At 45.1% G+C, this 72,089-nt stretch overlaps 1 protein-coding gene across 1 annotated transcript; it reads left to right on the plus strand.

Annotated features, from left to right (window-relative positions):
* Positions 1-3,936: 3,936 nt before the first annotated feature.
* On the plus strand, positions 3,937-56,176 carry dntt (deoxynucleotidyltransferase, terminal; the record flags this gene model as incomplete). The annotated part of the gene is made up of 12 exons (XM_084458776.1): positions 3,937-4,130; positions 6,595-6,769; positions 9,885-10,130; positions 11,323-11,430; positions 18,219-18,389; positions 19,773-19,844; positions 20,088-20,211; positions 22,445-22,577; positions 29,389-29,491; positions 35,485-35,736; positions 35,869-35,952; positions 56,090-56,176. The coding sequence occupies 12 exons, from the start codon at positions 3,937-3,939 to the stop codon at positions 56,174-56,176; spliced, it is 1,749 nt and encodes a 582-aa protein (XP_084314902.1).
* Positions 56,177-72,089: the final 15,913 nt, after the last annotated feature.

A 72,089-nucleotide genomic window follows, 5' to 3' on the forward strand; every position in this document is an offset into this window, starting at 1 on the left:
AATAAAATGACCAGCAACAGGCTCAGGTGGACTCTGGGCTCCAATAAAAATAATAAATAATAAAAATGACTAAAAACAGGCAATGGCTCTCATAAAAAGAGCCCGCTGCGTTAGACAGATGTTAGACAGGCCAGTATAGGGAAAGCAGGAGTCAGCGACGGAGATAGCAGCACGCGGTGTAGGGGTCTAGCTGGGAACGAGACTTACCGGCAAAGGCCCAACGAGTGGGCCTGCTGCGGTGGAACATCCTCCGGGAAGCATGTTTAAAGCAGATCTGGCACAGGACCGTGGTGATAGCATCCTGTTTCTGATCTTGTCCCAGTACTACGCCGTCCGCGTCATCATATCCGGTGCTGTTAGCAGCGTCTCCGTAGCCAACGCACTAGCACTAGCTAGCAGTTTCCATTCCTGACCGAGACTCAGATCTAGCCTACTCGAGAAATACAAGCATCGGATTGATAAAATAATTACTATGTTAAAATAAGTACTGTAGATGGAAACCACCAATATTTAATAACAATCACAAAGATATGGTGTAAAACTGGATTAAAACAACAAACTTTCAACAGCCAGAGTACAGCCAACCAGGAAGTGCAAACAGGAAGCCAATGAGTGGTAGGCCATTGTGTGTTAGCTATCTCTGTATCATCAGATCTTGAAAGCAGGCCCTGCTGGATAAGCATTGGAGTTTGCATTGTGGAGTGTTCTCCATTGGGGTAGGCGTGGAACCTCAACCTCTGCTACATCTTCATCTTCATACTGAGACTCAGTCTCATTGTCAACAGACATGCATTCTGTCTTGAATAGAAGAAACAGGAACACACATTTGAACACTGACACACATGCACAGATTTATTTTATGTTGGCTATGAATACAGGTTTTTAAGAGTTTGCTGTAAGTTAAGCGATCTAGAGATAAAGTGATGTTCTCATTGTTACGTTCCCTTTGTGGACCTGCGGGTGGTGCTTTTCCCCTTGTTTTTTCTTTCTCACAGGTAAGCCACCAGGTGTGGGTGATTGGCCTGATGGTGATTGGCCCAGGGAGCTATAAGAGCGTGCTGGTGCCATTGAGCTCTCTCTTTCCTCGCCTACCAGCAGCCCTTTTTTTTTTTTTTCTTGCTTTGCCATTTTTGTTATTTTCTGTACATTTTCATTACACAGTCCATACTGCACTACACATACCCCGATGCCATTTATACTGATAACTATTACTGTAGATTCTGTAAGTGATCATCTTTCTCTTTATTAAATATTATTATTATTGTTCTCCATGTGTGGTCTCCCTTTTTCTACTTTTTCCTGAGCCAGGCAAGTGTAACATCCTATTTTTGGTTTTATCTTTTGACACCACATTCTGTGATTTTGTTTGAGGCTGTGAAATGAGTGTGAGGAAAACAAATGTTTGAGTGCTGTAAAATAATCGAAAATAATTGAGAGTGTACTACAGAAATGAACTAAACAAGGCAGGTGTGAAAGCACCCTCAAGTGAAGGATTCAGTGATTGATTTGAACCATTCCATTGCTTTCACCGCTACTCTACTTGTGCAGTGGAGATCAGTGGGTAGATTTTGCTGTCCTTCTTTATTTTGGTGTGCTGGGACTACTGGCTCTTATGGAGCCAACAGAGAAATTCAGGTCAACATTCAACAGGGAGGGAGGGAGTGATAACCAGACAAATGCTATACTAGATGTGCTGGCTTACAGCCACGCACAAAAATGACCAACCAGACAGATTCTTTTTTATTTCTTTCCAGCAATTGGCTAGAAGGCTAAATATAATTAATTTTGGACCCTGGAAGCAGCTTGAGAAAATGATCTCAATCAATCAACAGAAATGATGCCCAAAATTCCAGACTATCCCTTTAAGTGAATGTATTGGCTGTATTGTGCATGTATACTGTATCTAGTCTACATGTTTTAACATTACCAAGCTTGCGCATAGAGTAGCCTGACCACATCTAAATTAGTTAACCCGCATATGTTTAAAACGGCAATGATTCAGTCGAACAGGAACTTCATGACAGCCCGCAGTATCAGACACCCTTTCATTGCAAGATAATTGCAACAATTTCACCATTACATTGGATGAGAGCACCGGTACTTATTCACATCACGGATAATGAAGCTTGTTGACAACAAATCAATGAGCATTGTGGACGGTAAAGTGTTGAGGTCAGGTGAGGTCAGGTGAGCTGCTGGGGCGCTGAAGTACTGTAATGAACTGGAGCGGCAGAGTGTAAACGGAGCACGCTGGGTCTTCCTTGTGTCACCACGGTATTTCATCAGACCACTCTTTGGACTCTGGCCAGCATGATGGCACACAGCTGAGCGATTGGAGGAAAGTGGCCAAACAATTAGACTGAGCCTCAGGGTCTTTGACACAAGTTAGCCTCCCAGGGATCAGCCTAATGAGAGCTGCGCCATGGCTGGACTAGCTACGTCACGCAAACAGTCTGGTAGACCACAAACAAAGGGTTTCATACAGGTTCTTTGGTTCTCCTCATCGGAGCCCTTTGAAACACTCCTTAAGAACCCTCCCTTGTTGTGGTAGATGCTGATGTTGAACTTCATCTTCTGACAGGAAAGATGTTATTTAATCAACTGGGTTAATGACTAGAAGAGGAAGCGATCTTCATACAACAATATTTCAGTTCTTGTTTGTGTTGTCTCTCGAAAAGTAACGGGAACAGGTTGGTGCCTTCTGCTCTGTCTCTTAGGAGAACTGATCATGGCCCACATACAGTAGATCCTCACTGTCTCTTACCAATTGGGCTCTGATTATTGTCCACTTGCAGACTGCACCTACACCAAGCAAATCTGTAGCAATACTAGGCTACCTCATGGGGCGAGGGGGGGGGGTCCGTAAACTAATTAAAGTAGTGGAACAGATGGTCCAAGCTCAGCCTGGACATAATCAGACAAGGGGGCGGAGAGGTGGGCTGGACATGCCTGGACAGCTGTGGGGGTCTCACATGGTAACCAGCACCCCAGTATTTCCCTGGGGCCAGGTTCTGCCATGAATAACAATAATCCAGAATTGCATTGTTATTGTATATATTGTATATGTATAATTATGTTTTTATTTTTTATTTTTACAGCTACAGTAAGAGCTCACTTTTTCCAGTTTGGCCTTGGTCCAATTATTTTACTACTGAACATAGGAAAGCTGGAATGGTTTCTGTACAGGAAGACAATTGTCTGCCGCAGCTTAGAGGCTAGTTTATCTACATGAAACTGGAAAGAGAGTTTATCATCCAACCACAAACCACGATATTCCGAGAGTACTCCGTGACTCTCAATATGCAGGCCATATTGAGAAAGCTGGAGTCGATCATAATCAATAGTCCTAGCTCTAGAGAACAACATGAACTTAGATTTACTAGGATTTAGGACTAGTTTAAGACTGGTGAAAGCTTCTTGTAGTACATTAAAAGCAAGTTGCAGATTAATAATGGCTTCCTGAACAGTATCCGCAGTACAGTAGACAACTGTATCATCAGCATATAAATGAACATGGTCATTGATGGTTGTGTTGTGCATCTCTGTTTTGCTCCCAAGTGAAGCTACAAGATCCTCCCATTATTGAAGTTGTATGCACAGTGCACACAGTTGAATTATCCTCAGTTCAACTCAACAAGTTGTCTTTTATTTTATTTTGACAGTTGATATCTATCTAATGAACACCAAATTATGAACACCTGTTGCCAGTGGCTTTTCCTGTCTGTCAGCCCCCTGGCAGACCTCATTCCAACTGTCACTCTGTCCTTGGTCTCGAACAAACAATAAGAGACCAACAACTGTGGCTTCCAAGAGGAGGGCGTTTTCCTGGATATAAGTCAAAGTGGCACCCGACAGCGCAAACAGTCGTGAGAAGAAGCGAAAAAAAAAAACAGAGATCTGAGCGTGCCATTGTTCAATCTTCACCTGAACTGAGAGATGCTCCGTGCTCCTGTTCTACTGCGTGCGAGGAAACGACAGAGGCCGGCGGAGCCTGCCGCCCGGGGTCAGAGCGAGGTGAGGTTTAAGGAAGTGGTGCTGTACCTGGTGGAGAGGAAGATGGGAAGCAGCAGGAGAGACTTCCTGTCCGGCCTGGCCAGGTCAAAGGGATTCCGCGTGGATGATGTCCTCAGGTAGGAACACCACTTTAGATTATTAAGGGTCGAGCACGTGATTGGCTGATTCCAAGTTAGAATGCTTTGCCATGCTTTGTCAAGTTGTCATGATAGTGAGTGTCTTGCGTCGTGCCTGTTTATCACGGGACTCTTCGAAGTGATGACTTACGCATCTGACAACAATGTTTCCTCAATTGAGAAAACAACAGGTTTGTCTCATTGGGGCTTATTAACAAACTATACAGATAAACTTCACATTACACCACCTCTATTGCCAGAGAGAGCCTATGGGAGGAGGCCCCTTCTTTCCTAACCCAGCCTCCCTCGGGGTCGTCTGAGGCTGCCGATAGGGCTACCACATACGTCTCTCCATGCTAAATAGGGATTCACTGTGTCGTGGCTGGGCATGCGGTGACAGAGAGGTGGGCTGGGTGAGCTCCGTTGGGCAGACCCAGCTGTAGAGAGCCCACCGGTGGGATTGGCCGGCTGGAGGCAGTGAGGCTATGGGAACGCTGCCGGCGACGTGCCAGCCCGGGGATGGCAGCATTCCCAGAAACACAGCTTGAGCGCTCCTACGGTTGCACTTGGGCCTGGTGCGATTGTTTGAAACCAACCACAGGAAGTGGAGTGCACCCGCCTCAAACTGACATTCTGCAAGGCAGGCAATTTTGATATCAGCTACACTCGGACAGATGCACGCAGGTGCACACACACACATGTGCGCGCACGCACACACACACACACACACACACACACACACACAGGCGTGCATGCATGCGTGCGAACAATAACTTGATAAGTTTAAAGGTCAGTCATGTTCTGTTCTTGACACTCTTTGATTTGGATGTCAGATTTCACAGTAGAGTGCAGGCAGTGTACAGAGACTGGATCAGGTACGGTATCAGTTGTTTACCAGTTCTCTTTAGCTCTCTCTACGGGAGAATGGCTGTGCTGGGCTCAGGGCCCCGCTGTTTCTGAGAACTTCAGCCTGGTGCAGCGCTGCATGCAAGCTCATTTACCTGTCCATCTTTTACATTCACTGTTGGCGGCATGTCAGAAAATATACACATTTTGGCCGGTTTGTAGAGCGCCCTTTGTCATGTAACCGAAGAGAAAACGTGTGTATTTGATGTAGCCTACATAACAATCAGTTCGCTCTAAGAAACAATAATCAATTCAACCAGGCTTATTCAATGGTGTCAGTCTGAAAGACATCATGTCATATATAACATACCCAGTCAATGAGAGAAAATCAGTTGCAGTTCCACTATCGTGTTGTGTTCTCTAAAATGAGCCTTGTTGAGAGGTTGTTTGTCCAGATGTGTGTGCGTGTGTGTGTTCGTGTGCTGCTGATCCACTCCAGACCTAGCCTCAACGCCAGATCCATGAGAGTTCATTCGCTGATACACTAGGTAAGCTACGCTAAGTTCCTGCATGCTGCAGATCTCTCTATGGGTCTGGGACACTTCATGCAAAAATCTGGGGCTCAAATCCTGGCAATTCATTGGTTTCGCAGGAATCCCTGCGACACCAATCAGTAACGACTTTCGCGATCAGGCGATCATGCCCTGCCCATCTAACCTGGGCTCTCATTTGCTGCTACGACCTGTTACTCTTTCAATTTTTAACCGTCCATACGCCCTCGGAATACCAGCTTGGGCGACGAAGTGGCACAGACTCTATAATGTAGTATGCGGAGCGCAGCGACTCTATTTGAGTCTGCAGAGAGACTACTCCAGATCTGTCTCTGATGAAGCCCAGAACGCAAAACAGACTGAGGATTAGTCTCGCCAGTGATTCGTCCAATTAAACAGCATGGTCCCCCCATTGGGACGCCCTCGGAGCAAGGTGGTATCATGGTGGGAGCCGTAAGGAGCTGCTACGCTGTTTTACACACAGCGGCAGGAGGACAGGAAGAGGAGGAGGCATAAAGGCGCAGGGTGTGTGTGTGTGTGTGTGTGTGTGTGTGTGTGTGTGTGTGTGTGTGTGTGTGTGTGTGTGTGTGTGGAGGGGGGGTAATTATTCACGGATGGGAGCTCTGCTTGGTGCGGTAGTTACAAAGTGCAGTAGAGCAGAGAGGCTTCTGGGTGTGGGGAGTCTCAGATGTTATTGTGATACACTAGTTGGCGTACTTTAGCTACACATTCAGGGCGGTGTCTCGCAGATCACACACACCCCTCTGAGACAGGCGGGCTGTGTGGTGTGTGCTGCTTTGTACCTCAACAGCATGTATTATAGACCCTGTCAAGGCTTCGCTCTGGACATGAAGCACTCGCTGAGAACTTCACTGAGCTAAGAGAAAGAGACAGTCTTTCATTCTGCTTATGCAGATTCGGTGAAAGAGTAACCAGTGATCTCATAAACAGAGTGACTGCGAATCAGCGGTTGCTGAAGTTCTAACGGACTTTCACTTAAAATGTTTTCTTGCTAGACAGAGAATGATCTCGCTCCATCTCCCTCCCCTGCCCCCTCCCTGTGCCAGTGTCGAGGTCACCCATGTAGTGGCCGAGGGCAACCAGGCCCCGGGGCTGTGGGCGTGGCTGAGGGGGCGTGGCCTGAGCGACGTGTCCGGGATGCAGGTGCTGGACATCACCTGGTTCACCGACAGCATGAGGGAGATGAGGCCCGTTGCCGTGGAGACCCGACACCGTATTCAGGTGAGTGGAGTTATCTCTGCGTGTGTGTGCGCCATCGTATGTGTGTGGCGTCTGTTTTTGGGATTAACTTTACATCGATACATCACCAAGGCCTGGGCTGAAGAGAACATCCCACAACAATGGTGAGACGGCAGTATTGTCACTAAGAACGAGGGTGACAAGGCTGTCTGTGACAACAATATGATACATATACGGTATACTGTATTAGTTCTTGCTGTTGCTGGTAAGGTCCTGGCTAAGGTGATGCTACAGAGGTCAATCAACAACATCACAGAATCAATGCTGCCTGAATCACAGTGCGGGTTTAGGAAGAACAGCAGTGCGGGTTTAGGAAGAACAGCAGCACGGTCAACATGGTTTTCACATCCTGACAGCTTCAGGAAAAGTGCCAGGAACAACTTGAGGACCTGTTCATGGCCTTTGTCATCCTCTCCAAAGCCTATGACACTGTCCAGAGAGAACTTTTGTGGTACGTTCAGGTTTAACCTGAAGCGCCAGGTGGTTTGCTTCGCATAACCATCAAGGAACTCTCTGTTGGAATCTGTTTGGAAAAGGGCAGGCACTTGGCAGGTGATTGGATGAACCATCTGTATCACGTGCCAACTTCAACCGCTCCTTGCTGTCATTACCCCGCCCAGCGTAGCTGTTTGTATTTAAAATTCCTCAGAACCAACGCAGATTGGCGAGATTCATTTCTAATCTGGCACAAATGGATTTCTATCGAGAGTATCCTGGCTGATTTGCGAGCGGTCTCAAGATGGAATGACCGCTAGGGACTAGAGTCTGCCCCATTCCCGATACATACAGGGGTCAGGCAGGGGTGTGTGCTAGCGCTGGTGCTCTTTATCATCCTCTTCCTATGTGTCACCCTGCTTATCCACGAGGATATTGCAACAGAACAGAAATGTCTTTGATAATGGAGTCTGCAGAAGAAGGTTGAATGTTCAAGTGAGAATTAAGACATAATTAGAAGAGATAGATGACAGAGTATTTGTAGTTTTCACTAAGTGATAAGATAAGATAAATAAACTGAAATTTGGGCAGTAGGTGTGTGTGTGTGTGTGTTGTGTCCAATCCTGTGTGTCTAAATTAATTAGGTTGAATCAAACCACCAACATTGAATTGCAGTGAACACATTTCCACTTCTTCTAGCTTGCGCTCCAATAACTACATTTCGGCATGTTTGACAGAGGCAGAATGACCCCCTTATCTTGCTCTTGGTGCCGGTTTGATCCATCAGCACATTGGGACTCCACTAACCAACACACAGACAGATGTCTTTCCCCGAGATGGCACAAGCGCGACCTCTTCAGCATATGGCCCTAGAATAATAAAATCTGCTGCTTGCTGGAGATGGACAATCAATGTCTACAACTCCACACTTGAGACAGAAGTTTCTCTATTTTTCCTTCAGCAGTGCTCATTAAAAGGCTGTCTGCTGGCATTCTGTGTCTGTTCGCTGATATAAAATGTTCGCTGATATAAAATGTATCTAAATAAATAAATAAAAAGTATCATAGCCAGTCGGTAGTGCTATTCCATATGACATGCACAACTGCAACACATCAATAGGTTTCTTGTGGCTGTGTCATTAAGTGCGAGAGCTAATGCAACGCCGCGGTGTGGCGCTTATCGACCTGTCTCTCAAGGTAACCGGAGGGCCGTTTCACCGCTTACACTGTGATGTATCTCTTCTCCGGAGTGAACCAGGCAAATCGGCACAGCATTTCCGTGTGCTGCGCTTCCAATAGATTGTTTTATGAGTTATAAATCCATTTAAGTGGCTTGTGTAGAGAGATATAATATTCTCAGCACAGGCTTCTCTCGCACGCCCGCCAGAGGCTCTCTTCAGCCCTCAGAAAATGCATTTTGCAATCATAAATGTTCCGCTGATGAATGCAACTAAGGGGGAATTTTAAGTATTAAACCCATTGAAATGTAATATTTCCATTAGCTATGCGTTCGCAGACAGGCCATTTTGCCTACAGGTAAGTGGATGTGGGAAATGAGGTGTGAGGCGGGCGCGGGAAAAGTTGAGAGTTCAGGGGCTGGCATCAGGCGGAGGAACACGTGTCCCTGCGTGTGAGATGGCTGTCATCAATTTTCTGTTTAGAGTGTCTGACAGCACAGCGCCCCCCACAGGAGGGAGGACCTACTGTGACCCCCCACCGACCCTGCTCGGTGGCCCGCCAGGATATCATTAACCTGCCTGAACACACCTCTGCTTCGGTGCGAACAGCATTAACCTGAGCAGACAGGCCTAATCAGGAGGAGGGGGCGAGGCCTGTAGGAAGGTCTCGCATCAATCACCCAAATCTCCCTCTCAGCAGATGGCGCGGATGTTCCTGGACAGAGAGGGGGTGTGTGTGTGGTGTGTGGATGTTCCTGGACAGAGAGGGGGTGTGTGTGTGGTGCGTGGATGTTCCTGGACAGAGAGGGGGTGTGTGTGTGTGGTGTGCGGATGTTCCTGGACAGAGAGGGGGTGTGTGTGTGGTGCGTGGATGTTCCTGGACAGAGAGGGGGTGTGTGTGTGGTGCGTGGATGTTCCTGGACAGAGAGGGTGTGTGTGTGTGGTGAGCGGATGTTCCTGGACAGAGAGGGGGTGTGTGTGTGGTGCGTGGATGTTCATGGACAGAGAGGGGGTGTGTGTGTGGTGCGTGGATGTTCATGGACAGAGAGGGGGTGTGTGTGTGGTGCGTGGATGGTCCTGGACAGAGAGGGGGTGTGTGTGTGGTGCGTGGATGTTCCTGGACAGAGAGGGGGTGTGTGTGTGGTGCGTGGATGTTCCTGGACAGAGAGGGGGTGTGTGTGTGGTGCGTGGATGTTCCTGGACAGAGAGGGGGTGTGTGTGTGGTGCGTGGATGTTCCTGGACAGAGAGGGGGTGTGTGTGTGGTGTGTGATGGAGCCACAGTATGAATACAGGAGGCAGTTCATGCTAGCGATCCCCGGAATGAAACTGCAGAGGAGGGGGAGAGATGGGCGTTGGGGAACATGCGGAACAGTGTTCCATAGAGGTGTGTTCCATAGGGCTGTTCTAGAACTTAAGCTCCCTCTGAGTCTTACCCTCACACACTCCACTGAGGCCAGGATATCATTTAAGACCATCTATTCTAGACCAAGCCCACCTCCAACCCCCCCAACACCCCACCCTACACCCTGCCCCCCACAGCCTACGCCCTGTCCCCACACCTCCACCCCCCCCACCCTACGCCCTGCCCCCGTACCTCCGACCACCCCCCACCCTACGCCCTGCCCCCCACAGCCTACGCCCCCCCCTCACGCCCCATACCCCCCTCCCCACACCCCCTGCATACTAACAAGCAGAAGCTTCATCTTTTAGGACTCACAGGCTCCACTGGGGTGGGGAAGTGAGAAAGTCCGCCCTGTAACCACAAACACACCTACGTGTCGGAAGAGTTTCAGAAGCAGTTTCACTTTTGATTGGCCAGAAGCTGGTGTCACGAAATACATTGAGAGCTATTCAATCGTCTTTCCTTAAAGGGGTAGTGTGCTATTTTGGACATGTAGCCCTATTTGTGGTCTCCCTACCATGAACTTGAAACACAGAGACCATAATTTCACTGGTCGTTCCAGTATTGAGCTAGCTGCCATTTATATGGGCTTCAATGGAGGTCAATGGGGTATACGTAAATGCGTTGAAAAAACTATGATTAAGAGGTTTTCCGAGACGCGAAGCTCAGGGTGTAATCTTACCAGTCTCAGTATGCCCCTGGCGCTAGTTTTCCCTGTTCCCACAGAGGACTATGTGCAAGTCATGCCAAACACCTAAAAATATTCGGATTGCGGTACATTTCACAGGAGAGCATACTGAGACTGGTAAGATTACATCCTGTGCTTCCCATCTCAGAAAAGCACATTCTATGTTTCAGGTTCATGGTAGACAGACCACAAATAGGGCTAAGTGTCCAAAAGAGCACACTACCTCTTAAATTCAGAAAAGTAGCGGCCTCTGGCTGTGAATAAATGCTGAACATGCAGTATCCGAGCTCTTGAATCCGTCTGATTGATTCAGTGCAGTGTTGCAAGGGCTGCCTACCTTCTCTTCATTACTTATTTTCAACAGCCCCATATCCTTCAGTCACTACTGGGTGATTCTCATTCAGATTCAGACATTACCATCCACCTAACCCTAACACTAACCCTAACCCTTCTTCCCGTTTCAGAGCTGGAACTTTTCGTTTGCAATTTTCATAAACACAATGTTCCATTGTCGCGTCTAATTGTCAGAGAGACCATTAATAGTACTGTACATCTGTAATCCCCTTTGACACATTCCAAATGGGGAGCAATTTCTTCATGGAATTGGAAGGCTTTTTTGGAAGCAAATTGGATAATGGTGTTGAAGTCTTGATGTTACAGGTTTGCCAGTGAAATGGATTTTCATGCCACCCAGCTGTGAGATGAGTATCATTAGTCTGTTACCCGGGAGACACAGGAACACTAGTGGACAATGCTCTTGGCACGTGTGCATTTGCAGTGTCCCCTTATTTATTTTGTGATCGCATTAAGGTGGTTTTGTGTTTGTACACAGGACACCCCTGCACCATTGACAGATGTCTCGCTATCAGCTGTGACCACGGTCTCCCAGTACGCATGTCAGAGAAGAACCCCAATGGAGAATCACAACACAATCTTCACAGTGAGTACACCTCATGCCCACATGCAAACGCATGCACACACGCATTCACACAAATACACAGACACACACAAACACATTTTTTGTATTTACTTACATGTCCACATAGAGAAAAACATACAAATAGTGATGGTGCAATTAATATACATTTTCACTTTGTGCCCCCCCCCCCACCCCCCCCCCCCACACACACACACACGTCCATTCCAACCTGCATAGTTTCACACACCAGTGCTGTAATGCTGGCTCCGTCTTAAAGCGAGCAGCAGCTGCAGGTAGGGCTGTGATGAAGGTAAATAGCTGAGGCGCCCGCAGACCTGGCACAGGGGCTGGCGCCGACCAACCCTCCCCGAGCAATGTCACGCCACGCCCAGACGGGCGACGGACGTGACGCCACTCACAAACAGTGATGGATCTGTCCTCACGCCAGGGGGAGGAGGAGGGACGAAGGGATGGATGGAGGGAGGGATGGATGCGGGGGAGGGGGGGGGGGTGGAGGGAGGGAGGGATGGATGGAGGGAGGGATGGATGGAGGGAGGGATGGATGCGGGGGAGGAGGGGGGGGGTGGAGGGATGGAGGGATGGAGAGTTTCTGACGGGCTGTGGGGGAGAGCATGGTCTGATTACATTCCGATGTGATCTGGAGACGCTCTGATAGCCTGATGTCATCACCCTGATCACGTGAGCTCATTCTATTAGATCAGTCAGGACATCCACCCATTCAAACTGATTTCCATCTGACCAAATATTGATCGGGCCAATCACAACCGTTTATCTAACATTGGGCGGTTATGATACAACGACCGTGCCCACTTGATACGATGAGACTAACCCGCGTTTCGTTGCTCTCATTGGACGTTGCTCTCAATAAACGTGGGATTTCCAGAACATTTGCATTTGACACTGATGCCCACTGCAGGAATGTTTCCACTGGGTCCTAGAGAAACAGCACACGCTCCCTGGATCCAAAATCTACCACAAGATAATCTGTCAGATGGAGCAAGAAAATGCCCTCCCTCCCTAACCCTACATTATCATGTTATGTACAGTATGATAATAACCTCATGTCTTGCTAAAAGAAGAATGAATATGTCACTGTCTTAACTGCGGGAGAAACCTACGAATCCGCTGTGATGGGTAGTACCGTCCCTTTAAGAGAGCGCCTCAGTGCCCATCGGGAGATGTAGCCTACTGTACCTTTCAGCCTTGAGGTGTTGTTGAATTGTAATTATGCCAGTTCTGTTTGGTATGCTGCTGGGTCGCTGTGTGCTCCCTGCTCTGCGGGTAGCTGCGTTTCCCGTTGCCTGGGGGTGGCTTGATGATAGATAGATGATGTTTATTGTCCTCAATGAGGAAATGCATTCCCCAGCTCACGTTACAGTGAACAAGCGTATAAACCCACAGACCCCGTGCACATACATATAGATGCACAAATAACAACAAAGCACAAACAGTTGCTTATATTTTGTCACGAGCCGGCTCGTAGGCCGTGACGAACAAGGAGAACAAACCGAACGGCAACTTAGAATAACCAACCAATAAACATATGCAACAAATGAATAATGGATGTGCTCAGGGAGAGGGATCTCTCTGAGTGATGAGTCTGGGACAGGTTGTAACCCCTGGGCAGAGCGCCCAGACCGCGCCGACACCTCACGGTAGCCCGGGAGTCCGCAGCCCTCGAGGGATTCACGAAACGTACAGGGTCCTAAATCGAGGGAGGGCATCGTGAGCGGCCAGGGACCAGCAGGCGTGGTCAGCGCTGTCCGCCACTCAGCCAGTATTGTTTTGAGCTTTTCTGTACACTTTCTTTGATTTGAGTGGGGGAGTGTCTGGCCTCTGTGTGTTAATAGGCTCGGTCACTTTCAAACCCATCGTATTAAAGGCTGGGATTTCAGTGAACTGCGTCTTCCGCCCTTCATCTGGTTGGAGGTCTGGGTGCGGGAAACCAGCTAGAATGGTTCCCGGGGGCGCAAGTTCCCGGGTGACGTTTGTCGCTCTGTTGCTACTCGCTGCACGACAGTAGGCGTCTGTTCCAGTGAGAGGCTTGGGATTCTGTAGTGTGCATGCGTGGGAGGTCGAGGAGTTGGTGATGAGTTTCTATAAGGATTATGATCCCATGGAGACATCTGTTTCATATAGACTTTGAAGTTCTTAGCGACTACACTCGCACACAAGCACACACACACACACACACACACACACACACGCACACACACACACACACACACACACACACACACACACACATACACACACACACACACACACACACACACACGTCACCACCTGGGAGCGGTGTTCAGTTTCACTTCCCCTTTTCCTTTACGCTGCATTAACTCTCTGATTAGTGATCCCCAACCTCCTCCACAGCCATGATTCACTTACCATCCTCCTCCGCCACACGCCAGTGTTATCGCTGCTAATGAATGACTGTGGAAGCAGTGGCCATGTACAATATATGCAGTAAAGCCATAGATAACTCAGACCTTTCCATTTGTGTCCAGGGATACCGTGTATCCATTCGAAGATGATCCCTGGTTGTTTTTCATTAATGAAATGTGGAAATACGTGAATTATTAAATCGCATGTTACTAGAGCGTCTTGATCTGATTTGCTTTCCATTCCTGGTCTAGTGGCACGGACGGCAGTGATGTCATCCTCGCTGACGGTCAAGTTAATTGCGGAATTGAATAACGAGGGAATGTGTACTAGAGAGAGGGGCACAGACAGAAAGAGAGAGAGAGTGATAGAGAGAGACAGAGAAAGAGAGAGAGAGAGAGAAAGAGATAGAGAGAGAGAGAAAGAGACAAAGAGAAAGAGAGAGAGAGAAAGAGAGAGTACATGCAAAGGTGGTGAGTTGGGCTCAGAGGAAGTGTGGTAGGAAGCGGCCCGTGGTGCCTTGGGGTGTACGAGGAGCTGCAGGGTGCCGGAGGAGGGAGCGGAGAGGGAGGAGGAGGAGGAGGAGGAGGGAGTGCGAGGAGCGGGAGGAGGTGTCAGCTCCAGGAACTAGGGATGAGCGTCATTCCTCCAACAGCACCCCGGCGAGCTGCCAATCACAGTCAGGCAGCACGGCTTCCTCCCGCCCTGGTGTGTCACACGTTATTGATTTATTCAGCCCTGTTTTCTCTCCTGCTGCTCTCTGCTCCGCTTGACTAGCGTGTCTCTCACCCCCGTGTGTGTGTGTGTGTGTGTTTGTGTGTGTATGTTCTGTATGCATAAGTGTGTGCACTTAGTTGATCTCTCTCCTTCTCTCTCTCGTCTCACTCACACACACACACACACACACACACACACACACACACACACACACACACACACACACACACACACACTAGCCTACATACCCTCTCACCATCTCTACTGTACGCCATCTACAATACTTCCTCTCAATCTTCCTGTCATAATTCTGCTCTCAGTTGCACAGATCCAGATATTGACATGTGTTTTGGCTGATTTATATGCTGCATTAATGGGCTCTTACACTGACTGCAATTGTGTGCAATTTCCCCCCGAGGATTAATAAAGTACTACAGTACTACTACTACTACTACTACTACTACTACTACTGTATATACTACTACTACTACTACTACTACTACTACTACTACTACTACTGTATAAAGTAGTCTATCTATCTATCTATCTATCTATCTATCTATCTATCTATCTATCTATCTATCTATCTATCTATCTATCTATCTATCTATCTATCTATCTATCTATCTATCTATCTATCTATCTATCTATCTATCTATCTATCTATCTATCTATCTATCTATCTATCTATCTATCTATCTATCTATCTATCTATCTATCTATCTATCTATCTACACACACACACACACGCCTCTGTATTGAAAAACAAGCTTGACTGGCCTCTGGCTCTAATGAGATGAGAGAGGAGGAATGAGGGAGAAGGAGAGTGAGTAGAAGACATAGAGAGAGGGGAAGAGAGAGAGAGAGAGTCAGAGGGTAAGAGAGAGAGAGAGTCAGAGGACAAAGGCTCTAGGATTGTTTTCGTTCAGCCAGGGTGTTTGGCACATCGTTTCAGAGTGGCGTGAAGGGGGCCTGTGGGCTTGACTGATCTCCGGCTGTGTCAGGCAGATCCTCTCATCACCCGGCAGAGTTACAACCAACAACCTCAGCAACCCTCTGACAAAAAGAGAGAACACGAGACTCTCGTGCTAGTCTCTATACGCTTCGTTCAACAAGAGACCGAGGACTTTCATTCAGATTTTCGTCGCATAAAGTGGGTGGAAACAATTTGAGAGTAAAAAACAACAACCTTGCATTGTAGAACCAATCCAAAGCAGTAGGCGTAGTCTTGGTACCGTCTGTTCTCGATGGTGTTCTAGCGACTATTTCAACGTAGAAATCCCCAGATGTTCGGAAGGTGGCGATCCGGTATGTCTGGTATCGCGAGACCAATACAACACAAGACCTACCTGACCATCTCTGGTAAAATTGTATACATCCTCAACTGAAGATCACACTGTTCCTACTCTGGTAGTATAATGGCCTACAGTATGTCAACCTACTGTATGCCTATATGTAGACTTAGGCCGTTTTATATTTTTTGTGTTTTTTGAAAAACTTGAAAATATGACTTAGGCCATTATTTTACGAAGGTGCTAATATTTAGAACCATAATAACTTTCCATGGTGGAAGGACATCAGAGGATCACAGCACATAGTACTGCAGCCAAATGGCAGAGTAGGGGCTCATATGCCCCTGGCATGATCGGTCAGGAACGCTTCAGTCAGTGTGAACACATGCCTCGCTCCCGGCCTCTCACACATATAAGAGATGATGGCGGGTGGTAAACCGGGACGCCACGTCGGCGCTCTGCATGCCCCGGACCTCCCACCCGACCTTCATTTTTCATTAATTAGATGAGCACCAAACACAACCTGTCCCTCTCTCCCCAGCTCTGGCTGGCTCGGTGCTGGAAGGTGAGAGCGTTGACAGCCGACAGACTTGCCTCCGACGGGGGTGCGGCGTTGAGATGGCTCTAGGTCCGGCCAGCTCATCTGTTCTTGGGGATGGGCTCCCGCCGCGGTTGGGAGCTTTATAGGTGCCCGCTGGCTGACTGATCGCAACGCGGTGCCGTGCCCAGGCCGCGTGTGGCGTCCGACGGCACGGGAGAGCTGCAGGGCCGCTACTAGCTAGCCAGCCGCTACGCTCTGGGCCATCTGTCTCTGCCGGCCGCAGGTGAGACCCCATGTAGACGACTGCGGCGGCAAATGTGCTGAGCTAAGCTGTTAGCCTGGGCCACAGTAATCCGTTGCTTTAGCCTGTCCGTACTGCTCTGGTTTTAGTAGGAGATGCTTGGACTAGGAGTGTGCAAGTGTAATTGCTGTAATTTCTCCAGGCAGGTTCAAACAGCACACAGCCTGAATTCTCACCCCGAATTAAGAACTCACTTCCCTTCAGCTCCCACTGTGAGGGGGGTCCAACTGCACGTGCGCGTGTGTGTGCGTACATGCAAGCGAGTGTGTATTATGTGTGTGTTTGTGTACAGTATATATGTGTGTGTGTGTATTATGTGTGTGTGTGTACAGTATATATGTGTGTGTGTGGGTGTGTGTGTGCGTGCATGCGGGTGTGTAAGTGTGTCATCTGTGTGGAGTTGTGAACCGGTCAGTAGATTTTTGGTAGGACCAGGGTGTGGTGAGGTCAGGTCTGTTTGGACAGAGCACCAGGTCAATGCGCTGATCTCAGAACAGAACAGAACCGTAATGGGAAGCAGAAACCCACTGAGCGTGTTTCCAAGGCTGTCCACGCTATCCTCTCAAGACCAAGACTAATTTTAGTGGAATCCCTTGTGTAAACTGTGCACATTTTCCCTACAGGCATTTTTTCTCTAGTCTCTCCCAGAAACAATGTATTGTTATGTATTGGACGTATTGTGTGGTACTGTAGACCTATCACAGTATCGCTCCATAGTGATCTGTATCATAGACTGAAGATCTAGCCTGCATGCATTTGCATACTATGCAAATGTAAATCGGTGCACAGTAAAATGTGACCCAATGACTTGACTTGAAGTGAAGGAACACGTTGCTGAAATAACTAAGTTCAGTAAACTCATTTGAAGTGCGTTTAAAAACAATTTCACCATAAAAGTAGAACAAACTCAAAATGGGTAATGTCAACAGAGCAACAAAAATTAAGTTAACGTCATATTTTACAATGGTGTCGTACTATCGCATATCTCTATGATCTATATCTCATCACGGTCAGCTGGGACTGCTCATAAATACCCCCCTCCCCCCCTGGGAGATCCTGCTGTGAAAAGGTGGAAAGTTACAGGCCTCCTCACCAGCGCACACCACCCCAAATGTCTCTGTGCGGTCATCCGGAAGAGGCCCACATGTCAAGGCCTGGAGAGAAGGAGAGAGAAGGAGAGAGGGAGAGAATGAGAGAGAGAGAGAGACAGAAAAAGAGAGACAGAGAGGGAGAGAGTAGAAGGGAGGCTGAGGGACCGTGTGCTCGATCTGCCTGCCACCATCACGGGTCAGTGTGTTTGATGGGCGAGTGCACACCGGACACGTCTCTCATTCATTCATTTCCTCTCTCCCTCTCTCTCCACTCGCACCTCCTCTTGTTCTGCTCTCTCCCCCCTTACACTCCTCTGTCCTCTGATCACGTCTCTCTCTCTCTCTCTTCCATCCGTCTCCCATTTGTTCTCCTGTCCTCCTCTCTTCATCTGGCCATCCATTCTGTCTGTCTACCTCTATTTTCTCCCTCCATCTTTTACTCTCGCCTACACCCCTGTCTCCTCCAGGATGCGTTCGAGGTGCTGGCCCAGAGTCTGGAGTTCGCCGAGATGGACGGCCAGTGTCTGGCGTTCCGGAGGGCTGCCTCGCTCCTGAAGAGCCTGCCCTGGGCGGTGGGCTGCGTGGGGGCCACCCAGGGCCTCCCCTGCCTGGGGGAACACATCAGAGCCGTCATAGAGGTACGGTCACGCATAAGGCAGCTGTAGATCGGGGGGGGGGGGGGGGGGGCGGAGGGACATCCCTGCTGTACCCCCTAGATGTACCCACTCTACCAGGCAAACGTCCAATGTGCAATGTGCACATGAATGCACACGCATATACACACACACAACGCACACACACGCATGCATGTACACACACACACACACACCGCGCACACGGCTCAGATAGTACTCCCTCACTAAAAAAACTGTCAGAACGGGTCATTTGGTCACCACCTCCTGTATCCCTATATATACCTGCAGGGCAGCAATTCTAGCAGCCTGTCAGGGAATGTGTCAGCCCGTGTTTATTTGAATGGAATGCAGAGCGACAGTACCAGAATAAGGTAAACTCTCTGTAGACAAACTGTCAAAAGCAATAAACCCTTTTCCTCACCTGAAAGCAAGTCTGAAATTCTTTAAAATCCACATCAACAGAAGGAAACTGACATATTCTTCACACTTCACATATTCTTCACACTTCTCCTTCCTTCTGTCAGATAGGACACGATGGCTGGAAAACGTCCAAAGATAGACCCGCTATTAGACTTATTTAGAAGTTAGCTGAGTGGCTGTCAGTACCTACAGTGACTTGGCGCACAACAAATACAAAGTGCAACCAACTGTCATACAGTGGGGAGGGGGGTGAACGTGTGCCCCACAGGTAAGAGTGTGCTGAAGCTACATCTCCGAGCCTGATCTTGGTCTTGGCTTGAGGGGGTGTGAGTGAATGGATGCACCACTGAGTAGTGAAGGAGATTCCCTCCCTTGTCCCAGGCAGAGTTCCAAAGCTCCATGTCTGGAAATGCACACTAAAATGTAGGTCTGCAGATCTATGGACAATACTGCTTTATTCACTTTTCACATGCAAGCTGTGCTTAATCCTCCTTAAAGTCTTTCCAAAATACATTGAGAACCTCAAACAAACCCAGACGTACTTAAAAACATAAACTACAAGATAATTGCACTGTTTATCCTACACTACCTTTACCTAAGGAGACACTTGAGAAACAAAAGAGTGCTCCTGCTCCCTGCAAAAGAGAAGTAGACTATTATAGCAAAGACGGCAAGAAAATGCTTTTCAAAACAGTCTGAGCTACTGTATGAAGAATAATCACCCAGGCTTTTTGTTAACACTATAAAACTATCGTTATTCCTCTGTTTCAACATAACAAATATATGATTTATTAGAATATAAATGGTAATGGTTGTCTGAGCAATACTTAATATAACTGGAATGTATTTCAAATGAGCTCCATCAATCACCGTGACCACAAAATAACAAGGAACTGTGTGAAATTGTAAACTAATAATTGTAATTTGCATAGTAATGTGGAGGAGCTTTTTCCCCCTTTTACACAGGAGATCCTTAAATTTGGCCGTTGCTTTAAAGTTGAAGAGATACAAAGTGGTGAAAGATATCAAACACTTAAGGTAAGAGCATGACATGTCTCTGAAATCAAATCAGATGGTGCGTCTCTCTATCTCCCTTTAAAAAGGCCTTGATAAGTGATCAGGAAATTGCATCTATTCATATAGAGTGCCACAGCATCCCATTTGCTATTTTGATAGCTGACAAACCCTGTCAGAGAACTTGAAATGCTGCTAATTCCCTCCCTCAAGACCTGTCATTAAGCTGTCATGTTCTCTTGAGTGTGTCTCTGCTTCCTCTGCCAGCTGTTCACCAGCGTGTTTGGGGTCGGACCCAAAACAGCAGAGAAGTGGTACCGCAGAGGGTTGCGCTCTTTCCAGGAGGTTCTGGCCCAGCCCAGCATCCAGCTGAACAGGATGCAGACAGCCGGTGAGGACCCCCAAACAGGAAACTGTCCCCTCCTTATATTTCAGCTATGAAATATAAATTGCTGCAGTGGTATACATTAAAAGTGTGTAGCTGCAAACCAAAACTACTACATAGCAAAACTACTACTACTACATACTATAGGCAACTGCTACTGTAGTTTCTCCTTTCCCAGGGGAACCCCAGTTTTCTGAGCTTTTCTGCGCTTGGCCACGTGCTATTATCTATTATCTGGGAGGAGGGGAGACAGAAAGAAAGAAAGAAAGAAAGAAAGAAAGAAAGAAAGAAGAAAGAAAGAAAGAAAGAAAGAAAGAAAGAAAGAAAGAAAGGGGATAGCTTGTCATGGGATTCACCCAACACACACATCAACAAGAGAGACCGAAGGGATGTCAACTTAAAACGCAAGACGGTGTCCTGACTCTCAATCGCAGAGCTCTGTCACATAATTGATGCAACAGGGAGAAATGTCATGGTGTCAACTATGTTTCCTTAGCAGTCGTTTTTTTCAGCTTTTTGGGCAGTAAACATGATCTTTAGATTGGAGTAGGGATACTGTACATAGTTATGTATATATATAGTTATGTATGTATATAGTTAGGGACATTTTTGGCAAGGTGCCACTGTGCCTAAGGGGCAGGAAGCGGACATTAAGTGGGTTGTCTTTGTGAGCAAAACTGAGTAAGCAGCTTTAAAGTGGGCTTTGTTAGCAGTGATGTATGTGTGGGAAAGCCTTGGTTTGTAAAAGGTTGTATATGAAACCAAATACGAGAGGACATTTCCACCATCATGTTTAGGCTATCTAGGACTAGAGCACTACTAATCGCTGTCTAACTAGAATAGAGCAGTACTGAACACCATCATGTATGTAGGACTACAACAGTACTGAACACCATCATGTATGTAGGACTACAACAGTACTGAGCACCATCATGTATCTAGGACTAGAGCAGTAGTAAACACCATCATGTCTAACTGGACTAGAGCAGTACTAAACACCATCATGTCTAACTGGACTAGAGCAGTACTAAACACCATCATGTCTAACTGGACTAGAGCAGTACTGAACACCATCATGTCTAACTGGACTAGAGCAGTACTAAACACCATCATGTCTAACTGGACTAGAGCAGTACTGAACACCATCATGTCTAACTGGACTAGAGCACTACTAAACACCATCATGTCTAACTGGACTAGAGCAGTACTAAACACCATCATGTCTAACTGGACTAGAGCAGTACTGAACACCATCATGTCTAACTGGACTAGAGCAGTACTGAACACCATCATGTCTAACTGGACTAGAGCAGTACTGAACACCATCATGTCTAACTGGACTAGAGCAGTACTAAACACCATCATGTCTAACTGGACTAGAGCAGTACTGAACACCATCATGTCTAACTGGACTAGAGCAGTACTAAACACCATCATGTCTAACTGGAGTTCTAACCGAACTAACTTTAAAGGAGTAGTAAAGGGAAAATGCATGTTTAGCCCTGTTGTAAGGTTACTTCTGATCATATACAATGGTTCAGATCAAAACGTTGACAAAACTAGCACTTTTGAGAAAGTCTGATAATTGCTCTACCACCGTTTAGGTCATACAATGGATGTGGATGGGCACCTTAAAAAATAATTAAAAAACATGTAAAACTCTCGATTTCAAAGACAAGAAGCTCACCGAGGGGGTAATTGGTGCCCGTTGGTGTTCTGACATCAAATCCGCAGAGGGGATTCAGGAAGCGGAACTACTTACGGTAGCTATTGTTATTGTTTATGTTGCTAGGCTACCTAGTTTGCGGAAGTTTACACACGTATGTGCTGCGACTAAATAGTTCTATGCTAAATATTTTAAAAAGCCTTTCCAGGTGAACTAGAATCTTACTTTATGGCGAATTATATGTCAGAACGCCAACTAACACCTCGTGAGTTTCTTGTCTTTGAAATTGAGAGTTTAACATGTTTTTTGAATGATTTTTCAAGGTTACCATCCACATCCATTGTATGACCAAAACAGTGGTAGAGCAATTATCAGACTTTGTCAAAAATGCTAATTTTGTCAATGTTTTGATCTGAACCATTGTATATGATCATAAGTAACCTTAAAACAGGGCTAAACATGCATTTTCCCTTTACTACTCCTTTAACAAGTGATTCTCCCCAATGAGCACTGCAAATGCAAATAGCAACGATTGACAGACAGTGCAGTCTAATTATGGTCTGTTCCCTCCAGGCTTTCTGTATCATGGAGACATCTCCAGGGCTGTCAGCAAGTCTGAGGCCCAAGCTGTGGGGAACATCATTGAGGATATCGCCCACAGGATCACACCAGACGCCATACTAACTCTGACAGGTGGCTTTCGCAGGTATGACACTTGTCTCCACTTATTGAGGATGATGTCTCATTATAATGAAGTTCTAATCTTAGTTTTAATCATAAGAAAGAATCATAAGATTCATACACTTGGGATGACATTAGAAATGTTGCTTTAATGTGGCCTGCAAGCAAGATCAAAGTAATTACACAAACTACCCTTCCCATGAGCCTTCACATGGTCCTATAATGCTGCTGCATGCGTGTGCATACACATTCGAGGAACTGTAAAGGGTGTGAGAGATAAAATACTGTTGTGTGATGATGGTGGGAGAGCTGAAGTAAGACTGTTGAAGAGGCCTCTTCAATCTGTCACTCAGCAAAATTAATCAAGGGAATTGGATGGTTTAACCTACCTTTAAAGTACCCAATATGACCCTAAGATACACACCAATCTCTCTTTGACGTCCCGATAGACATTGTACACATGTCCCCTCAGTGCAACAAACTGGCCGGCGCATGCAAGTTCGCACAAAACACCAACATTCATCAGCTAAAACATTTTCACTGGCATGGCGTTATGATGTTCGCAGTGAGCTCCCTTTAAAGGCAGGCCACAAAACCTCCCGCCTACCTCCCTTCTACGCCATATTTCTTTTGTGCTCTCTTTATGTGCGGTACTTTGTGCCTGAGTAAGCATGGGCCACCCGGCTCTATGGTGTTGTAAAAATGTAGCTGTAACCGATGGCGTGTGCTGTAAATAATTCAGGAGCGGTCTGCCGGTAAGACCGGCCGCCCTGCTTCTCTACGTGAGATGGAGGCCTGCTGCTTCCTCAGTTTTGTGTTGCAGCCTATGGTTGGCCATCTCTTCAACAGTCTATAAAATTAGCTGAGGCTATATAACCTAGTACACACTGCACATCAACACAGGCTACTTTTACCAAATCTTAATGTTCTATATTGAAAAAGTCATATGTTTGACACCTCTCACAATGATCAAAATCGTGGCGGTGCAGTATGTTGGGAGGAATTGAACTGTACTGTATCTAGGGGGCTACTCAAAACAAGCACAAATTCGCAATAGCTGCCACCATGTACAGAACGTGCATGTGCAACACACATTTGTGAACATTTTTGTGGACTGACCGACCGACAGACCGACCGGCCAACCAACCAACCAACAGCTATAGAGCTGCTCTCTGCAGCTAAAAATGTACTATTGCGGAAACCTCACAAGCCTGTGTAACGATGATTCCTTCCCCACACTGTGCGTGGTGTTCCAGAAACAGCTTGAAAAACTCAACAGCTCCTTGTACAGGGAGAGGTGAGATGGCAGATATTTGATTATTCAAAAAGGAAAGGGAGAGAGTGAGAGAGTGAGAGAGATGAGAAAAGTGATTAAAGCGCCATTGGCAGTTGGAATGTTAGAGGAGCAACTACAGTACATGATTAATGGGATGTGTGCAGTGTTGTGCAGAGCGAGGTCATGTCTTCCCACTCAACAGCAGAAATATATCTCTCATATCAGAGCTAATCTGAGATGATGGTGCACATCTACAGAGCTGTTCAGATATCTGAAAACATCTTGAATCTGTTGCTATGGAGATGATTTAGGGCCAAGTCTGTAATAATCAGTGACCCTCATTTTGTGGCAGCGTTGCAATTTAGAGAAGTTTGCAGAAACACCTCCTCCATAGTAGAGAAATGTATTTCACTAAGGAACATAATTAATGTTCCCTGACTGGCACTTCTAATCCTACTTATTCTTTTCCACGCTGGCATTGTTCTATTAGTGGCATTCAAAACTATAGACCTTTTAACCACTACTCAATTTTCGAAATTTTCTAGACACGAGCTGTTAAGCTGCAAGCCTTCATTAAAAGTGATAAAATCTCCAAAGTACCTTTCATGTGAAAAGATATAGAGTTTTTGTAGAATTTTAACTTGCCTCAGGAAAATCTTTTATCCTTCCAAAGCAGACAGCGCAGTCACTTTCCATCTCTAGAGTTTCTTCAAGTCAGTCGCATTCCACGCCTGTAAGAAAAGCGTGTCAAGGATTTGGTGATGGCTATGACATTAGCCTTATTGCAAGGAGCGCTGTGCAGGGAGGGTGACAAGGCTGAGAGAGATTCGTTGGGAGGTTAAAAATATATGCCGAGGAAGAAGTGGCCTGCCACTTCAGCGCTTTAGAGTGAAGAAACCACAAGGTAGCCTACAGTGGCAACAGTAATGGGGAGTTGTTTGTACAGGTATTTGTGTCATAGCAGTCATGTTGTCTGTATTGTTTGTTGTGAAGTCACAGCAGTCGTGTTGTTTGTATTTGTTGTGGAAAAACACAGTATTTATTTAAACCAATCACAATCATCTTCGGCGGAGCGTTTGCTAGGTTGTTGATGTTTCACATAGTTTGTATTGGCCAACAACATGAATCAGCACCACTGGCAGTAATAAATGAATGAGAAGCCTTATCCCCAAAACCTACATCCGTTGAATAAGAAAAACAACTGTTTCCCAATATGGAGAGTAATATGTAAATGCCATCACATTCAACTGAATTATGGAAAACTTAATATATTTATACTTGGTCAATGCCAAGACCAGCAATGCTCTTATTTCAACACAGCTATACTGTATTATTCAACCCTGTCACCCAGTCACCTCTTAAAATTAAATATCCATGTACAACCTATACTGTATTTACCAATGTATATTTAATATTGATGTATATTTAATATGTTGTGCAACAAAATATATTCAATAATTTACAGTTTTTCCTCACGCTATGCTAGTCTGTGCACCGCACTACTGCAGGTGCATAGATGGAGACGTCTCAGATATCATTGGCTCTTAAGAGGTCAACACTTGAGAAATTGAACAGAGTTAATGGTTTCAGATACATCGTGTTAAAAGTCCATTAGTGTTTTGATTATCCCCAAGAAATCCACTGGAATTTTCTCAGACTACAGACTACTGGTGTTGGATAAGTGGATGCTTAATGCAAAAATAAAAACACTATGTAGTCAGGGCGCACCATTAGAACTTGAAAAAACAGCTCTTTGCCCTCAGAGTCTTACATGCTCTCTTTTTACTGCTGACTGGGGCTGATTCAGAGGAAGTATCAGCCTAGACGAGACGCTCTTTAAACTGATGCTCTCGCTCTGACTGGAAGAAGTTGCTTTCCTTGGTGTAACTGAGCCTTAACACTTAGAGAAACTTTGTTTTTAAAGTGTTGATTGGAGGTAAACTGGTTTTATGCTGATGATTTGTCCCTTCTTCTTTTGATGTTCAAGGCACACATTTATGCGGCGCAGCTGAATGCATTTCATTAGCACAGCAGCGATTCGCTGCCTTGTATGAGACAGAAGTATGCTGTGGCTTCTTTGCTTTGACAATTACGAAATGTTAAAGAACAGAAACACTTTGAGCGAATGTGAGTCTGCTGTGTGTCTTCAGACAACAGTACCATCTGGCTCATTTCACTTCAGAGCCTAGCTTCGAATCACCAAGTCATTATATTTGGCCTTGGCAAAACTGTGTTATTCGGTGCAAGAAAAACTATTTGAGTATCACAAATAGAATGTCTTTATAGAAAAAATGCATTTTGGTTTCTTCAATAAAGTGTTTTTTAAAGATTTGCTGAGTGGGCCTACAGTACATTTCCCCAATAGTATCTAGTCAACTTAACTGGTGTCCTTCATTGTCTGTTCATTACCTTTGCCCCAGTGACAGTGCAGGGCGAGAGTGGGTGGGTGTGTGCGTTTGTCTTTTAGCAGGATTACACAAAAACTACTTGACAGATTTTTAGGAAACTCAGTGGAAGGGTGTAACATGGCCCACCTTAGAACCCATTAAATTTTGGAGCAGATCCGAAGCACGGGTTGGGTCCATGGGCCACACAAACAAGGCTGGCCATTCACCTTCATTCATTTTTTGAACCAGGATTATGCAAAAACTACCTGAGCGATTTTCATGAAACTCGGAGGAGGAGTGTATCATGGGCCACCTTAGAAAACATTCAATTTTGGAGCAGATCCGAATCATGGGCTGGATCCACAAATTAAAATAAAACATTGAACGAAGCCAGCTCCCTGTGTAGGAGTGCTAGAGACACAAGGTTTGGACTGGGGTGTGCGGGGAGAGAGCCCGGTGTGCACCGCATTGCCCCCCGCCGGCTGTGACCCGAGGGGGCTGCCCCACAGCCAGCCAAATACAGCCACCCATTCACCTCCAGTCCTTTTAAACTCCGACCCAGTGAATGACGGGGCGGGTCCGCCCAAACATGGCCCGGACGGCCATTCACATCCATTAATTTTTTGGACTAGGATTACGCAAAAATTACCAGACTGCTTTTCATGAAACTCGGTGGAGGGATGTACAGTAGCATGGGCCAATTTAGAACCCATTCAATTGTGGCATGCACAGAGCCACGGAATACATTGAGGGGCAGATGTCTGTGCTCTCTGAGCACCATTTCTAGTTCAGTATAAAAGTCTGTTCACACCATAAGCTGTGACTTCTGTCTGGTCTGGCTGAACCTGTGAGGCAGAATCACAGTGAGGAACATTTCCGCTAAACAGGAAAGTGTTTGCATGTCTTGGTGATTTCTAAGTGCCAGTTATCGCACATTTCGCCCACTGAATCAAACCCGTTGACCTTTACAGACTCTTACACTAATTCCCCTTCTGTCCCGCTGCCACAGTCACCGTAGCGGAAAGAGCAGTGGCCGAGATCAAACATGGATGCTCACAGCGACCAGTGCTCAGAGACGCCACAGGCCTATCTGTTCTCGTTTTGCTGTGCTCTTCACCGTGAGATCATGAGACTTATACCTGTGTGATTTGGGCTGCTGTTGATCAGAGATGGGATGAAACAACTGTAGAGAGGAGCAGGCCTGCCGCCTGTACGCCGCCGGGCCAGAACCAGGGACGGTAACCAAGCTGGAACCCTTTGAGAGGCAAAGTCAGCCATCGCGAGCTGTACTTCTTTGTATCAATGTAGTCGTTCTCTTTCATGTCTTGTGAACCAGCCTCGCGGTTGAAGTCTGAGACGAGCGGGTTCCCAGGATCGCAACATTTCCACCGGGACACCGCCTGATAAAAACAGACCTCCAGGACTATTCACAATGGGTCGAATGAGGCCTTCTGCTTCAGCAGCTGTTAGATACAGTACAACTCAAGAACGAAGTTAAGAATTTCTTAAGAAGCATTTCTTCTTTAACTCCACTTACACCGTTTCCAAGACGATTCTGGCATTCACCAATGTTCTCACATGTGGGAACTAAGAACAGATTCTATGAACACTGAAGAGCAGTCTTAAGTAGTCTAAAGGAGTACAGACATATTATTGCGAAAGACAGGTACATTTAAAATAATTTGTGATTGTGTTTACTTCAATTTATTTATAATATATTTTAGTAATTGTTTTCAATATTTGTGTGAGTGCTGTCTTATAATAATATCCCCAATGCACCTGGTCCAACTGTGTGCCCTTCTCCGGATATAGCGTTCACTAGGCTATCATCCCATGCATCTTACTGATGCTATAACAGTGGGAGTCTGGTGCTCAACCCTAGATTTTAGTTTGGGCATGGATGCCAGACTTTCTGTGTTTTTTATAGCCTAGATTTTTGTAGAATGAAGGCTATATGGTATTGTATCACTTCACCAATGTATTTTACATTGTCCTGTCTCGCTATGTTTAAAGAAGCCTACTTGACACATAAAAATCTGATTTCGTGTTCAAATTCAGCGAACAGAGTTTGCATAAACGTTTGTGGCAAACATGTTTTCTTTGAACAGTTAAATTTGAACTGAGAGCTGTTGACTTTTGTTGTCTTTTATTATTGTCCTTATTCAGCTCTGCATTGTGTTTTGCATTCAATAAAAGACGGCACCCAATGTCTCACAAATACCACACAGTCCAGTGTCCCTTGTCCAGGCGTATTCCAAATGACTCTCTCCAACACGGGATTTGAGCGACAATTAAAAGCTGTTTTATTACAGAAGGTTATAGCATACAAAAGACGATGGCATCTAGTCTAATGTCAGCTTGCCTGTCTGTATGGCTGTCTGGCCCAAATCAAAGCATCTGAGCTCGAGCTCGGTTCTTATGGTTCGGGGGCGTTCCACCATCCATTTATGTTCACCGCAAACTATCTTCTCAGACCGTTTGCGTATGCTTGCAAACGTTCGCGGCGAACACAAAGCTAACTGAAAAAAGTTTTTAATACTGTAGTTTGCAAATGTTCATGAATGTTTGCTATGTTTGCTGAATTTGAAAGCACCCCCGACGGGAGCTTTCTTAAGAAGAGTTCTTAGAAAGAAATGTAAGAATGAAACTTAGAAAGATATTGGTGAATGAGGCCCGATACTCTTAGGTTATACTTGGCTCGTCTAAAATTCAAGGACACCCTTTATCGGAGTCTGCAGTTAGATAAGCACAGCACACACAAAGACATTCTTCACACAGGTCTAATTTCCTTTGCTGGATTATCACACATCTATCTCCAGTTCTGGAGTATATAACCCCAGTAATGCTAATGGAGAACCTATACACAATCTCTATGCTCACTCATGCTGCTCTTTATGACACTCGTCCCAGAGGAGAATGATGATCCTCCTAAAAAGTGAAGGCTGTGACAGCTGAGGCAACAAAAAGGAAGTGTTAAGACTTAATGATGCAGGACAAATAGCTTGTTTAAATAATGAAAAAAAGTCAAAGCCATTAGTATTCTCAATGCTCTTAATGGCCAGTCTGCCGCCTTACAGTATTAACAGTTAGCCACTGTGACTAAGTATGGTCCCGTGTAATTATATTCTAGTAGCAGTGCCAGTGGTTAAAAGTTGGTTTGTCTCTGTCTCCAGGGGAAAGGAGTACGGGCATGACGTGGACTTCCTGTTGACAACGCCTATCATGGGGAAAGAGGAGGGGCTATTAGTCAATCTGCTAGAAAGACTGAGACAGCAAGTAAGTTTTCAAACTTCACTTCCAATCCATATGGAACTGTTGTATCGATAGGGATCATTGAGTTAGAGTGGAGCTCGTCCTTTTGTGGATATCTGGGAAACGGAGAAGGTCAAGGAGGAGGATACAGCCAGGAAAACAATGTAAGGATAGAGGGGAAACAAGATACTTAAGACATTGACAGGGGGACAGTAGCCTACAGAGCCAAGTGCATATTAGCATGGGCTAATAAAAGAAGCTGATACGTTTCCAATATCCAGGACCAAGGCCCAGGAGACTCATTGCAGTCCTCATATTCAATTGGGGACTGATCTGTGGCTTGGCCTGGCTTACCAGAATGCGACAGACAGAGAAAACAGAAGTGCATGTATGAGAACATATAAAACAGAGGGGTTAAGAACAAGAAATGACTTCCTTTCAGCAAGAGAAGAAGAGAGAGAGAGGGATAGAGAGACAGAGAGAGGGAGGGGGGTGGTGGTATGATGGAGAGAGAGAAGGTTTGTGTGTTGGGGTGGGAGTGGGGGAGTGAATGAGAGAGAGAGAGAGAGAAAGAGAGAGAGAGAGAGAGAGAGAGAGAGAGAGAGAGAGAGAGAGAGAGAGAGAAAGAGAGAGTGGAGAGGTCACTTGGCACAGCCATCAAGACAAAGCGCTTGATGAAGAGCACAGCAGTCGTACCTAGCTGCAGGGCCTCTCTGTCATCTCGGCTTGGTTTAAAAATACTACCCCCCCCCCCGCCGCCCCCCCCCAACAGCCCCATCCATCGACTCAGCTGGTTTCTGCGATCCAACCTGCTGATAATTAACTTCTGTGTTAACATAGCCCCTCTCTTCACGGCTTAGAGCCACGCCTGCTCCCTGCCTTTCACTGGACGAGGTGTGTGTGCGTGTGTGTGTGTGCGTGTGTTCTGTACCCATAACTCCCTTGGTGTTAGTGATATTTTCTGTATGCTTACTGCATATCATTATTATGTATATTATATAACCAAGATATATGTATGTGCATGTAATTATATATTGTGTTCATCCTAGAAGCTTGCTTGTATCTATGAAATGTGACACATGTTAAATGACCAAACAACATGAGAGCAATGGAATTATATTTGGGCCCCTGCAATGTATTTTGAAAATGTGGACCTAAATAAAGAATTCAAGTGTGTGTGTGTGTATGTGTGCGCGTGTGTGCGTGTGTGTGTGATGTAGGGAAAATGTGGCTGAGGTGCTGTAGGAGGAGCGAGTGGGTGTGTGGATGGGTGAGGACAGGGTACACCCTGATGGGAGGGTGGTTGTGGGTAGGATGTTTTGTGACCGGAGGGCGTCCCTGGTGGGAGGGTCCAAGGGGGACGGCCGCACAGCAGACAGCGATTAAGTGGAGGTAGCAGAGGTTGACTCTTAAGTCGTCTAACCTTGTCATCTGCGATCGGGGCCCTAGGGGTCCACGTGTCATCACCCGGGCCATAATATCGCCGTCCACTTTCTCTACCCCCGTTCGCCTGGCGGGGAGGTAAAAATACATATATCTGGAAACATCCTTGTGAGAATGGCCTCATCATTTTTCCCCCATGACTCCCGCTGGTTATGAAAGTATAACTTGGGGGCAGAAGCAAGGTCAGGCACCCTTTTCTCTCCCTGAGACGGATGAGATTCCGCTTTGACCTGATAATATTAGCAACCCGGAGCCTGAGAGGGACCCATCCAGCATCCACCAATCATCCGACCATACTCACAGTGCTGTGCTAGAGGAATGCCCATTGCTGTATGCAGCAGACAGATTATCCTCTTGTGTGTAGTAGATAATGTTCACTTCACGTAGCTCTTTCAAAGTATCAGAGAAACAGCATAGGGAATTAACCTGCCACGCCAGATGGTTGGTTCCACGCAACCATCTGGGAACTCTTTGTTGGAAACTGGGAAAAGGGCAGGCACTTTCAAAAATACTTGGCAGGTGATTGGATAGACATTATTATAGATAGATAGATATTTCTCTCCTCGCTGTCGTAACATGCTGTAAACTTGAACTTTATTGAAGGATAAACCCCTTGAGATTAATCATTTCAAGGGAGTCCTTGAAACACAAATACAACTGTAGTACAACAACTCAAATAAAATTACAGAAGTACATACATAAATACTTACTGTACATACAGTACATACAATACATACATACATACATACACATGCAAGTATGGAAAAAAGAGGGGTACTGAGCATGTCTAAGTGAATATGGGAGTCTGCATGGAACTAAGTATTGCTTTAAATAAGAAGTATAGTTAAAGGAGAAGGCTCTTTTTCGACAACCTGGACCTTATTTATGACATATTATAAGACGTTTGACTCACCGAGATAACTTGTAATTCATGTAATTCGGAGGCCATAGAGAATGTGAGCCACGAGTGTAGCCTACAGACGGAGAATAGCCAGTCTGCGCGCTGTGCACATGCGTGCTGGAGCAAGTGGGGAAGCTTTTATTTAGTTTCTAAAAACGTTTCTAAAGATCATATTACAGAGGCATGTGAAAACCACAACAAGCCCTCGCTCTATGGAAGCACAACTAGCGATTCATAAAAATAGATTGATGAAAACAACCGTTTCGCGGCAGACAATAATTTTTTTAGAAGCTGCATTCTCGGTGCCCAGTCTGCCGCCATAACATGGATACTTGGCTCGCGCTGGATTTTAAATTTCTTCTACAGGCCTCCGAATTACACCAAAGTTATCTCAGTGAGTCAAACGTCTTATAATATGCCGTAAATAAGGTCCAGGTTGTCGAAAAAGAGCCTTCTCCTTTAAGAAAAATACATTTAAAATACATTTTAGCCAATGAAAATGCTTTTGGGCATTTCGAGCGATATATGGCATATGAAGCGATTCATATACGAGGCAATGATGGGTACACCTCAGAACAATTCTACCCAAACTGTTGTATACTACATTTAGAGAATGAAGATGAGATTCAGATGTGTTCTGATACACAATATCTGCATAGTCGAGAATGGGTAAAACTAATTGAGAAATTATTCATTTTCTTACCTGAAAAGGGTGAAACAATTTATTGAGCTGTATAATGTGCTCAGACTGCAAATTATTTGACAGAATCACAGAATTAATATGAGGCCTAAAACAAAGTTCAGGATCCAGCTACAGTATATACCCAGCTATTTAAATACATCATCCATCCATCAATCCATCAACAGAAGTTAATACTCAAGTAGTTACATGTACGACGTTTGTATCTAGTGCCAAATAGCATGCTGTAAGATAAACCACGCCCAGAGCTTGTTCATTGGAAGCTGATTGGTTAGATCATTTTTTGATCTAGCACAAACTGATTTCTATTGAGCCTGGCCAGACTGATCTGCGAGAAACAGAATGTGAGTTTGTGAGATCAGGATGGTCTCACAAGGCTAGTAGGGAATAAGAATTAGTTTTGAATCCCATAAACGGTGGCCTACTGTAGTTACTAAGAGATACAAGGTAAGCTTTCCACCTGGTTAAATCACAGAGCCAATGAGCAGGCCAAGAGGGCCGAGCCCACTGTAGGTTTGATAACGGAGTGACAGACTGTTATTCGGTTTGATGAGATCTAAAATCCAATCTGAACTGCAGCAAATGGTTTATTTCTGTGATATTAAAAGAAGACACCCACACACTCACCCACACACCCACACACACACACACCCACACACTCACCCACACACCCACACACACACACACACACACACACACACACACACACACACACACACACACACACACACACACACACACACACACACACACATTCTTTTTAGAAAGGCACCGCTTTAATTTTAGCAATCAGTCTCGACTGCTTGGGCAAAGCTCTGAATAAAAGAGAGAGTGCAGTTCAAACATGCCCTGCGAACGCAGGCGGAACTGGAAGGTGGAGGCGGTGTTTGAAGTCTCACGCTCTGCGCCACACCCTTGCTCTCAGTGACCTCTGGGGCAGGTTGCCATGGTGACCATGACCGTTTATCAGACACAGTCAAGAAAGAATCGGATAAATAATCAAATAAAAAAACGGCTGCCCTTTCAGATTGCATCTGGCAAGTCACCTCACTTGTGTGTGTGTGTGTGTGTGTGTGTAGGCGGGTGTGTGTCTCAATGTGCTACGCTTGGTAAAGATTATCTGTTTGCCGTCTGCCTCTGTAGTTCTATCTGTAAACGGTTCTGGTGGAATAAGCTTCCTCTACGATGATTTGCTGGCTGACATTACCTGCTGTGTAGATGATTGTGATGCAACAGTCTTTAAACAGCCCACGGCGCTGCGGAGACCCAAACCCGGGCCATCCTGCTTTCAGGGTGGATGTGTGGAGGGGGGCAGCCGCAGGCCTCGTCGAATGAATGGCATCGACTCTCGCTAGCTCATTCATCCACCTGTCTCAAGACATGCTTAGGATTCAAGGCTAAGAACATATTCAGCCAAGTATCGAAAAAATCCATCAGGATAATACGTGACCTGAAAAGGTTCTGAAATGAAACCCAATGTCAGATGAATGCAGTAGATTGCTTAAAGGGTATGCATATTAATTTAAGTTTAGTCTGTATTCAGCATGAAAAGCCTTTTCATTTTAGTCGCGTTGGCCTCGTAATGAATGTAGCCTAGCCTTGGCCTGGCGCCGTCTCAGATGAGAGCTGTGGCCAACACAGAGGGGGAGCTGAAGGACTTCTAATCTCTGCCTATCCAGGGGGGACGTGAACGGTCACCTGTAATTGCAGTCGGGAGAGGAGGTTCCTGGGTAGAGGGCGACTGACATCAGGGATTTTGGGCCTCGGTTCTGACGACAACCTGCCGGACCCCTTGAAACTCGTTAGCTGGATCCGTGCGGGATAAAAAAAACGGTTGAGGTTCGAGGACGACTTCCTCACAGAGCACGTCGCTTAGCCTCTCCGCTGTCATCATTTAATGACTTGCCATCGCCACCGTCCCTCCCAACGTCCTCTGGGAAACGCGCCATTTCTCTGATAAGTGGCGAGGCCTGGTCGGACACAAACGACTGTCCGGTTAGTGGTGTTTAATGTTTCACGATCAACCTCTGTGTCCTGCTGAGCAGGGGGAGTGGTTAGGGCTGCTGCACTTCCTCTTGCGATTATTGCTCGTTAACGAGAGAGCGTCAGATTTATGGCCAGCAAGAGGAGTGCGGTATCCCAACAATTACTGTGGGTGCTGGAATTAAACTGACAATTTGTAATGTTAATTGCCTTAGCACTCCAGGAGGGTGTGTGTGTGTGTGTGTGTGTGTGTGTCTGGGGTGGGGGGCAGCATAATCAGCAGGCTAAACCCCAGAGGAAATCAATCCTTAGACTCTCTCTTTCCATCTCTCTCTCTCCCCTTCTCTCCACTCTTCTGTCTACACATTTGCCACTATGTGCTACACACACACACACACACACACACACACACACACACACACACACACACACACACACACACACACACACACACACACACACACACACACACACTCACCATCTCTTTCTCTCTGTTGAACACATTTGACGTCTTACTTGGGAACAATTTTCATTATGCATGAAGTGAAAGCATTTTACCAGCGAATGTGATTGGCCTCCCACAGATGGAGACAAGAAGGCTGTCATTTAGCCGTCTGTCTCTCTGCCTAGCAGACACTCACAGCCCACGACCGGAATCAGACTTGTGACAGTTCAAAGCGGTTCAACTTCATTATCCCTCTGACTTTGAAACTGTGAAGTGACAAACAGACACATGCTCATTGCTCAGATATACAACTCCATTGAGTGCGACCGGTGTACATTACATGCCTCTGTGTATAGTGTGTGTGTGTGTGTGTGTGTGCACGCGCACAGGTGTGTGCGTGTGCGAGCTGTATGTTTGAACTATGTTGTAGGACAGTGTGGGCTGGTAGGACTGAAGTAGCATACTTACTTTTATAAATACTGCATTTGCAGAAGCAACAATATAAGTCGTGACCGTGACTGCCTCTAACTCTCCCCCTACACCAGGGCGTCCTTCTCTACGTAGAGTACCAGGCGTCCACCTTCGACGTGAGCAAGCTGCCCGGCCGCCGCTTCGAGGCCATGGACCACTTCCCCAAGTGCTTCCTGATCATGCGCCTGGAGGAGGGGCAGGTGGAGGGGGAGGGGCTGCAGAGGGAGCCGGGCGACCTCCGGGGCTGGAGGGCTTTGCGGGTGGATGTGGTGGCTCCGCCCATCGACCGCTACGCCTACGCCCTCCTGGGCTGGACCGGTTCCAGGGTAGGAATTACAGCGGCAGATGCAGCCTGCTGTTAGCGGGGTGGGCATGAGGCATGCTAATGTCAAGTCTGGTAAAACAGAAGTGGAATCAGAAGCGTCAGAAAATGAACTGTTGGTTCTATCTTTCCACAGCAGTTTGAGAGAGACCTGAGGCGGTTCGCCACGACGGAGAGGCACATGGTTCTTGACAACCATGCTCTGTATGACAAAACCAAGGTACTGGACCGTGCTGCTTCCCATGTGTGTTCATACCAAGTAGAATGGATTGTGTGCACTATGGTCATTTCTCATTAGCTGCCAATGTCCCTACGGTAGAGACCCTCTAATGTTTATCTTCTGTGTCACTGAGGTATTCCATCTACTGTATATTGGCTAGATTTTCTTTTCTGGTGTGTGTGTGTGTATGTGTGTGTGCAGAGGGGACATTTATTTGAGACTGAGTTTAAATAGCTCCCCCCGGTGAATATACACATCTATTAAGGCCTAGTTTATTTTGAGCTAGAGTAAAGAGAGTGCAATAGCCCTCGAATATCTAAACAGACTTCTTTGTTCTTCATCCTGGATAGAAAACATCTCCCAAGAGAGAGAGAGAGAGAGGGAGAGAGAGAGAGAGAGAGAGAGAGAGAGAGAAAAGAGAAAAGAGAAAAGAGCCCTGCAGAATAAAACAAAACAAAAGGGGACAGGAGTGTGTGTTTTGTGGAGTCTGGCTGGTGAATTACTAGCAGACCTTGTTGTCCAACTCTATTGGAAGGATTAGGCTGCAGTGGTAGAGTGCCCGAGCTGGGAATAGACAGACACACTTGACTTATTTTTATGCAATAATTGACACCTTTCTGAGCGAGCACAATCGTGACATTGGCGGTGCAAGGGCAATGTTTTTAATTACAGCACTGCGAGAGGGGAAGGCTTAGTGTATAAACATGTGCAAACACATACCTTCAGGTGGAGAAACGCGCACACATCTCTTGCACTTGCACCCACACACACACCCACGCCTCCACACAGGGGCCGGCTCTAGGGGTTTATGGAACACCAAGCGGGAATTAATTTGAGGGCCTCCCAGGGACCTCTGAGTGGGCCCAGCGGAATTTAATTTAATTTCAAACCTTAATTAACTCATAAGGCACTAAGATTTCCCTCATATACAGTGACAATGAGCTTACAGAAAATCAAAGACACAGAAATCAACAAATACATTCAATAAACAAAATAAATAATTTAGAAACACAAGTCAGTTAAAACAGCTACAGGTCAACACACAGCAGTCAGATATTTTAAATTGTTTTAAAATTCAGAGTAAGTCGAAGGACATTCCATGTGTTTAGCATGTCTCCCCCAGAACAACGTTTTGCGGATAGTGACCCTGAAATGAATAAATATGGGTAGATATTGAATACCAATGTCTTCAAGGCCACAACATACAAGTCCAGAGAAAAATCATTAACTTTTCACTCGTTAGCAGTCAAGGTCATACGTGGTACGTGATACGTATATGTGCATGAAGCGTCGGTGCTGTGCCCATACACAATTGCGTCAACACACACACACACACACAAACAAACAAACAAACACACACACATACGCACTCTCACACACACACAGATAATATACACATGCACACACACACACACACATACACACAAGTAATAAAGACACCTCAGTTTGGAGTTAACTGAACTGCATCTGTCTAGCACAGATCTGCGTTGTGATTGATTGAATGATCGATCGAGGCCAAAGTTGCTGTTCACTGGCATTTATTTCCCACTCAGGTCCACGTTTCTGATGACAAACGAGGCATACAAAATGGCCGATCACACTCGCAGTCTGTCATACAATCACCATGGTGCGCACACGCCAAAGCAGCAAACACAGAATGGGGTAGAGCCAAAATATACAAATCAACATTTACCTGATGACAGACGAGACGTACAAAATGGGCGATTACACTCGCAGTCTGTCATACAATCACCATGGTGCGCACACTATCAAGCAAAAAGATGAACATTAGCTCGCAAGCAATGGCGGTAACTAGCTAGCTAAACCAGTTAGCTTCTGAACTACATAACACAGGCATTGCGATCTCAACTCTGAGAGTCAAATATAATTAACAGAGCCAATGACATAACAAATGTATCTAAAAAATAGTAGTATAGAAGAAATTAATGTACAGAAAAATGAAAAAAAAAAAAACAGAGTAAATGGGATCAAACAAAATTACTTTCTTCCCAGCTCTCCCTCTACTGTAGCTAGCCTGACATTAGTTATTAGCTAGCCTCAGTTATATCTAGTGTAGCTAAAATGGCATGTTCAAAGGTGATCAAAAGAAAAGTCAACAGTGAAAATGAGCATTTCAGATCTGGATGGAATGGATCTAAAAATATGCCTTCATTCTCCCTCCAACGAACACCAGTGAAGCAGGAGGCCTCAGGGTCTTAGGTAGTACTGTCTCATTCATGCTACAGTATGTACAAAATGCAGCTTTCTTTTTAGTCTAAGTAACTTTGCCTATGCAGTATGTGAATTGTCACTTTTTATACATTGTCCTTTTACTAAGAGAATATATACATTTTACCTTTTATATTAGTGTGTGCTTAATATGCCAAGAAACAGTAGCTCTTGTGAAGTGACAATTTGAAATGCCATTATGAAACAAAACAGTCATTTTGAAGCGACCTTTCCTCAGAATTCAGAGCTACTGGTAAGAACCAGAAATGATGAAATTGGACAGGCGGAGAGGATACAAGGTGAGGAGATAAGACAGGAGGTGAGGAGAGGAGACAGAAGGAGAGGAGCCAGGAGGAGAGGAAGGAGATGAGGAGACAGGATTAATCTTAGCTGATGTGTGAACCGGTTCCGGAGGGGGGGGGGGGCAAAAATGGTGATGTGTATTATAATTGTAACAGATCTTAGAATTAGTGAAAAGATGAGGGCTTGTTAATTGGGGAAGTTAATTGCTTTGGGACACACTGGGTTCATTTACATATTTAGAAATGTAATAAACGGCATCTCAGTTTCACCCTAGCTACAGATTTAGATAAAAGGTGATATGATAAAGGAGTGTAAATCAATTAACATTCACATCATTTTGACCTCATATAATATCCAATTAACCCATCACTTGCCCACACTGGTCAGCTTATTACATTTAATTCACTGACTTGTTCTCTATGTTCAGGTCTATACTGTGCTTAGTTGAGATTTTTCTCCTGGAGCTGGAGGGGCAATAATGCCGCGTTCCAGATTTTGAGCCCGTAAGTTACGACTTCAAGTCACGACTCACGACTTCATAGCGTTCCAGGCAAACTGTCTGAATGCGTGGCATTCTGGATAAATGTAAACAAGCCGATATGGTAAAAGCTTAAGATTTGGCACATTGTCAGAGCTGGCAAGCTAAACATTGTATGCCTAATTTCGCTATGCTAAGAAATCGTACGTTACATTTTATTTATTGACATCATCGACTTTACGCCGTTTGCATGGTCACGTTCAGGTTTACCTTAATGTTAGCTAGCTAGCACTAGCTATCTCTTGTCAACATATTTGGGCATCATTACATACACATAGCATATTGTAGTGCATAATCGTTTGTATTATTTTGATTACAATGTACAAATTTACTTAACGTCGCCCTAAAGTTATCTTTGTCGCCGTACCCATGGGGGCTGCCATCTTGCTTAGAGGGCTGTGTGACGTCAGAGAACGCAACTGGGAGTACATCGATCTGGTATGAGTTCATGGGTGGGAAGTTACGGGTTTGACTGCCATTCCAGTGCATTTTCACGTGTAGAAGGTCGGAAAAACACGAGTTACGGGTTGCCTGGAACGCGCCATAAGTATGAGTGTGACAACAAAGCTAAGAGAACACACACCCAGTGAGAGGTGCTGGCTAGGGCAACATACCGCTCAAATGTAGAGGAATAGCCGCACACTCCTGTCTCTTTTCAGTGAATAATCGTAGGTCTTTATTTAACGTTAACGTTTCAGCTCTGCCTTCATCAGGATATCAGAATAAGTGAGAGAGTGACTGCACGTTTTGCGTGCGGGTGCCAAATATCCCCCATCATGAATATGCAATATCTACACACATGATTTTAGTGTCACTTGGACGACTGCTGTCTTAATTGTCGATCAGAGGTGGCACACTAATATAAAAGGTAAAATGTATTTATTCTCTTAGTAAAAGGACAATGTATAAAAAGTGACAATTCACATACTGCATAGGCAGACTAAAAAGAAAGCTGCATTTTGTACATACTGTAGCATGAATGAGACAGTACTGCCTAAGACCCTGTAGCCTCCTGCTTCATTTCCATAGCCAGGGGCAGGGAGCAAAGGCAGTCGGAGCTGTGAACGGAGAAGGACAAGGGCACCAGGCGTGTCACTAGACTGACCGACTGGGGGACACCCTGTCACCACCGTGTCCCTGTCCACCCGTCCACACAGGGGGCAGGGGTCAAGACATGGGGACGGCAGGGTGGCAGCTCCATGACAGATATTATACAGGAGCAGCCATGTTTATTCAAACAGAAGGGCAAGAGGGAAGCAATGCTGACGGTGCAGCGATCCGTGCACTTGGGGACAGGGTGATCACGTGTTACACACACACACACACACACACACACACACACACACACACACACACACACACACACACACAGATCTGGGGTGGCTTTGGTCTCAGTTTGATGAAGTACTGGGGAACTTTTAGATTAATGGAGATGAGGTAGTCACCAATCAGAATGAGCTGACACACACAGGCACACAGACACATACGAACACACGCACGCACACACACACAAACACACACCCTCTTCCCACCTCCCCTCTCTTACACACACTCTTGCACACAGCCCCACTCACTCCATCTCACTTTGGCACAGACATCGGTTTTGGCGTTAGCTTCAAGGTCGGCAGATAGCTTAAAAGGGTACGCTCAGACAGAATCGTTCAGCAGTGTGACCCGTTTCTCAGCTCAGGCTTGACATTACAGCCATAATTAAGGTAATGAAGATCAATTAACTGTCTCTGTTGCTGCCTGGACAGATCGTTGACTATTCCCTCTGTTCCTACGCCAAGCGGGGAGGAGAGGGAGCAGGTCCAGCCCCACTAGGCTGAAAAAAAACACTCATTAACCGAAGGAACGTACAGTATGGTCGCAGCTGGAGAGAGACAACTCGCACTTTTCATCTTTTGTCGTAATTGACCAATCTTTTTCTGAGAGTCGGCGCTCGTCGTGTGAGTCAGTGTGTGTGTGTGTGTGTGTGTGTGTGTGTGGGGGGGGGGGGGGTTCATTTAGAGGACTTTACAATACGTTAATTGGCCTCAACGAGCTGACACTGGACACGTGGCAGATCCGGGTTATTATGAAATGCTTAAAAAAAGATTAAAGCTAGACCCACTCTAATGATCAGAGCCCCACTACAGACGGGCTCAGGGGGAATAGCCTTTAGAGGGAAACACAGGAAGTCAAGTAACTATGACTCGGAGGATAGAAAGTTACACTACTGGCAACAGTCTTGCATTAGGCTGTAGCAGGCCTACCATATACCATCGCCCTCCATCGTTTCCTGATGTCACTGCCGGTAGGATATTGGCCATGGCAAAAGCAGACAATGCTTCTGACAGTGTTTCAAACTCGCAACTTCTTCCTGTCGCAGATGAACCAGAGCCTTGCCGGGTGCAGCGGGGAGCATTTCACTCCCGCCTCCCAACACTGTTTCCTGGGAGGGACGCCGCTCTTCTGCGTGGTAGATCCGCGCCGAGATCGGGGTAAAAGCTGATCTCTGCCCCTCGGTAGCTCAGCTGTCCTCTCTCCCATGACATCCGCAGAACATCTCGGCCCTCACCACGGCCACATCCTCTTTGATGCCCTCTCACAGCTCTTTCAGTACGCCATGCGTTAGCTCCAAGCTAGCACTGACCTTTGAATAAAAAATGTGTTTTGAACAAATAAATTATGAAATAGGCGAGGAGAGCTTACAGGAGACGCTCTCACTCCGCCATGACACCGGAAGTCTGAGAGAGTTGCACTACTAGTGCTGCCTGGCAGTTGGGCCAAACTGAAACACACACAAGCCTGAATAAGAGCCTCAGTCATGGAGACCAATATTGTGCTACTGTACCATAGCTGTGTTAAAGCTATACTGAGTATCGGGTCTGCTGTGATGCAATCAGGGCCCCTGCTCCGTTCTGTGGGGCTCTGGAGCTGGAGTGTGCATGCCCTCATGGAGTTGTGTGTGTGTGTGTGTGTGTGTTTGTGTGTGTGTGCATGTGTGTGTGTGTCCTCTGCTGTTCAGCTGAAGGTGTGTGATAATTAATATCTGTGCCGGGCTTGATGAATGAGGACAGGTGGAGGATTTCATCAGGGCCAGACAGACTGACCCCTCCCCACCCCCCCTCCCCCCCCCCAGCAGGAGGGCTCCACGACCTGTCCAATATACCTCCAAAAACACACCATCTCCACCCTTGAAAATCACGACTGTGTGTTGGAGTGAGAGAAGGTTGGTGTACGGCACTTTCTCTGGGTGTACAGTGTGTATCCTAACATGGTAAAAATGTGTGTGTGTGCATGTGTGTGTGTCTGGTGTACAGTACATGCCTCTGTGTACAGTGTGTATGTGTGTGTGGCTGGTGTACAGTGCATGCCTCTGTGTACAGTGTGTGTTTATGTGTGTGTGTGTGGCTGGTGTACAGTACATGCCTCTGTGTACAGTGTGTGTGTGTGTGTGTGTGGCTGGTGTACAGTACATGCCTCTGTGTATAGTGTGTGTGTGCGCGCGTGTGCATGAGTTGTATGCTTCTTACAGAGGGTAATTACTCAAAGCCATGTGTAAGCGTGTGATTAATGAGTCTGTGGTCAGAGGGCCGTGAGTCTGGAGGGTGTCCTGGCCCCTAGCACCACTACAGTATATCTTTATCATCTGCCTGGAACCTCACTCTCCTCCCAACTCTCCGCTGGAGAACTCTGGGTCTCAACAAAACTCAAACCAAGCCCCAGGATCAAGTCCTGAGAGGGATTTTGACTTGGCAATGACTTCAGTATCCGCTCAGCTTTTGCTCCAGGTTCATTCCTTAATGAGCTCCATTCTCTCTCTCCAGGTTTCAAAGTGTAGATAATTGAAAGTCTCTTTCACACCTGGATCAAATCTCCAGGACAGGTGCGTGGGTGGAGCAAACACTAGGAGGAAACGGGAACACCCGCACACTGTCTTCACTCATTCAACGAAATCCAATTTTATGGGTCATACAGCGTTTCGGCACATGATCTTCTTCAGGTACATGTACATAAAGGTATATAACCCATTAAATTGGATTGCATGGAGCGAGTGAAGACGGTGTGGGGGTGTCCCCGATTCCTCACAGATTTTCAAAGCACCACATCTAGTCGGTGGCGTTCTGATCGACCCGGTCTCCCGGCTCTCTGGTGTGGGACTGGCGAGGAGCTGGCGAGGAGCTGCTAGTCATATCTGATATGAAGAGAGCTAAATGTTCACGTGTTGTCTCCCTCCTCCACCTCCTCCTCCCTCCATCCTCTGAGCGGCGGATGAGTGGACAATAACGGGGCAATTGCGCTGGGCTTTGGGGAGCGGCGTTGGTGAACACTCCCCAGCTGGTGCGGGGGGGGGGGGGGGGGGGGGAGGGGGGGGCGTGTTCGCAGTGAGGAGGTCCTGGGAGCATCTCTGAGGGGGCAGGAAAGCGGAGGGGGAGGTTTAATTTAGTAGCTGGTGACACAGCGGCCCTCGGGGTGTGATGCACACACGTGCGTTCGCGCACACACACGCCCACACACACAAGATAGAGATGCCTGCATGGCATCGTATCAATTGAGAAACACTTAAACTTCACACGCCTGCACGCACACACACACACACTCACAGGCATGGATAGACGCATTTTCACACCGACACAGCTGTGCGGTGTGACAGATGGACAGGTGGGTGGAAGAGGGAGGAGCCTTTGTCCTCCGAACATCGGGCGAGGCTGTTTGAGCCGTGGAACATTACTGTAGCACTTGTCTAGCGGTTAATCAACGGGGACCAGGAGCTGGCAGCAGCAGCTCTCCTGGCGTTCACACTTTCCTAACATTTCCTCGCGGCCTTGGTGAGGTCTGTACTTTTGAATTCCAATTAGCCGAAGGGTATTCTGAGGGAGAGCAGTGGTATTTCGCTGAAGGATATTCACAGAGGACAGCGGTGATATTTCTCAAGGCGGAGGTTGCCTCCTTTGTCCTCTGTTCAAGATCAAACATGTTCAAATTGACTATCGCTCCAAGTAAATAGATTTCCATTGAGGTTGTCATAATTATTGTGAAAAGATGCGTCTAACCGTGTAACAATAGAAGCCCTGCAGACAGTGAACATGGGAAATGCTCTTCTGTTGTGGGTGCATACAGCTTTGTTGAAATTCATCAGAATACCAGAAAATCAGCCTGAAAGGACGACAACGCGGCTCATTTGCATACATACACACGCACCCACGCATGCTTGCACGCACGCACACGCGCACACACACACACACACACATTTTTCTGTACAAATGATATCATGCTCTAGAACTGCCTATATGACAATTATAGCATTGCTCTCCCCAGGACTCCACATGGACACAAGCGATATGTACCATTTCTTTAGGGACACTAAATGGATTATAACATGAATCTGCATTGCTTGAATTTCATCAGTGGTGGTTTTCTGGAAACAGTGAGCTGCCAGTCGTTAAAGTAGGGTGGGGTCTGTTTTCAGGCTCACTATTGATCCTCAGATGGTTGCTGGTTGATTTTGTTCACTTGCCTTCATCATCAGGATTTATGTTATTATACCCATTGTCCATGTCTATCTCTTTCTCTCTCTCCCCCACAAACACATAGTATGCACGGCCCACACACGCACGCACGCACACGCACACACACACACACACACACACACACACACACACACACACACACACACACACACACACACACACACAGTCTGCTGATTGATGCTCATTTGCTGTCTCCTTAATCCAGTCCTGAGTGCAGCTGTTCTAATCAGGCCCCTCTGCCAGGTGCAGCTTTGGGGGGAGACCCTGCCAGGCCAGGTCGACCTGGGCGGCTCTGGGGATTTATCTGACACCTGCCATGTAACAGGTCTGTGTCCTGTATCTGTAGATAGATAGATAGATAGATAGATAGATAGATATAGATAGATAGATAGATAGATAGATAGATAGATAGATAGATAGATAGATAGATAGATAGACAGGCAGGAGATAGATAGATACAGTAGATATATAGATAGATAGAGAGAGAGAGAGAGAGAGAGATAGATAGATAGATAGATAGATAGATAGATAGATAGATAGATAGATAGATAAAAACTTTATTTATCCCTGAAGGAAACTTTATTTTTCCCTGAAGGGGTTTTGTTGCAGCAAAAAAGCAGCTTCATTCTGGTGAAACATGTACATGCGTGTGTGTACCTGCCCACAGTCTGGAGGAGTTCAAATAACTTATTCTGAAGTACAAGTTGCGGATTTTATGATCCAAAATGGGTTATATTCCCTGATCTAAAATGTGTGTTATTGAACAAGGCAACAACTCACAACTATGGTGAAAAATCTGTGTGTCTGTGTGTAGTGTGGCGCTGGATGTTTAAACAACTACTGTAATGTTCATAGACAGATAATTCCTTATTGAACTATGAAGTCGTTAGATACAGAGTTCCAACATGTGTCTATTATGAGATGATTGTCAGGCTCTTCATCTGCTCAATTTGAGTCTCCCATACTTCCTTTCACCGCCTGTCTCCACAGAGCCTTACTCTCTTCCTGTCCACCAATGGGGGTCAGTGAAACAATTAGGGGGTGGTGTAATAGGACTGGTTGAAGGGGAGGGGCAGTGGGCGGAGGAACTGATGGCATGCGAGGCGGAGTGAGTGGCAGGTGTGGGGTGCTCAACCACAGGCCTGCACAGGGAGGGAGGGAGGGAGAGAGAAAGAGAGAGAGAGAGGGAGAGATATCAGTGTGGTTGAAGGACTTACTAGTAACCAGAGGTGGAAAGCAGTAGTCTAGGAAATTGTTCCCGCTGGTGTGTGTGTGCGTGTGTGTTTATTACTGTATCTAATTTGTATTGAGATAGATTGAGTGATAGATTGACCTCGATTGAGAGTATAATACTGTAGTCAAGCTCAAAAGCCAAAGTCGACATTGACACCGGCATGTCAAAGATGACACTGTCACCGCATATTTGATAAATAAAAGACTGCCATTGTATCTCCGTGGACAATGAAATGCTTGAATCCAGGAAGGGGAGAAAAGGAAGAAGAGCCCCGGAACGTAGGCGGCGGGAAAAGTGCGGCCAAGTTTAACGCCCTCATACCGGGCTGAGCGATGGCAGCAGGCCGCCGCGTGGAAAGTTTCTCGCTGATTGTCGCTGTTTCTCGCTCTGCCCCCCTCTCACCATCGCCTCCGCACATCCACGCCGTCCCCTCTCCCACCTCACCCTCACCTCCACCCACACAGAGGCCATTATCAATCTCTCCTGAGAGAGAAAAAGAGGAGTATTTATAGAATCAATTGCACTGTCTTTTTCTTTTTTTGGGGGGGGGGGGGGGGGGGGTCAATGCCAGGCTATTATTCTTCACCAACCTGAAACCTGCAATCTATTCTTTTGGAATTAAAAGAGGGGGAAATTAGTTGGGGAACAAAACGAAGAAGGGAAGGTTGAGAGAGATGGAGAGTGGGAGTGAGGAGAGAGAGAAAGAGAGAGACAGAGAGGGGAGGGGTAGGGTGTCTGCTCAGTCTGCAGACAGATTGGGCTCCATTATTGATGAGAGTGAATGGCAGAGGTTTCTGTCTGCGTCCGGATGTTGGGGCCGTCTGTCTGTCATGTAACATTAATTGACACGGCCCTTGCGGTGGTTCGGGCGGCCAATTGTCCGTAGCTCCTATTTCAGTTTGCCCCATGATTTATTCACATGGACACTCCACTGAACATTCATCGAGGTGCTTGAGCCCCTGTCCTCTGGTATCAGATGATACTCCATAGCCATGCCTTCCCTGAGTGATGAATGTGGCTGGAACAATGCTGTAAAGAACAATGTATTAATATTGTCCTATGTGTGTATTTGCGCACAGTAAACTGTATTCAAATTTCAAATTGTATTTGTCACTGCGACTGAATGCTCTCGATGCTGCAGGTGTAAAGGTTCTTGAGCACCTTGGGGGGGGGGAGCTTGAAGTCCCGCAGACGTCTGAGATGGTAGAGACACTGTCGGGGCTTCTTTACCGGGGAGTTGATGTGGCAGGACTATGTTAGGTAATGGTCACCCTGGGGTATTTAAAACTGTCCAACCTCTCCACCTGGGCCCCGCTGATGCTGAGTGGATGGTAATCCCTCTGCTGCTTCCTGCTAAAGTCCACTATCAGTTCCTTGGTTTTGCTGACGTTTAGCATGAGGTTCTTCTCTGGGCACATGTTCTCGAGGTGGTTAATCTCCATCTGGTAGACATTCTCGTCGTTGTAAGAGGTCAGGCCCACCACAGCTGTGTCGTCGGCAAACTTCACGATGGTGTTGGAGTCTGAAGTGGCCGTGCAGTCGTGGGTGTATAGTGAGTACAGCAGAGGGCTCAGCACACAGCCTTGGGGGGCTCCGGTGTTGAGGGTGAGAGGATGCAGGAGTATGTAATATACTGTACTGCAAGCATGCGCGCTTGCGCATACACACACACACACGCGCGCACACACACGCACACATACACAAACGCGCGCACGGGCACACACACACACACACAAACCTAACCCTAAACATGACCTTTGACCCTTAACCATAACCATAATTATACCTAAAATGCACCTTAACCTTATGGGGCCCAGTGAGACATCTGGGGACATCTGGGCCCCACAAGGGTAGTTTAATAAGAACACACACACACACACACACACACACACACACACACACACACACCTCTCTTTCTCTCTCTCTTCTCAAGACAGTCCATGGTTGCCAAACCTGACATTACTTACATAGTGGTTGTGAAGTGAGATTAGTGGAGTGAGGTGGTTACCACTGATGATGGCGTGCCGTCATAGGTGGCTGTGAACTCTGATCCTGACACCACCCTTCATGGTGAGGGGCTGAGCTGGGTGAAGCTCATATTTTGCCATCGTGTTGTTTTAATTGAGCAGATTGCTGATGCAGCAGCAGATCACATTGTATGGTGCAGGAAGAAAATTGGCCATGCAAAACCAGCTCCTTTTGAACAAACTAATTAATTATTTATGGACTTCAGTGAAGCAGGGAAACTTAATTATTGTTATCATTAGTGGACCGCGCTGTTTGGGTCCATTCAAGACTGGACCAGGCAAGTTTCCCTGGCTCATTAGACGAGGAGAGAAGATCTTCATACAATGACAGTTGATTCTTTACTTTAACTTCTGATACTTCATAGAACTTACAATAAGAGATATTTTGAAAATGTTTGACAGTTCAGTTAATCAGCTTTTTAAATGTGCCATGGAAAGAAAAATAAAGTCTGAACGTTGAAGGGGAGACACTATAAGTGAACAACCAGCTCAGTGCCCTTGTGGTTAGAGTGTCCGCCCTGAGATTGGGAGGTTGGGGGTTCGATCCCTGGCTGAGTCATACCAAAGACTATAAGAATGGTGCCCAATGCCTCCCTGCTTGGCGCTCCGCAGCCGCGAGGCCAGAAGTTTTTCGAAGGGGGGACTTCTGTAAATCAGGGTTGACCACTATAATTTAACTTACAATATAATATGTGGCTGGTATTATACTATAACAATACGCAATACGGCAATCCTCAGTCACGAACATAGGCCTACCTATGCCCTAGCTCCTCTCCCATGGCCATCAAACAAAGCATTTGTGCGTGCAGGAACTAATTCATATATTATTATTAAAGTATAGGCCCTATGTGCCTAGATTTGATGGTAAAGTGCACATATAATAGCCTACAGAAACTAAATATTATTATACAACTAGCCTAATAGCCTACATTTGATTGTTGTTATATGCTATGTAAATTAGACATTAGGCCTATAATTGAAGAATAATAGGTAGGTGGTCAGTTATTGTCGTTTTTTGGGCTGTATCGTTCGGACTGGGAAAAGCATTTGGAGCACTTCAGATTGACGAAAGTTATCATCCACACAATGCCGACAGCCAACTTGGTCAGGCACAGTGGATAGTGATGTAAATCGATTCAGTTCCAGACAGATGTTTTCCAGAAGCCGTCACAGACGCTGGTGTTTATTAAACAATTAAGCATTCTAAGGTTACAATCAATCAATCAATCAAAGCTTTATTTTTAATACAGCCTCAGGCTTTAGACTCTAGGCTAGAGTACATTACATTGTTGTTGTCGTAGCACAGAGTGGAAGGCGGAAGCCAGAGCATTTAGGGAAGAATGCAGCAGGAAGAGAGCAGCAGCTAAGCTAAGCTAACATTCAGTAGTTCCGCCTCTTATAGGCCTTATCGTTACCAGAGGGAGGGGTCAGATATCAAGTTATGTAGCAGACAGCAATCATGTATTGAAATAGCATCTAGGTCAAGATTAAACTCTGTTGCCTAAACGACCAGAACCTTCTAGGCTATGGAGTGTCCAGTGTCTGGTTGTGTAATTGCACCTGCTGTTTACTACTTAGTGAAACGACTAGTCAGTATAAATGCTGCCAGGAAAGTTCCCAATTAGGTCAGATTTCAGTGTGCCTATTTAAATATACACACTGTGGCCTAATACAGGTCAGCTGTTGAAGTTTACGTTAGCAATATTGAATTATGTCTAAAACAACAGAAGCTGCAGACTGACCAAAAAACTACCCCCCCCAAAAAAAATAAAAAATATATAAAAGTGCTTACAATAATTATCTGGTGGGATCTCACCCAACTCGATGTCTGAGTCACACCCAACTGAAACCTAGATTACCATCCCTACCGTGAAGCATGGCGGTAGCAGCATCATGCTATGGAAATGCTTATCTGCAGCATGGACTGGAAAACTCACAAAGAAAGAGGGGAAAATGAATGGAGCAAAGTACACATCAATTCTGGAGGAAAGCCACATCGCTTAATAACAAAAAAGTCAATATCCTGGAATGGCCCGATCAAAGGCCAGGCCTCAGTCCAATTAAGAATCTGTGACAATACTTAAAAATTGCTGTTCACCAATGGCACATGTCCAGCTTGATGGAGCTTGTGCAATATTGCAAAGAAGAATGGATGACAACTGCTGTGTCCACCGTGTGCAAAGTTAATTGAGACTTACCCAGACTCTCAGCTGTTTTTGCTGCCAAAGGTGATTCTACTATACCAAGTATTAACTCTGGGGGGTGAATACATATGGAATCAATTATTTTCTCTTTTTAAAAACATTTTTTAAATATTTTATTTATTCATTTGTAATTCATTTAGGAAAATGTTGATTTTTTGACTTTGACATATAGAGTACTTGCGTTTATCAGTGACAGTAACAAAAAACTAAATGAAATCCTTTTGATTTTGATTCCATGTTGAAAATACAAATACTTGTTTATAGGCAATGTATATGTTATCTAAACCATAAATTAGGGATTAAGCTGGGGTAAAGGACAAACCGGCAATTTTATTCATGTAATATTATTTGCTCATTTGATGTCAATCCATTTTAGACTCTGTATGTAAATGTATTTAATTAAATAAAAGCCCTAATGCTTGTTAGAGAGTGTAGTGCTGTAGGTTTTTGAACCTTTCCCGCTTTGCTCTGATTACCGTCCGTCACTCTAATCAGAACATAACCCAAGTGCACTAATGTTTACTCCCCTGAACAAACTTGCAAACGATACCAGAGAGATATCAAACGGAGGGGGGCAAATGTAATGGTGGCTCTATATGTATGATCATGTAGGAGGTTGATTACTTGGCCCTGGTCTCTCTGACTAGCTGATTAGCAGGCTGAGAGAGTCTGGTAATGAAAATCACATTCAGCTCAATCGGCTTTTTATGGGTAATAGTGCTTTATGGTGCTTGTGCTAATTGCTGCCTTGATTAGTGAGTTGTCTGTGTCCTCTCTTTCACTCTCTCTCTCTCTCTCTCTCTCTCTCTCTCCTCTCCATCTTTCCCTGGTGCTGCTGTCCAGGGCAGGGCTGCGGAGCACAGGGGAGGTGCAGTGGGTAGATAGTTCCAGGAACACACAGCAGCCTCATTGACTTCTACTTTTCTGCATCTGTCAGCCCTTTCCTGTATGCCGCAATAAAGGTAGATTAACTTAGAGGAAATCAAAAGATTTATTTCGATTTATTACTTTCCTGGCAAGACGACCTAGTGAGGAAAACAGTATCCAGACAGAGGATGGCAGGATGGGAGACCAGAGGGTGTGGGCCCACAGTTTACTAGGCTTTAAGTTGATTTGATATTCATGGATTTCTAGCTGAGAATTGTATAGTTGAATGCTTCACTAAATGGTGAATGGGTTGTGTGTCCCAGGAAACAAAGAAATAAACCGCTGAACTGAGATGGAAGAGAGAAGACTTTTAGGATGACACGTCTGAGTGTGCATCTTGCACTCAGTCATACTATTTCATACAAGGGATGTTGTGTGAATTTGTATTCCATTCACATTTTTGCATACCTTTGTGTGTGGGCACCAAGGTCTGTGCTACACACACATGCACACACACACGCACACACACACACACACACACACACACACACACACACACACACACACCCACACACACACACACACACACACACAACCGTGTCTGTGTGGTTGGGCTGGGCTAGGTGCGTTGCAGCCAGCCATCTCCATCAGGCCCATCCGACAGCCGCTTTAAGCCACGTGGCGTGGAGGCGGCGGCGGAGGTGGGGGGCAGAGCCATGGCAGACGTTTCTCTGGGGCTAATGTTCACGCTCGCCGCCAGCATGCCTGTAATTACCCTGCAGACAGAGGCAGCACAGGGCCGATTAGCAGCTTATTAAGACAAGGACACTGGCACACATGCGCCAACACCCAACACTCCTAGCAGCTGTAGCTAGACTGAATCGCTCACTCTGGGGTGTGAGAGCCGGGGTTCCAGTGCTTCCCCCCCCAAAAAAGCTAGTTTAAATCACTCACGCTTTCCTTTTTGCAATGGTTTTCCCTGAGTGGCGCTAAACGTGTTTGGACACGACACACACAAGGCTCTTTAGCAACCTATCCGTCAAGAAACTCAATAAACCACATAATACTGTCCGTCATTACATGATACAAGTTAGTGGCAATTGTTTTGACAGCCCCACGGAGAAGGGTGGTGCAACATTTCAAGCAGCACACTGTGATGTAACCGTGGTGAACCAGTATATACTGTGGCAATAGGGCTTGCCATGTGTACTGTGCACTTTGCTGCATCATTGCTGTCGGTATTCTCATTGGAGCAGTACTCAGGTTCTGGATCTAGTCTGTCTCTCAGAGAGAATAAAATGAAGGGATTATGGGAGCGATTGAAGAGAGTGGAACTCTCACGGACAAGGCTACATATAGGCACTCATTCATCCCCACCACTACAGTATGTCCCTGCTGAATTCAGTCCAGGGGAGTAGATAAGGTTGGTGTTGTTTTTAGTTTCAGAGCTCTCCTCAGATCCTTCTGAACAGGCGGCCCTGTAATGCTGTCTCATTATAGAAGTCCTCCTCACCTGGAGGCCAGCTGGGTATAATCACATCTACCTAGCTGCCTCCAAAAAGCCTGTTCTTATATGTGCAGCTAGCCACTTCACTAGTCCCTACAGTCCTTGTTTGTTCAGGTTTATTTCTGCTCTGAGTGTTTCTGTTTATTTGTGTGTGTGTGTGTGTGTGTGTGTATATTTGTGTGTGTGTGTGTGTGTGTGTGTTTCCATCTATCTGACAGAGAGAAACTTTAGGTGATCTAATTTAGAAGCATGCATGATTGACAATTGGAAATGGAATCAGGGTGGAGCAGGAGAGTAATATTTAAATTTTGAGGAAATGAGCGAGTCTTCCTCTACCAAGGGGGCTCCCTATGCCTCAAACCGAATCTCAGCTCTCTAACTTGTCATTTGCATTGTAAATAACAAGCTAGCATGACAGGAGACATGCCTTGGAGTGTCCCCCCCTTCCCAGTGGTGACGCTTGGCTACGCCTGCTCATTTCTGTCTGCCAGAGCGAGTTTAGCATTAAAAGGCAGAATGTGTCAACAACTCTCTCTCTCTCTTTCTCTCTCTCTCGACTCTCGCACTCACGAAGTGAGTCAATCTCATCACTGTGCCGTTCCTATGGATACCTCATTTGTCACATGTTGTCCATGGATGGCCAACTGATAATAATGCCTGTCGTGATTTGTCCGGGAAAAATACTTAAGGTCAGGGTTCATGTGACCGGTGCAGCTGGGATATGAAGCTGGATGGCCACGCAGCGCTTACAGTTGAGTAATGTTATGATACTGACAGCCGCCCGATCCTCCTCAACATGACATTATAACACATTATCATAATGGAAATATTGCAAATTGTGTTTTCAAGTAGCCACTTAAATAAATTGAAAAATCAGCAACAGTAACACACACAGTGAGACACAATTGCTCCCTGCATTTCTCCCATCCAAGCAGTCCTTCTCCAGGGGCAGCCAGGAGCGGTGGGCAGCCATTGTTCATGGCGACTGAGGACCAAGTCCAAGTGCTCATTCCAGGTCTTGATCAGGGACAGGAATAGGGATGGGGATCATTCCTTTTTATTGATATTGATACCGTTATTGAGTCTGCTTAATGATCCGGGTCCTTATTGATACCACTATCAATACTTTTCTATAGGAAAAAAGAGACAGGCGGCAATACATGTTTAACAGAACTGGTATGTTTAACAGAACTGGTTTTGCATTTATTGCTTACAACAAGCCAGGATAACATGCCTGTAACATCAAATGAATAGTGTCATATTTATTATTTTCTGGGTATCTCTTGACTATTACAATGACAATGGTCCCCTGAAAGCTGACTGCATGGGCCCCGCTTTGTTGACCAAAACTTATCATGCCCTAACAGAAAACAGTATTTCACAAATTTGGTGTACAAGATGTAGAGCTAGCTAACGTTAGCGACGGAGTAGCAGCAGCAGCGGCCACCATCACCACCACTGAGCAGGAAATGCAGCTACAGTTGTAGAAAATATTCAGCATGTTGAGCCGACAACAGACATGGAAACAACGGCTTCGGAGGAGGAGAGCAGGGATAACATTTTTCCTGGCTGTTCTCTGGAGCCCGAACGACCAACTCAGAGAGGTGAGATGGGGCCAGAAGAATTGACATTGCTGATTGCCGCGGACAGGGCTACGATAATGGAAGTAATATGTCGGGGCAAAGTGAAAGGTTTGCAAGCCCAAATTATCCAAGTAAATCCACTGGCCACATTTCCCCCCTGCACATCGTATACACTGTATCTAGTTGGTGTACATACGCCGGCGAATCATGTAAAGAAACGACAACCTTTTTTGGCTGCATCAATCGCCTCTACTGTATATACTACTCAGCGCCAGTCCAGATCGGTGGTCTATATGGAAGGAAAATACACAATGCTCCCTCCACCGTCTGAGTGATACACGGTGGAGTTTGCGTATTGACGCAGTCAGACCAGTGACTCGCCATCTCCCCAGTGTCATTGAAGCCATTGAATGCATCATATCATCCTGCTAATTATCCAACGAGGCCTTATCAGATGCAAGAGGACTGAATGAATATTTCACATAATTTAAAGCAATTGTGTTGTGCAGTGTCTGGGTAAGAATACTGCAATATATTGAAGATAGGAATTTGCTTCTTCAGTGTGGTTGCTTATGTGGACCAGGAAATGGCTAATACTGTATTGAGGCTCTAATTCAGGAAATAATTTTACTGGGAAATTAGTGGGACTCACTGCTTTCTAAAGCTCAAAATGTAGCCAAAGCCATGGGAGTTCCACCTGAGTTTGACCATAGACACAGACAGAGAAAACGCAAGTGTACTGAAGATGCACAGCCGCAGTCAATTCGGGACATTTGCAGTGTCTTTAAGGGAATACTCAAGTTTCAGCAGCTGAGTGAAGAGGATCTAAGTGCATCTTGTAGAAATCTGAAATTAAAATATTCCAAGGATCTCTCTGAAGACTTTGAGAAACAAATGCTCCATCTGAAAAGGATATACAGTGCCACATTCTCTGTATCATTAACACCCATTGAGTTGCTCAACAGGATTTATGATATGAAGCTGGAGAGCATATATGGTGAAATCTGTATTGCACTGCGGATTTAGTGCACTTTACCTGTAAGTGTAGCAGGAGGAGAGAGAGCTTTCAGCAAATTAAAAATAGTCAAGAATTATTTGCGCTCCACAATGAGTCAGGAGAGGCTCAGTAACCTGGCAATACTTTCGGCAGATCAAATACATTATAAAGGACTTTGCATCCAGAAAGTCAAGGAGGATGTCGCTGTAAGAGGCAAAGATGAAGAAGCTATAAGGTAGGAAAATATACATTCTATATCTAAGCAATGTGAGTGTAGTAGATCTTTTTGTTGATGTGGTTGTAAGAGTTAGTGTGTCTGTGTGAGTGTGTGTGTGTGTGTGTGCGCATGTCTGCATTGTGTATGCCTATCTAGCCCTTGACACTGTGTAAGTCTCTCTGAGAGAGAGCATGTGCACAACATTAGGGACTCGGGCGGGGGACTCGGGCGGGGTGGGGAGGGGCCCATTCACTGGACTTTTTCAGGGGCCCAGTTATTACTTTGGGCGCGCCTGGACAGGACTGAAGAGCATCTGTTATTCTGCATGTTTTTCATATTGAGTTCTTTGGGAGGAAACCCTTGTGAACACAGATAGAACATGCAAACTCCACACAGACCTTCTTGCTGTGAGGCGACAGTACTAGGTACTGCACCACAGTGACACACATGAGCGATTGTGGGGTTCAGTGTCTTGCTCAAGGACTGGGATGGAACGTGGGACCTTGCGATCCGGCCACTCTGACCTCCCGAGCTACGTGCTGCCTAAAGGAGTAGTTTGGTATTTAGCATCATAAGCCCAGTTATTAAATTATTTAAGATCATATAAAACAGTCTATATAACGAAATTGACAAATTGAGATATTAATGCTCATTGCTCATGTCACAGCAAGTAAACAATGGATCTCTATCCATTATATCGGTTAGCTGTGACTAAGTGCACAGATCGTCATTTTAAAAAATATGGATCACTTTATATGATCAAAAAATAACCTTATAACAGGGCTTATGATGCTAAATACCAAACAACTCATTTAATTGTTTCCTCATCACCAAGGCCTATCCAGTCTATCTCCAGCCATATTGCTAAAATCCTTTTTCTTTTCTTTTCTTTTCTTTTCCCCTGTCTGTCTCTAGAGAGAGTTCTTACCTGCAAAGACGGAAGAAGACATCTTTGCCAATCTGGGTTTGGAGTATGTCGAGCCCTGGCAGAGAAATGCATGAGTGCCTCCCCGACTGCAATCAACCCTCCCAAGCCTACGCCACAATAATACTGAAACTGCCTGCACATCATTCCTCACATGTACCTGTTCCCCAACCCTCCACTCTTCCTCAGCTCGCAAAATGCCTCTGCTCATGTCTGCTCTGGGGTGTTCTGGTGTTAGATTGCATGCTTGTATATGATTGGGATGTAGTTTTTTTTTATTGGTGCTCCCCTGGCAGTTCCCTCTGAAAAGTAAACAAGTGTAAAAGTAAATGTGTAATATAAGTCTCACATGGTCTGCATATATGATCTGTTATAATAACCTAATGGAATTCAAAGTCAAATCAACACAGAAATTGCCTGTCGTGGTTGCAAGGTACGAGGGAAGAGAGGGAACGAGAGAGAGAAAGAGAGAGCCTTGTCGAGCAAAACACTGTAATCACCTTCCATCCTGGCAGCAAAGTGCTCGGCATGAACCGGAGCCATGCGTCCTGGGAATAGAAAGGCCCTAATGAGCTGCGGATAGAAAAAGCATCAGCATCACAGCTAACCCTCCATATGACACCCCACTTCCTCTTAACATCAGTTACCCGCCGCCAGATACAGCCTCCTAGCCAATCCCCCTTATCCAGGCCCAGCATTGAAATGAAGGCCAATCAGATGCAATTCACAACATTAATTTTGCATAATAACAAAGCCATTATTATCTTAGTGATGTGACATTCACTTCCTCTATGCTACAATTAAGAAAGACTCAAATGTCCTGATTATTTCCCAAGTTTGTTTTCGTTCTTTCTATATTATGGATCCCTATTAGCACTTGCATAAGCATGGCTATTCTTCCTGGGATCCATCATACAGTACAATACAATCATACACAACAACAACATACAAGACACAACAGACACAATAGCTCTGTAACATAAAAAATCAAGTACATACTATAGGAAATGAAACAATATTGGCCGGGTTTCCCGATAGAGAACCTTCTTAAAGGAGAATGCTCGTTTTTGACAACATGGACCTTATTTACGGCATATTATAAGACGTTTAACTCACCGAGATAACTTTGATGTAATTTGGAGGCCTGTAGAATAAATTTAAAATCCAGCGCGAGCCAATTACAGTATATCCATTCAATGGCGGCGGACGGGGAACTGAGAATGCAGCTTCTAAAAAATCTATTTTCTGCCGCGAAACAGTTGTTTTCATTAATCTGTCTTTATGAATCGCTAGTTGTGCTTACATAGAGCGAGGGCTTGTTGTGGTTTTTCACATGCCTCTGTAATATGATCTTTAGAAACGTCTTTAGAAACGAAATAGCTTCCCCACTTGCTCCAGCACGGGAGTTATAAAGGACACATTTAGCAAATAACATACAGTACAGTAACATTGTCAGGAATCCTTTAGAAAATCATCAGGTATGTGCTGTTCAGTGGACATTTTAATAACTTGCTCCAAAGCTTGTGGGGCATAGCAACATGTAACTAGGGGGACGGAACTTGCTGCCTGAATAGGAAAGGTCTATTAAATTGGCAGCAATACTAAGACATTTTACATCTGAATTGTCTACACCTGGTGGCCTGTCCTTACATTTATTAAGCTAAGTAATGAGTCTCAACATATTTAACAGTAACATTTGCTATTTTAAATTCACAGTTCTTATTATTCATTATTTAGTTTTTAATTAGGCTAGTTTCGTGGAGGAATCTGTACTTGTACATTGCAAGTTGGCTTGTGTGTTACAAGTGCTGGGTCACACAGACCCCTGCAGGAGATAACAGAGAGCCCTTTCCCCTGGCTGTGGCCAAGCCTGCAGTCAAATCCACACACTAGCCCAGTTTCCCAAGATGGCCGGCCCCAGCATCGCTGTCCCAGGATGTCTCAGGAAGAGCTGAGATAGATGGCTAAAGAGAAGGCATCCCAGTGAATCACCCTATTTAAAGATCTTTAAGTAGAGCAGTCGAAGCACTTTTGAGGACTCGACCCGAGGGCCTACCCCCCGCCCGCACTCCCCCCCCCGTCTCTCGCTCGTTCTCGTTCTCCCCTACTCTGGACAGTCGAAATGAGAGCCACTCTGCACTGGATCTGAGACACTGTAGTGTTGGAATAAGAGCTGACATGCTCCAGTGGCCTTTGTGTAATTTTTAAACAATGATGAACGTTTGACTTTTACAGTGGATGCTGCCAGTAATCCAGGGGCGGACTGGGGAAATAATCGGTCGGGCAACGTAGACCCAGTCGGCTCGCTGGACGGGCTTTCTGATTTGGGGGGAGGGGGGGGAGGGGCTGAATGATTTGTTGAGCGGGCCACCGGCCCACTTGAGGACCGGCCCATCGGGATTCATCCCGAATGTCCCGGTGGCCAGTCCGCCATTGCACTAATGTAAGAGCACATGGTCTCCACAACTTTCAGCGCAGCAGAATCAGTCTGTTACTGCCCATTTTATTCTGACAGTTTTATTTGCACTGCTTTTATATGGATCAACAAACCCAACAGCAGCTTGTTAGCTTTACCCCTCAGTGAAATGGGCTGTAAAGATGTATCAATAAACAAAATTATAAGGGAGTGTGAACCAATTATTGTTACCTAAGATGACTGCACACAATATTACAGGGGGAAACGTAGCGGACAATTGAATCAAATTTCATAAACAGTGGCTGGTGTCCAGCTTTTGATATACAGTACAGTAACTTCACAAGAGCTGTACAAAACTCACAGTTACATTAGCATCTGCCTCAGATCAGGGATAAGTATAGCATTTAAAGAGGCAGGTCTTTGTTGGTGTACTGGTCATTTGAATAATTTGTTTGGTCCTGATCCTGCAGTCCTCAAAATGTGCTAGAGGGCAAAATACTTTTAACCCCTAGTTTTCCTTTTTTCATATTATGAAAATTGAAGTTGTGAAAAACCCACTGAATATAACAAACAACAGTTTTAGGATCACTAAATAGTAAGATTTTGTCAAAATCCATGTCCTGTGAGAAGTGTGAACACCTCTGAATCTTTGAAGACCTTTTTCTCTGCTTAGTGATTTCAGGTGTACCTGCAGATTTCAATGCATGGCTCATCATTTGAAAGCATACACTTTGCATTTTCATAATCTGTAAAAGAAAAAAAGAAAAGAAAAATGACCTTGGTAGACATCAGGACCAAACCTTCAATGGCGGTCACTATAAAACGTATAAATAAATCTGTATTTTAAATCTGTATTTTAAGGTTTTTACTTTTGAACTTTTTCATTACAGGTAGGACTGGCCAATTACTCGTGCACTAATTATATTCACAATTATGACCTCTGCAATTAACCGACTGCAAAAGTCTGCAATTAATGCAATTAATAATTCTGTTTTGCGTTGACTGTGCTGGGGGCACGTGGATGAATCATGTCCATTTATCCTGTCTGACAAATCACATACGTTCCTGCTCAGTGCACTGTGAGAAATTTCACTGATATAGCAGATAGAGCGCATACTGTACATTTCTCTGATTTTTTTTTTTTTTTTTCACTACAAAAAATATGAATCACACTTAATAACTGCAATTACAATATCAGTATAAAATAATCACAATTATGATTGTTTTTGTCATAATTGTGCAGCCCTAATTGCGAGCATTAATTTAGTCATGTATCAAGCCTCACCCAGTTTCACGTTTGCTCATTATGAATGAGAAGTATTTCCTCAAAAAGGATTTGGGCTTATGAACTTGAGCCAGAGAAGAGACCTATGTATCCTTGCATTTCTGAGGTTTTGACTTAATGGCAGGTGTATGAATGTGTGAAAAACCACACCCAGGTGGTGAAGTAAGCAGTGCAGGTTTATGAGCAATTTCTACTTCCCTCTAGTGCTGGTGTGCAACTCCTAACTGGTCTAAATCTTATGCTACAGATGAACACACATGGACACGCACATACTGTATAGAAGTGGCTGCTATTCATAGTTTTTGTCCCATTGAAATGAATGATGGAATGGTCTGTTGTTAGAGTGGTGGCAGTTGGTGATTTGAAAATATCCTCACATTTTGCAAACTGTCACTACTTCTACAGTTGTACTTTCACATATTATACACCAAAATATCAAGCGATGCCATTGATAGTTTTTGAAATATTCAGTGTTGTTTTAAAATCATGCTTCACACCATTCACACAAATTCAGCACTCCACGGTGGCAGTTGGTAAGTTAATACCCATTTTCTAACTTGTCAGACCCATTTTCTAACTTGTTTCCACTGATCATCCTTGAGATGTTTCTACTACTTGATTGGAGTCTACCTGTAGTAAATTCAATTGATTGGACATGATTTGGAAAGGCACACACCTGTCTATATAAAGACCCACAGTTGACAGAGCATGTCAGAGTACAAATCAAGTCATGAAGTCAAAATAATTGTCTGTAGACCTCTGAGATAGGATCGTACCAAGGCACAGATCTGGTGTCTGCAGCGAGCACAGTGGTCTCCATCATTGATAAATGGAAGAAGTTCGGAACCACCAGGACTCTTCTTAGAGCTGGCCGCCTGACCAAACTGAGTAATCGGGGGAGAAGGACCTTTGGCAAGGAGGTGACCAAGAACCTGATGGTCACTCTGACAGAGCTCCAGCATTCCTCTGTAGAGATTGGAGAACCTTCCAGAAGGACAACCATCTCTTCAGCACTCCACCAATTAGGCCTTTATGGTAGAATGGCCAGCCAGAAGCGACTCCTCAGTAAAAGGCACATGACATCCCCTAAAGGACTTTCAGACCATGAGGCCTGAATGCCAAGCATCATGTCTAGAGGAAACCAGGCACCGCTCATCACCTGGCCAATACTGTACCATCCCTACGTTGAAGCATGGTGGTGGCAGCATCATGCTGTGAGGATGTTTTTCAGTGGCAGGAACTGGGAGACTAGTCAGGATCGAGAGAAAGATGCAAGCAGCAATGTACAGAGCAATGTACAGAGAGATCCTGAAGAAACTGTCCAAACATAGGTGTGCCAAGCTTGTAGCATCATACTCAGGAAGACTTGAGGCTGTAATTGCTGTCAAAGGTGCTTCAACAAAGTATTGAGTAAATGGTGTGAATTTATATGCACATGTGATATTAGGTGTTTTATTTTTTAATACATTAGCAACATTTTCACCCCCAAAAAGTTTTTCACTTTGTCATCATGGGGTTAGGGTTAGTTTTATTCTGTAGAATTTTCAGAAACGTTTTTTTAATCCATTTTGGAATAAGGCTGTAAAATAAGAAATTGTGGAAAAGGTTAAGGGATATGAATACTTCCCGGATGCACTGCATATGTGTGCTGCACTGCTTAAAAACAAAAAGAATAAAAAAGGTGCTTAAAATATGCCTTAGCATGTTTGATTTGCTCACAAAAAGATAGCGTTTTGCCTTTCTATCAGTATTCATTTCCACCTAGGCAATCATTTCCAAGTTCCAGTTTGCTCTGTGAGATTATTCCAGCAGCCGTCAATCATGCAAGTCCCATCCTATTAACTCAGCCAGATCTATCACTGCAGCCAAACTTTATAAAGACTCAGTTGATAGTGGGCCCACTCCGAAATCTTCAACGGTGACCCGTCTCTTGACCTTTTAACAAGGCTCTGCCTTCTGAAACACCCCCTCATAAAAAAGATGTCAAGTCATTGTAGGCTACTGCTCTATCAATTTGTCACTCTCGGAGAATGGGGTGGTGATTGAGGAGGGCAATGACAGAAGAGCACTTTGCATTGAGGGCGAATGTCTGAGATGAATTGGCAGCCCATTCAGGAAGACACTGAACCCCCAGGAGGCCCTACGTCAGCCACAGATCATCTCCTTGTGGCTGATGGACGTATTAAAGGTTGAATAGGAGATGAGGCATTCATTTTGGGACACCGATGGCCGAAGAGCAAAACCTCCTATCTGAAAAATTCACTTTTTTGAGAAACAAAAAACGTGTTTTCTTGCAGAATGTTATTTTTTTAAGGATACCCAATTATGCAGATAGGAGGTTTTGCTTTTCGGCCATCGATATGACATAGCATACAATTAGGCATGCACCGATGCATTGGCCGAACATCGGCATCGGCCGATGTTGGCCTTGTTGACTGCCATCGGCCCATCGGCAAATAAAATGACATTCACCGATGGTAGTGGCTAATGTTATGTCGCAACAATTACGGCTTTTTTTGTTGCAAAACGTAGCCTACCCAGCTGCAGATTCGCAGAAGATCCATGACGTAATGCCACAAATGCACGTGTAGTTTGCTTTCAAATTAAAGTGAAATAAAAATCGCCGTTTTGGAACCAAACACTTCATTTCTTTGTTTCCCTGGCACAAAAGGGGGAATAAAAATAAAATCGGCATCAGCCATCGGCCAGATTGTTATTTTAAACATCGGCATCAGCCCAGAATTTTGCAATCGGTGCATCCCTACATACTGTACAATACATCGGACCTTGCTGTGTGCTATGTTATGATACTGTATGGAGTATGGATTTGGTTCATGCTGTTTGTATGTGCTGCTCAGCATATTCCTGTGTACAGTCTGTGTGTATTCATGACAGTGTGTATGTGTGTGTACAATGTCCACCCAGAGAGATGGTATGGTATTGGTATTTGCATCAGATGCAGAGATGACCAGTGGAACATTGCGAACATGGCGGCTTTCTGTCAAAATTCAACGCACACCATCGTCCTTACTATGACTCCATCATCCGTTCCCTTCCTGTCAAAACTTTTCTTTCAGCTCACCCATCCCTGCAGTCAGAGAGGAGACAGAGTGGACAGAAATAGATCAGAGCGGAGGCTGATCATTTCACATCTCCTTGTCTAAAAGACTTTCGAAAGTCTCATAGTGGAGGACAGTGATTTATTGGATGTGTGGGATTGGCTAGAATGCACGTGTCGGGGACCAGTCATCGGCGTGGGAAGAAGGGTGACAGAACAAGGTCACTGTGCATCCTCGCCTCTCAAGGCCCCTCTCAGGGCCTGTCACCACGTCTGCTCACCCGTAGAGGGAAGGGAAACGGATACATGACCGCAGCCTGGAACAAAAGCGAAGGAGCAGAGAGGAGAGAGGAGAGGATAATAGAGAGTAGCTGCTTGGTGTGGAGACACCTCCAGGAGTCCTCCACGTGTGGAGTGACAGGTGTGTGTGGGGGGGATCCTTTAGGGGACCTCGTCACCGCCTCCGGGCGCCTGCAGGGTTCATCTGTCATCCGATGAAAACAATCAGTCCCATCTCCTGGACCTCTAAAGACGAGGATGTGCAAATCACGAAAAGCTGAGCCCGACGCTAAAAAAGTAACCGTGTCAGGATGACTTTGGGACGTTCCCAAGGTGCCGAGTGGACGACCCCCTCAAACGACATCGATGAATGACCGGCATCCTTGTCCTTGAGGTGGGCGGAAGGAGGCTGAAGAGTTGCCCGTTAGAGGGATGGAGGAGAAAAGGAGGGAGAGAAAGCGGAAGAGGGGTCACGCCACCTGTTGCACCACCTCACCTTATTTCCCTCCACAAGTACGCGGACAGGGGTGGGGGGTTGGAGAGGCTTGTTTGGACAGGCACCCTCAAGCAACGTCCCCCTTTTCTTAGTAAAGTGTTTGGTCCAACAGTCACGGACCCTCCTGATTGGCCGGCTATCTGGTGGCTATGGTAACGAACTGGAAATGTTCCTTCTGTAGCTCTCTGAAAAGAGGGGCCAACCATTTAACCCTACCCTGAAGCCCCTTGCAACCTGTCGTATTTTTAGGTGTCGGTGCGTCACCTCATTTCACGCTGCATAAACACCTATCTACCTGGAGCCTTTAGGGTAAGCCACAACGTGCCAGGAAGGAACTGTGAAATTGGGGACTTCGAGCTATCTCGGGGAATCTCGAGCTAGTTTCATGGCTACAACACGGGCAGACAGGCAACTTATTGGCATTGTCAGTTTTATTTGTGCTCTGTTTACATAATGTGATCCTCCTCTGTCATCACCTTACTAAATGTGTACATAGCGAACTGTCTAAAGAACAAAGCCTCCATTTAGTCTATTTTCAAAGCTGATGGCGATAACTAGGCTACAGAGGACAGCTGTCACCGGAAGGAGAAGCCTGCGCTCAAAAAAAAAACAAAGGCACTCATTGTGTCAATCTCTGTGATGACTCCTGTTCCAGATTAATTCCAGTGTAGTACCAAGACGGATGTTATCACTGATGGAGTCCCGAGGGATGTTTAATTGTCAATCTAATGCCGTGCCTGTCCCTGCCCCACATCGACTGGCTTCGATACTCAGCGCGCTCCTCGCCTGCTCACGCGCGGGTTCATCAGGGTAATGGACATAAGCTTCCACACACTCTATTATCAGTGCCGACTCTGTCTCCAGGTCGGGCTCATTTGAGTCTGGATCCTCTCTGTATGATCACAGAACACAGAAAGCGTTCGCCTGCCAGTCATCGTTAGGGGTTTGGTCCAGACACGTTTCCCAAGGCCATGATTGAGGCAGACAAGAAACGGGCGTAGAGAAACGGAAAGTCCAGGCATTTCGCCAGTTATGCCTCTCATTTGCTTTCTCTTCCTCTCGCCATCCCTCTCTCACCCCCCATCTCTCTCTCTCTCTCTCTCTCTCTCTCTCTCTCTCTCTCGCCTTCTCTCATATTTCACATCATCTCAATTGAGTAAAAACTGTCAGACTCTCACACCCTCATAAAACGTCACCTTCATTTTTAGAATTTGACTGTAAAAATCATGACATTTCAATAAGCATGGGAAATCTATTTTAATGACAGATTGGCAACAACTCCTCCCCACCCTGACACCTGCCTCAGCCCATCCAACGCTCTCAGAAAACTACAGGAGGCCTTGGACTAAATTAAAAAACGTAGTTGAAAAAAATGAAGTTTGTGACCTTTCTGGTTCTCATTCACACTCTCACAAAGTCACCGCAGGAGGCACAAAGACACAGACGTCTTATCTGAGTAGTAAAGGGAAAAATCATGTTTAGCCCTGTTATAAGGTTCATATACAATGGTTCAGATCAAAAAGTTGTTATTGTTTATGTTGCTAAGCTACCTAGTTTGCGGAAGTTTACACACGTATTAGGCTAGCAGCAAGTCCTCAAAAAAGGCTTTAGTTTTCGAGATACCCCTACCCGAGTTAGAACAATGTTTGTGTCTATGAAACAGTTTCATCCTGTACTTCTACCAATGCATTTGGTCATTTTCCTAAAACAAACTCAGGACATGACAATAACGTGGGCCTGTCTGTGTCCTTCTGGTTCAGTTCTTTTCTATCATATTTGAGATGGGGACACTGAGGGAAACATAACCAGATTTGTGTCGGGAGTACATTTCATCAAGGTCACATCTCAGGATGTAAGGTGAATGGTATGTTGAGTCACAGAGATAGAAAACAACTTCCAATATGGTGATTAATTTAATTTCAGCAAGCTGACATTTGTTTCAGCTGAAAATAGTCAATATTTGACATTTGCCCAAATGTGGCCAGACCACCCTGAGACCATGTTGTTTCATCAGCCTAACAATGGACTACTGTTACAATGTGATTTTAATTAGGTGTATGAATATGCTCTCCTTGGTGATGCTTGTGACAGAAGGTCCTCACCTGTCTAGCCAGGCCCTCAGAGGCTGTAGCAAGAGAACTGGAGGTAAATCACTTCACCTTATTCTCCTCACTTCTAACAGTGAGAAGGGATGATAACATGTGGGCAGAAATTTGAATCACCATTGGGCTGCTTTCTACAGTAAGTAACTGATATTGCTTTGCTCCCCTGCTTATTGAGGGAGATTAGGAAGTAAAGGTTAGAGGTGGACGAGAATGGATGTCAGAAGTGGCCGGGGAACTTCTTTTATTGATCTCCAACCGTAAGCTTCCGGTACACAAGACATTAAAATGATCTATGGCCTTGTTCCCTGGCTAAGAGAAGTGCATCACCCACACCTGTTCCAGACAGTCATAGAGGAGTTCTTCCACTGGGGCCAGACATTTGTTTGTTTGCTAATATTGACATTTTGTTTTGGTCTTTTATTCGTTTTTCTCAATCCTGATCAAATTAATAATATTGAGTTTAATTTATATCAACATATACATCATGAAAACTGAAATTTACACACAAAAATCTCCCAAGCGGTTTAGAGCAAATATGGGTTAAAATAAGATGCAAAAGATTAGGGATAAGATACAGTATTTAGACTAGAGATAAATAATGTTAAAGACCCAGGTTCAAAAAGGACAACACATGCCAGGAACCAGGAACCAGGAACCTAGGGGAAGGCAGAGAGGAACAGGTGAGTCTTAAGATTGGATTTAAAAAGAGCAAGAGAATCTCTAAGGGTGCGTGTCCACCGGCAAGCTGTATTTTAGAGCTGACGCTGTTTTCTCATTGTTTACAATGGATAATGCGCTCTAGGGCGCTAGAAGAGAGCTGTGTTCCAAGCGCTTTTTAGCGCTATAGCGCCGTGAGCTCTAGGCTTTTTTGGCAGTTGAAAAAAGTTTAACTTTTTGAGCTAGAGCGCAGGCTGTAAAAAGCTGTTCTGATGACATTGAATGTTAGCACTAGATAACATTAGCTAGCTATCTTAACATGTCTAGTTAATCTGCAGTCTGCAAAAACACGACACTCGTTGCTAACATAGCTGTAAAACATCGGTAGCCTAGCCAGCTCTAAACTCCCGCTCTAGTGCGCTCTATGCAGCTGTAAGCTCGGCGCTGTTCAGCTACATACAGCTCGTTGGTGGACACACAGCCTAAGGTCCTAATTGTTCCTGGGAGCTGATTCCATAAGAGTGGCCCCAGCCATGCGAAGGCACGATCTCCCATGGTTGTTAGCTTTGTCTTGGGAATAGTGAGGAGGTTTAAGCTGCCTGACCTAAGTATCCATGGTGTTGATTGAGAGGTGAGGAGCTCTTGATAGTAGGCTGGAAACAGAATCAGAATCCATTTATTGCCATGCAGTTTTTGAACGTACTAAGAATTTGCTTTCAGTCGTGGTGCATAACATTGAGACAACATTGCACAGGGTGCAGGGACGAGACAGGACAGTGCAAAGGCAGGATAGGACAAAGGGCGAATACAAAATGCTAGTGCAAAAAAGGATAAGCTAAGAAAAAGAACAATATACAAGAAGTAGTACGGTCAGTGTATATACAGTATGCAGAGTGTTGTGTAAGTGAGTGTGTGTATGTGTACTGTATATGTGTGTGCGGTGTGATATGTGAGTGCTCTGCGTCCTATACATATTCAGGTCATGTGCAAGTGTCTATCGACGGTGTCTCTCAACGGTGGTGGTCCATGGTGGGGCGGGGAGTCAGAGTGGGACACAAGCCTTGTTGAAGAGGCTGATGTCTGTGCGAAGAAGCTGCCTCTGTGGCCTGCAGACGTGGTCCTGATGGCCTGCAGCCTCCTGCCTGAGGGGAGTTGCACGAAGAGATTATGGCAAATTTATGGTCTTGAATACCAGGAGGGGTACCTTGAAGATGATCTGTTAAGTTTATTGTTAAGCCAAATTTCCTCTCTTCCTGGGCTCAGAAACAAAAATGTGTGTCTGTGGATGGTGCAGCCGTTGCCACGGCTTATAAATAACAGTCACCCCGACAGGAAAACAAGTGTAACACACACCATCTGGCCCTCCACCGGTGTCTGCCTCAGTCACAGAGGAGCGGATGTGTTTGTTCGTTTGTGTGTATGGGGAGAGAGAGAGATAGAATCACTTGCAATGGCATCTCTTCCTCCCCTCAAGAGAGATGCCGCACATGAGCCAAAATACAATTTTGTGCAATGAAGTGTTTATTGTCTTCATGGAGAAAAATAATCTGCCCAAATGTTCTCTGTACTCTGCAAACGGCAGCATGCGCCTCCCTCAGTTTAATGTGGTGTGTCCACACCAAGATACTCAACACAAGATACTCAACACAAGACATTCATCTGACGTTCCACAGGGTACTTCATGACCTGACACGCCAGATGGTTTGTTTCACACAACCATCTGGGAAAGCTGAGTGGGAAACTGTTTGCAAAAGGGCAGGCACTTTAAAACTACTCGGCAGGTGACTGGATGAACCCTGTCTAACACGGGTAAATCAAATTCTTACCGGGAGAAGAGCGAAAACATATTTTCCACAGAGAAAAACTTTCAGCATTGTACTTTGCTTTTCTTTCAATGAAGAAATAGCTTTCCAGTAGTAACTGATACTATAACAGCTTCTATGCTAACCTCCGCCACTGCTGTTTTGGAACGAACAGTTGCTTCTCGCTGTCGTCACACCTACAGTAAACCACGCCTGGCATAGCTGCTAGTATTTCCTCACAGAGTGCTGAATGGCCGGGAGCAGGAATCATAATTAACAACAGTTGTTTGTTTTTTTCATATATAGCACTTCTAATAATAAAACAATAATTTTTCTAACCTATTGTAATGTTGGGGTATGAACTGGAACTTTGCCTACAGTGTGTTCTGACGTTACTCTACGCTGACGTTACTGTTGAAAAACATTGCTTTGCTTAAAGACTCCCTCGCCACAAAAAAATTAAAGACGGAAAAAAATCTTTCTTGTCCTTTCTCCGGGATTGGAATGGCACAGGATTATTTTTTTGTGGGAGTGGGCTGGGAGTGAAAACGTCCGTGTCACCCTCTAGTACACAGCACTGCTAAAGGATTGACTGTAGAATTTTGCTACAGTGGAAATAAAATTGTAATTTAATTTAAATGAATTTAAAATGTGTTTCACTTTCAGATACTTTAAACATAATATAATCAAACATAAGTGTCATGATAATTGTTTCCAATACTGTAGCATTTAGTTGTGAAAGGAAGCCGCAATACAGATGTCTGGTGAAGCTCCACTAATTGTCTCCACATTAATTTCCCCCCATACTACTCAGATAGATTTTCATCACTTCCCCATGAATCCCCATCGATCCCTTTGTGCAAAACAAGTTCCATTACCGAGAATTACTCATCTACGCAGGAGATCAGAGAGATATTAATCAATATAACCTTTGCGACTAACAACCTTGTTATTCCTCAAAGCCAAACAAAATGAGAATTTGGCGGCATTCTACAGTGGTCTCATTATCATGCCTGCAAAAAAAACTGATAACACAACACTATTGATTATGGCTCTGAGACAGGCTTACATAGTCAATACCTGCATGGAATGAGAAATGATCTGTTCCTGTGACTGTATTCTATACAGAGACATTTGTGGTCCCACTTTAGAGGAAATGCAGCTTATCGAGGTTTCATTAGGCCTTCATTAAGCCTCTGTAAGCACTACATAAATGTATCACAAAGCATATAACTATATGTTGTGCTTAATACGTGTGGCATAGAGTAGCATGTTACCTTTTGCATATGACCAGGTGGGATATTTGAGGCATTAATTTGCATTTAACACCTTAACTTTATTCTAAACCAATTACCTACAGTACCAGATTCCAGTATTGTCTTAATTAGTTATTCCATCAGATAAATAGAGCATTCATTTCGAAATGATGATTCCATTTAATCAATTACTCTACTGATGAATTGATTAATTCTAATCAATTATTCTACTGACTCATTCATTGGATATGTATCTTGTGATAGCCGAATTGTAGATTACGATTGTAAGGTGCATGCTTGGAGATGTTGTCACATTGACTGAGAGGGATTCTTGGTTGATGATTTTGGGACCGCCTCGAAAACGAGATTATCCACCTCAAGGGGTTTATCCCGTTGGTTTCTATACATTTCTATAATAAAAATTCCAATGTAGATGAATATGGTGATCATGATAATGATCGCTTGAACATCATACTGAATATTACACAGTAAGGTTCATTAAGAGTCATTACAATGATATTAGTAAAACTTTGACATAATAATGACTTTGAAGATAATAATGGGCCTCATTCACCAATGTCCTCCTAAGTTCCGTTCTTAAATTTCTTCCTAAAAACGTTTCTAACGAAAGCTCCCCTCTGATTCACGACTTATTCGTAAACTACTGGATGAGTTTGCACTTGCTTTCTCTTAATGGTGAATCCCATGGTTTCGCATGTTGAAAGCGTGTGGCTGCTCACCCGAATTAGCATAGGTACACTCCCCGCTCTCATATCACCAGACAAACTCTCATATCACCAGACAAACTCTTATATCACCAGACAAACTCTCATATCACCAGACAAACTCTCATACTTTATCACCAGACTGTCGATAAAGACGGATCACACCAAGGTCAACTCATTTAGCTCATCTAGTCTGAACACCCGAGGACCTGGCAACCGCAAACCAGTTTGTTTGTTTTGGCAGTGGGGTGTTTTGACAATCCATCATCAGGGACACTGAAGGGATATTTGGGACACTTAGGTAACATCTTGATCAAAATCCATCTAAAGCACTGGATGACAGTTTGGGTTGATAGAATGATAATGATGGATTGTGTGTACATTATTGCAACTGGCAAATGAAAGTTTATTTTATGAATCATATTGTACCCTATGTATGAAATAACGCACAGTGCTCGCAATATATGTGTGTGTGTGTGTGTGTGTGTGTGTGTGTGTGTGTGTGTATATTACAGCATAAAAAAGATTTCAAAAAGGGAATGATCCTGCAACAGCCTTATTTGGTCGTATCTGGATCTCTTACAAGACTGACACACAACACAACTACTGTCCTTGTGGTCAACTGGCCTTGAAGGGAGAGGGGTCATTAAAGTAGATAGGTTAAAGGTGATTTATCGGTGAGTGTTATAATGATGATGTCTCCTTTAAAAGAGACACCACTCTCTGAAAATCCCACTGGATATACTGGAGCTAAGCCACTGATACGGATAGGGCTAGTCCAAGAGGGAGATACTAATGGATACTAATCATTCCAGGACTGTCTGCATTCGTTTTTTCTAAATTCTTTAAACACATTTTCGGGAAAGAAAACCTAATTTCCTCAAAACTGTACACAAACCACAAAACACACAAACAAAACGCTAAACTCAACACATCTCCTGCAAAATGACACTTTGCCTTAAAAAAATACTTCACAGAATGGAAATTGGTGCACAATCTGAAACTTGTGTACCAACTCTCTAAACCAACTATGCTGAACTGCACACACATTTCCTGCTTTACACTCTTTAAATTTAAATTCTAAATCATCCTTTTGTCAAAACGCTACACATAATTCTCTATATTTTGCACAATTCTTGAATAAAATCTCATTATGTTCACAAGGAACACACTGCCATTCAAATGGCTACACTCAACTTAACTCAACTCAGCACTGCCATCCAAATGGCTACACTTACATTTCCAAGGCTGTCAGAGCTTTAGCAATACTATAAAAGGGCCACAGATGAGCTCTTGGTCTGGAGAGCCATGGATGGAAACATTGAAGAGAGGCAGAGGAGTGAAAGAAGAAGAAGAAGAGGAGGAGGAGGAGGAGCAAGAAGGATTCACCCAACTTGAGACGCTTCTCAGTTGCATCCATCATTTGAACTTTCAGAAATGAGAATAGGTATGAAATCTACTCGCCTTGGGAACTGTATTTCTACATTGTCAATACAGTAATCTACAGTATTGTTACTGCATAGTATTTTGAGTATTGTACTGTATTTGTATCTTTTGCAGAACTGATAATTTACTGTACTGTGGCGTGTTGGAATAGACTGGAAGAGGAACTGAAGACAGGATGCAGCCTAATTATTGTTATTTTATTTTATTTCATTTTATTTATTTTTTACTCTATGGGCCTATTTTCTATTGTGTGTTATTGTGTTGCACATCCAGTTGTGTTTTCTGTGATGTATAGGCTACAGTATTTTGGAGAAAAAAAAAAGTTACTGTATATTTGTGTGTTGTTTTATATTGACTATAAAAACATTATACGGCATTATTTTACATAGAACAGGAGAAAGTATAACACTGAACATGCAAAAGTATAAACTGTTTTGAAGGCAAAGTGTCATTTTGCAGGAGATG

The sequence above is a fragment of the Borostomias antarcticus genome, assembly GCF_949987555.1.
Source record: "Borostomias antarcticus genome assembly, chromosome: 25".
Classification (NCBI taxonomy): domain Eukaryota; kingdom Metazoa; phylum Chordata; class Actinopteri; order Stomiiformes; family Stomiidae; genus Borostomias; species Borostomias antarcticus.